Source organism: Trachinotus anak, unplaced genomic scaffold, assembly GCF_046630095.1.
Source record: "Trachinotus anak isolate AG129_WGS33_773 ecotype Australia unplaced genomic scaffold, CSIRO_AGI_Tana_v1 ptg000016l, whole genome shotgun sequence".
In the NCBI taxonomy this organism is placed as follows: domain Eukaryota; kingdom Metazoa; phylum Chordata; class Actinopteri; order Carangiformes; family Carangidae; genus Trachinotus; species Trachinotus anak.
Genome location: NW_027273867.1, coordinates 6862667 through 6933639, shown reverse-complemented (window position 1 = coordinate 6933639; position 70973 = coordinate 6862667). Strand labels below are relative to the sequence as shown.

Genomic DNA, 70973 nt, shown 5'->3' with positions numbered 1-70973 from the left:
TTTTATGCTATTGCAGTAAAAGATGTTTCATGCTGATCAGTGACATTTAATGTGACAACTTCAATGCAACACAATTACAGTTCAGCTTCTGCAGAAGCATTAAGATAACAGTGCTCTAAAGTCCAGCTTAACAATGCTAATAAAACACATTTATGAATACCTGTCTCTAATCCAATTAAAATATTGCACTTTGCTCAATTCAGGTTAAGACCTCTATAAATAATCTGTGAAGAATCATATATCAAGCAAACACTCAAAATTGGCCTCATTTTCTATTACACCCTTATTCCACCAAAATTAGTGGGTACAAGTGTGTTTTTTAAATGCAGATAAAATGCTAATAAAAGTCAATTGACTCCTTTCCCACTGAAAGTTGAGTTTGTCTTTCTGCTTGACTGAGGACACACACAAATGCAAGGAGCGATTTCATCACATGCACTTGGAGCACACACACATGCAGTGGGAAGAGAGCGAGCTGCTAGCCGCCATGCAAACTGCTAATTTGGATCTGTCACATTTCATCCACCAGTTGGTGCTCCTGTGAAAGTGTAGGGCCTCTGTGTGAGATGCTTCGATCGCTGATTGCATGTTTTTTAAACTTATTTTGAAGTTGCACCCAGTCTTTCATCCCCGTGCACAGAGTAGCCAGTGTGAGTGCTTTAACAGCGCCATGCCGGTCAGGTGACAGGGCTGTTTACAGCGACTGTGCTCTGAAAGACATTACAGCAGCAAAGGGGTGAAAATTAGCAGGTTCACTCGGATTCTGTCCTTTCGGATCAATGGGAGATGGAACGGGAGCCAATAAATACCTGCGTCTACTGCAGGGTCATTTGACCCGGGTGTGAATAGCAATTGCACCCATTCCCATTGCTGACAAAAGCCAGATTTTAGCAGGTCTAAGCTTTATTTTGACCAGTGGAAAAGAGGCTTTAGGTTCGGTCAGATAGATAAATGCTAAGAATGCTAAATTCTAACAGAACTAAATATCAACATGCTAACATGTTTTCAATGACAATGCTAACGTGGTGATGTTGAGCAGTTATAACATTTACCATGTGCGCCATCTTAATTTATCGAGTTAGCATGCTAACATTTGCAGTAGGCACGCAGCTGCTGTTTTAGCTTTGATGGTATTTAGTCATAGACAGAATAAGTAGGAAGAAGGATAATGGAAGTAGTTCCATTGTCACTGCAATCTCTCATCTAAAGGAGCTATTTGTAAGTTTTGATATTGCTATATAGCCAACGTTAGCATTAACAGCTGTTTACTTACCAGTCTAGAGGAAACATTGTGAGTAAAAAATCTAATTTCATTCCTTTACTCACCAACAGCCGTCACCAAGAGGAAAGCAACGCCAGTGTTAATTCTTGTCTCTATCACTTCTGTCTTCTACTGAAGTTAGCAATGCTAACTGGCTAGCCCAGGCCCATTGAGTCACTTTCCTAAAGCCACAGCGAGGGAGACATGAAGGGTTTCCCCACTCGGCTGCACGTAATTACGCTTTAAATGATGTAACGTGAATGTGGCATGAAGTCGTTGTAACTTTCTTTCATCCACATCCATAAAATCCACAAACACTTTCCACTAAAATCAATTTTCCAACTTTTTGGCTGTAATTTATGTCAGCTAAAATAGATCTACACTGTTAGGTTCTCTTTGTGCGTTTCTGAATGAGCTTGTCAATGTGGCAGTCCAAGGCTAATGAAAAATTGTTTTTGTTGAAGTTTATTAAAAATAGAAATATTGAATAAATAATATTAGATAGTTTTGGGAAGTTCTGATTTCACTTTCGCTCTTTATTGGACAAAAGTAAAATTTTCACCAGATGATGACACTAGATAAAAAGTCAGGGAATCACTGTTTTTGCGATTCATCCTGAGTGGAAAATGGATGTCTGCGCCAATTTTTGTGTCAATCCATTCAATAGTTTGAGACACTTTACTATAAAGTGTGGGGGGCAGAGGGTAAAGTGATGCTCTGCTGTCTTTCCGACTTCCTCTGGCTTTGCTCTCCTCCTGTTGACAGGCTGACACTGGGGTAATTGGTGCCACGTATGATTCTGTCAACTTGGACGACAGGTAACAAGAGACAGACAAAGACAGGAAGGAGGAAAACTTGTATTTATTTTGAGGGCTGCTTTGGTGGTTGCAGAGAAATTTCTTTTTTTGTGTGTGTGTTTGTGTGTGTATATTTCCTTTCCACTGTGAGCTAAAGAATTTATTCCCCTCACTTTTGCTAATATCAAATTGGCTTCCACAACAGTGTAGTACAGAATATAAAAACAATGAGTCTGCCATATTTATGCAAAATATCCAACTTTTACTGTTTTCTGTATCGAGATTTCACTGAATTTCATAAAATTCAAAAACCTAAACCCTAAATGCTAAGTTTGTTTGACTAAATACATGAATATGTTTCCATTTCTTCTTTGCAGCTCTGCCTCTTCCCCCCTAAACATCCACATACACACATTTTTAAGCAGCATGACAAAAATATATATCACATATACACATGCATATATTGCATATGTGTGTACAACCTGAAGACGCGCACACACACACACACAAACACAAGCCTGGCTCAACCTCAGTCTCAGGCGTTAACAATATCTAGCACCAACAATTCTGTCTGCAACACGAGCAGCCATTTGCACAGAATGAGGTCAACACATCTCCACACAGCACCCCTCCCTCTCTCCTTCCCTGTCTTTGCTGATTACCAACTCATTTGCCTCGTCCAGCTTCCTGGTTATCAATTCTCTTTACTGTAATTTATATAATCTGTACATATACCGTGCACACATTTCACTCAATGCAAGGATCAAGCTCAAGATGTCTTTTAGGCGCCGTTTCAAAGGTGCACAATCTGTGTTGAGACTTGAAAGCGTTTCCAGTAAAAAAAAAAAAACATTTTGGGATTTGCCCAATATGTGATGTGTGTTTCTTTGATATGGAACTTTGAAACGCTCGGCCTGTGATTGCTGATGGCGAAGCTGCAGATGTTCTGATCTCGGCAGATGAATTATTCGTATACGGTCTGTAATTTAATGGCAGAGCGAGAGGCAGGCTGAGCAGCCATCTTGCCATGCCCAGATCGCTCTCTCTTTTCAGTCTCATCCTTGGGCATGCAGCCTCCCTCCCTCCATCCCTCCCTCCCTCCCTCTTCCCCCTCGCTGCTCCATGTGCCAGCCTAGAGGGTGTGCTGGGAGGGCAAAGCCAGTGACTGTGTGTATGTGTGTATTTGTGTGTGTGTGTGTGTGTGTGTGTGTGTGTGCATATGTGTGTTGATGCCAAGGGCAGCCTTGCCACTGTAGCTTTTCAGGCTGCCAGTATGTCAGTGCCACTGCCCTTTTCTTTACAAGTCTACATTTTCCCACCAATCCTGCCTCCTTCCCTCACCCATACTTGACCTCATTACCTCACAGTCACACAGACCACACGCTAAACAAATTCACCTCACGCCGTGAATGAAACGGATTCTCCACATTCCTTGGAAACGATGTGACCTGCTGATGGTCTGTGCAGCCCCCGGGGCTGGGCTAGGCTGGGGACGGTGTGGTTTAATGTCTTGGGTTTACATAGTGGACCTTTATTCCTCCTCAGCCAGCTGACTGGCTTATCTTATGTAAGCAGCATTGTAGGCTAAAGCCCCATACTGGCCGACAGTGAGCCTGCCTCACCTTCTGCTTCTACTGTAATTCATTCACACCAAATGCAATGATGAAATGTTTTATGGTGCAAGCAACTATGAATACAAAGACATTGCGTTCGCCAAGTCCCCAGCACTCTGTCTGGCCTGTTTTGGTCCAGAGACGAGATGGCATCCCACTGGTGTGTGTTTTCATTGTGGAAGGTCTCTAATGGTGACATTAAAGGGGCAGTGTCAGGCCACCCTGAAAGAGCACACATCTATAGCCAGCCTCCTCGCACAGACCTGTCACTAGCTCTCAGTCACATCACATCCTAATACTGTGCACTCTGTGTGTGTGTGATTCCTCTCCCTGGGGATATGTGTCATCATGGCTTTTTTTTGTGTGTGTGTGTGTGTCTGTTTGTGTATTAAACATAATTCCAGCACAGCATCCATCACTGCAGCAGCAATGATGGCCTAGGAAGGTGCTGAGCTTTTAATTAGATCTATATCTTCTTAACACACAGTCTCTCAGACTGAGTTAATTAGTCAGCCGTAAAGAATCTGCTCAGCAGTAAGTACACACTCACTGGTGTTGTCAGTGACGGGTTATTCAGTTCCTTCAGAGCGATGATAATACATGCAGATATAATAGATGGACATAAAATTTTAGTGTCCCATGATGGTCAAAATGTTGTTTCAAAGGCATCTGATCCCATAAGAAAGAATATTACACTGAATTCGGATTGGAAAGACCGATGAATTTTGATATTGACATTAAAAGCACACACTGATTGAAGCCTGTTGTTTTTCCTGACACCGGTCAGGGTCGTCTGCAACAAGTGGTCACATCAGAGGAGGTTCTGGACCCTGGCACTAGACGAGAGGGTCAATAATGGAGGATTCTGGAAAAAGTGGATCAAGTTCAATGACAATGTTTTGTTTAGTTCACTACCAACGTGGTTATGGCAAATAGACTGTGATCAAGGAATGGTTAGAGTTAAGGTGGTTTCAGACCAAGGGCAAGTAGCTGTGTGAGTTAGAGCAGAATGAAGAGCAGAAAATTATGCCACTAAGCTGCTAACTGGGACGCTGCACTTACAACTTTGTATTACCATTGTATGCCCTTCGAGATTTTTGACTTAAAGTGATTATTTGATGTGAGGTACTTATCTATAGTCAGCGTATTACCTGGAGTACATTCAGATCAGCGTGCTGCCAGTCAGGAGTACCACCACAGAAGCTGAGTGATGTTCTGCTGTGGGCGGGGACATCAAAAAAAAGTATTTTATCCAGAAAAATGCCCACAGAAAAAAGCTAATATCATTTTAAGTGTACACTTTATTTTTAGTATTTTCACTGCGTTCTCTTGCTGTCAAACAGCCCTTTCCACAGTTGAACTACCACATTCCTACACACAGCCCCACAACACACACAACTGCATGTCAAATGACTCAAACTATCACTTTAAGGAGTTAAGAGAGTAGAGTTACAGAACTCCGGGAATACAGAGATGTCCTAAATGATTTTTTTAATTATCACTATCCTAACCTCAACCTCCCATTATCAAGAGGCCAGAATCTTATTGGATGCACTTAGCAGAGGTCAGCATATTTGGTATCAAGGTTCAATGTAGTTTAACTTCAACAACCTGTATATATAGCTCATACCACTGCCCAGGTGTACAGTCGCTGTCTCCATAGCTTTGGCTTGCATGGTGTTGAATTTGCTCTTTTATTGTGAAAGCCCCGTGAGGCAGCTAAAACACTCGGTCACGGTTAGGGAAAGATCATGGTCACGATTAATAAAAAAGTGACAGTTAATTGCAGGTCTGTGGATGTGAACTCTGGTCCTCTGCATGATAGTCTGACAAGCGACACACCCTCCAACCTCCACCCCCTTGCTTTCTGCTTCTTCACACTTAGGGCACACTACTTCTACTGTAAACCACAGTTAAGTCATAGTCTAAATGGCTGAGCTCTGTACTTTGATACCTTAAAGGAATTCATATGTAATGCCAGTTTGGTTTCAGTTTTTCTCTCCTCCACTCATTCAAGTCAAAAAACACCCACACTTGGCCTTGACATCTTTGGAGAAGCTACACTGTGGAGACAGTGAGCCTCTCCTGCTCCACACACTGCTGGGGCAAAGCAACCAGTGCAGTCAAATGACTTTAGAACGTCACATGATGATCTGAACCTCGCCCACACCATCAAGGCAAAAGGTTATATTCTGAGAGTCACTGGGCGTCATAAATCAAAAATACATTGAGCTAATTTAAAAACCAAGTGGGCACAAATGTTATGAAACCTTGTATGTGTTTCCTGTGCAGCACTGCTTCCTTCATTTCATGACCTTTAGCAGCAGATAAACTGTGACATGAGGCGGTGTGTAGTTTCCATGCTTCCTTCTGCAGCACACATTCAGCAGTGTAACGATGAGAATACACATAATACACAGGTTAGCTTTGCTTTAAGCCTTTTTTCCCTATGTGTGGTGGAAGGGAGTGAAAAGGGCTGATTAATTTGCATGTGGACATGCACGCGTCAGTGTGTGTGTGTTTTGCCAGGCCAGGCACAGCCACTGGCAATGCAGCTGCAACATTAGTGGGTCAGTGTGCCATCAAGCCATTCATCAGCACTTCTCCCTCTCTTCTCTCTGCCTCCATCTCCCCTCTGACTCATCACGCATCCATCCATCCATCCACTGCTACCTACCTCTCACTCTCTCTTCTGCTCATTTCATTGTCCACATGCGGAGTATTTTCAATTTCTGAATGAATTCGAGATGCCAAACGAGGTGTGTAAATGAACTCAGCTAATAAGGTACACGCAACACAATCAGGGCAAATGTTAACAGACTCCCAGACAGGACGTGACAGCACCGTCCACAATGAGCTCAGATTTGAGATTCTTGAAATTCATACCATAACTGATTCAAACAAAACATTCAGCCTATAGTGTAATATTAAGATATAAGGGGCCTGATTTGCCAGAAAGATACAAATAGGAGCTCAAGAGGAAAGTGGATGTAAGCTTGACTTTCATTTTGATGCTGCAGCATATTTACACCTGAGCATGCAGCATCAACATGTGTCAAATATGTAACTGAGGTCAGCTGATCACACAGAACAACTATGTATAATAAAGGGAAAGTAGGTGGTAGATATGAAAGTCTAGTATCTTCCTGTTCAAGGGGATTTTACACATCAAAGCGTGTTTAGTTACTGAGGAGCACTACATATGTTAAAAAAAAAGGTTGAATACAACCTTTAAATATCCTCAAGTGATGTCAGTTGATGATGAAGACTACAAGTTAGAAAATGAAAGAAATCTGATGGTATGGAGCTGGAAAGAAATGAGCTCATCAGACAACTCCTCACCTCTGCTTGGGGCTGACAGTCACAGTGACTGAAGGCTTCATTAACCATATTCAGCTTCACACACCTGAAACTCCAACTGAACTGTCTGTGGTCAAGTTGGATTGTGAGTTATGTGGATGTCAGGTTTTGACAAGTGGAAAGAATGTGTGATTCAAGAAGACAATATCTCAGGTTCTGCTGCATCGAGTTCGACGTGTGTTTGACAAACTGTGAGTCTAAGGGTACAACAAACAATCTCTGTCCAGGCGACCGATTTAGCTCCGTATCAGAAACAATCTCCAGCCATACTATCAGACCTGAAAATGCATACATGCATGACCACCCATGCACACTGGGCATGTGCATGCTGGTGTGCACAGGAAACAGATTGTTTACTCTGTGCTTGATTAGTTGTAGGAAATACTTTGAACAAGGAACAGCAAAGACAGTTGAAGCATTAAAGTGCAGCACAACTGCACAACAGCTGCTACACAGACAACAAGGTCAGTAACACTTGTAATTCGTTATCCATGTTTCTTTCACCACTGGTAGTGGAGGCTGATGAGACCCAAACAGGAAGCTAATGTGGGTGTCTATGTCATTGTTTCCAAAGGTCTCTGGTTCTGCCCGACCAGACTAAAATGCAACCCTCGAGGTTTCACACTAAAACAGGGCCAACAGCGTTTCCGAAAGTCTCTGGAGGAGTGTGGACGCGTTTAAAACTAAAACGTAGCAGTCTGGATGTAGCCTAGCATTGTTGTAGGAGTGCAACGTTGAATCAGGAGAGTGCTCGTTTAAACAGATAACCAGAGGCCGGTATCATCACTGTCATAACAAATAAAATCAAAAACATATTGGTTCAGTTTAGTCTGAGTGAGATGTTACATTTAGTCTTATTGTTAAAGGGTTAGTATGTCACTTATATAAAGTTAGGGGAGTCACAAGAGATAAATTAAAACAAGGATGGTCAAAAGACGGCCACGCTCCAAAAACACAGGACCCTACATATCCCATAATACAACTGTAAAGCATCATTCAAAATGAAGATGACATTATCAGGGTCATTTTTTCAAACTTTGGAAAGCTTCACTGGCTGAGTTTTATTTTAATATAAAATGTATTCAGAAGGATGAATACTCAGCTTTTTTTTCCTACAGTCTCTAAAAGATTCCACAAGCACAGTCTCTCTTTTTAATTCTCCGTTTCCTCGAAGCTGCCTGCCCTCCATACATTCATGAGATGAGCACAAAAAGACAAACAGAGCCTCAGAATCTCATATTTTTGGTCAAAACACAGAAAGCAGAAACCTGATTTCTTTTCTTTCCCACTCGTCCCACTCCCCTCCTTTCCTTTGACATTCTCTCTCTCCCTCTCAGGATGGAAGGAGGAAAGTGAAGGAGAAAGGAGGAGGCAGGAGGAAAAGGGAGGGGGTGGATGTGTTGTTCAGTTCTGCTGAATGTGCTCACATGTATGAAAGAAGAAGGATTTATTTTAGGACTCTCGCGTGGGTGTACACAGATTTGAAACACACACACACACACACATACACACACACACACACACACACACACACACACACACACACACACTGAGGAAGTGAGAGCTCACAAGCCCAGAGATAGGCCTGACCTACCTTTACATCAATCTTGTTTTGAAAGCTGGTGGAAGGATGCTTTTCTTTCTAGCTCCAAGACTTTTCCATATACCTGAATTCTCCAAGTGCATTACACATTATCCAACACAGACACACACACACACACACACACACAGACAGACACACACACAGAGAGAGAGAGACACACACACGCAGAAATGCACATCAAAATCAGGGCATATAAACAAAAGAAGAGATGAGAGGAAAGGAAGAAACATAAGATAAAAAGTGAGTCGTTCACGTCTCAGCTACACATCGAACAGTAAGTGTCTGCGTTGTTGTGTCATATTGTGTCAGCATTGCCACAGCGTGATTATCCTGTAGAAACTGTTGTCATGGTAATAAGGTCACTGGCATGTTCATATGTCAAAAGGGATTTATACTGGGCTGACACCATTTCCAGTGCTGCATGTGCCAGGCGTGTGTGTATGCCTCTGTGTGTGTATGCCTCTCTCTGTGTGTAAGTGTGTGTGTGTGTGTGTGTGTGTGTGTGTGTGTGTGTGTGTGTGTGTGTGTGTGTGTGAGTGTGTGTACTTGTACTTGCTACATAGTAAGGACCAAAAAAAGTATTTTACTAACAGAGTGAGGACATTTTGGGAAAGTGAGGACATTTTGGCCGGTCCTCACTTTTTGAGACACCTTCAAATCACATTTTGAGGGTTAAGACTTGGTTTTAGAGTTATGGTTAGAATTAGGCTTAGGTTAAGGTTAGGGTCAGGGTTAGGGTTAGGCACTCAGTTGTGATGGTTAAGGTTAGGGTAAGGGGCTAGGGAATGCATTATGTCAATGAGTGTCCTCACAAAGATAGAAGTACAAGTATGTGTGTGTGTGTGTACAGTAGACAAAGACTGGGAGGCTGAGTGTGGTTGTTCTTTCATTGGTGAGTAACAGCGAGGCTGAAATTCCACATTTAGGACAAGCTATGATTTATTTCTTAAACATGAACAACTCTTTCATAATCAAGGCTTATAACAATGGTCCATTGAAAATACTGAAAATTTCCACACTGCTTAGAAAAATACCTTTAATAACATAAAAAAAAAATCCTCTGCCAGCCCGTCCTCTCTCTACTGTAGTATTTACACTGTGATACATACATATAAAACACCTACTCCAGGGGAATCCCCCACAGAGATTCCCCCTCCCTGACCATAAATCAGCGAGAGGTGGAGAAAGAAGAAGAACACAGAAAGTGAAAGTCAAACATCATGAATATGCGTGTCATGATGATCCATTGGTCTAAATGGGTCAATAGTAGTATTTCGATTGTGCAAGGAAAGTCCCAGACATTTCTCTGACACTGCTTATTGACTTGTTGGTCTCAGAAAATGCTGAGGCCTCCCACTCCACTGTGTCACAATATAGATGAGAAAGTCTTGTACTGTAAAGTCAAACTGCCTCTTTGTCACTCCAACAATATGTTAATGTGACCTACTTAGCTGGTATTTAACAGGACTGGTGTACCACAACACTCCACCTCCCCATTTCCTTGCCCCATTGTTGTTTGCCCCCCAACTCTAACCCCCTTGACCTCTGGCCACTGAGGCAGCTCAAAGCTAAAGTCATGATTATTTTCTCTCTGCTCTCTATTTGTCCAGCGTGGACATCTGTCAGCTCAAACGCTCAGCCATATGCTATCTATTGTCCCTGTGTGAGGTCCGGGAATCAGCGCTTATACGACTGAGCAAGCACTTAAGAGATATTGACCGCAGCTAGGCTGCTTTTGATTAAAATGGCTGATTATAATCCAGGGCAGGGACTGTATGCTTTTCAAAAATTTGACTCGACCATCTAAAAATTGAATGTTTAGGATGGCAAGATTCAAAAAATAATAATGGGAAAGAGTCATTCATGAACTTTCAGTGCACTCTCTTCAGTGATCAGCTCAGTTTCTGCTCATGTAATACCCATAATCCTCTGTCCCCTCAGTCTCTCTGTCTCTTTCCCTCACCGTCTTTACCCACCCAGTGCTACCTCTTCTCTACCCCTCCAGCCGGACTTGTGATGCTCATCCATAGGATGATGAGGCACAGAACAATGGAGCCTTTGGGAGACAGAACGCACTTACAGCCCAACATCGAAGAATACACACACAAAGCTTCATTGACTGCAGCCAGACAAAAAGAGAGAGGGGGGTAGGGGTGTGGGGTTGGGATCATACATACTTACTTAAAAGATGTAGCTGACATGAAAATAAATTATGAGTGCCACAGGATAAAAGGCACGGGGCAGGTTACAGTCAGCCAGAGATGAAGTCAGCATTCCTATGTTGAGAGCAAAGCATTTTGGTTCAGGGTAAAGTTGTGTGATGAGCCTCAGGCGTGTGGTGGTAGGCCGGGTCAAAGGGCAGAGGCAACTTGGAGTTGTTCCTGGGACAGAGCAGTTTGGTCGGCGTGACAAAGTAACAGTAAGCTATGGAGAAAATTAAAGGGTGTGATTGGCTCAATTAGACTTCTAATGAGGTAGCAACTTCCTAATAATCATTTTGTGGCTGGTTCAGGCTGAAAGACAGATCTGATGTCTTCCATTTAAAGCTCTAAGCTGGAGTGATGGACAAGTCTTTTGATTTACAGGTTAGGATTAGTCTGGACTATCAACTATGAGTTTATCTGTGTTGTGTCAAACCAATAAAAATTACAACTGGTGTCTTTTAAAGTCCTGAATGATCCACGTCACATTGGTTGGTGTTTACCTTTTGAATATGACATAATACTTTCAGTTCTCCTTATTTACTATGACACTGCTGTGTGATTGGAAAGCACCTTTCTCACACTGACACACCCTGACTCAGTCGAAAAAAAGACAGACAACAAAGAGTTAGGTGACTTCCTATGAGGAAGGTAAAATGCCCCTGACAGTTTACCTAAATATCAGGCCTGTGAAAAATGCCCAGGGTCTATGTTATAATTTCCATTGTTGTGTATCTGAAAAAAACAAAGTGCCATCATTGTACAGAGAAATATATTTTATGTCAGTCCCATTTTTAATTCCGCTCGCATCCTCAGTTTTGATTCCGCCTTTTACTCATTTTAATGTTCCTTTCCTCTGGTTACATTAACCTTGGAGCCAGGGACAGAATGATATATTGACCAGAAGATATTACCTGGTTGATTGGACAGTCATCTCATCCAACTTTAATATGATGGATAATTATGTCAGCACATATTTAGGTAATGATTTATCAATGCTACATCTGCTGTTTACAGGAAGCTACTAACATGAATTGACCCTAAATTCTGATTAGATTCCCTGTAAATATAAGAATGATTACAATTATGATCACTATTGTTGTTTCTGCTAGCCTGGCCTTGCAATAATGTGTTTACTAAGTGAGTAAGTTTACACAACACAAACTAGTATGTAGAGATTAGTTATCACTAAATATTTATACTCAGTAACTGCCTGGTGTAACTGTTTACCAGCTAACTGAAACAACCGACAAAGCTAATGTTAGCTTCATATTATGTTATATGTAAGCTTATTTGGAGTCAAGAGTAAAAGACGTAATACGATGTAGTGGCACAAGAAAAATACTGTCTGACAATGATATAAACTGGGACATTTCTATATTACATTTTGGGGAAATAACATAAAAACCTCAATTTACAAAATGTTACGCTAATAACGTTAGCTTTAATGGTTAAATGACATCAGTGATGTTAGCACAATCTTTACTTTCCCACTCATTCTAAAATGTATGAATACTATTAACTTGTATTTCTCCATGTATGCTTACATAAATGGTATAGTGATTTATAAAGGATGAGCAGCTATGTCTGAAATATTGTTTTGCCTTGTAAAATTATTTTTTTAAGGAAGTGATGTTACAGCTTTTGATTGTACAATGACTTCTTGTTCAATGCTAATGTTTTTTTTTTTATGTACAGCACTTTGTAACTAAAGTGCTCTCTAAATAAAGCTATTATTATTATTGTTGTTGTTGTTGTTGTTGTTGTTGTTGTTGTTAAATTGATGCAACCTGATTTAGTAAATGATTTGCTTGTTCCACCCAAACCTGAGGCTTTTCCACAAAGTCAAGAATCCAGCAACCAAACATTTTTGTATTTTTTGCATTAGCATAATCTATACAGTATAGTGAAAGCCTTCCAAAAATCCAGCTCTTCCTCTTTGAATATGAGTCTTCCATTCCCTTACTGTATCTTACATCTAGACCTCCTCCAGCCAATCACAGAGTGGATCCCTCAAGGGGGGTTTTATATGTGGTGGGGGGTGTTGACTGTTGTTTGATGACCTCTTATCACAGCCCCCTAACTACACCTTACGCGATCACTCATGCTATCAGCACGTCACGCCTTTCCCTGTCATATCCAAACAATAATGCAACTGCCTCTACCCCTGTCTGTCTTTGTCGCCCACCATCCCTCTCCCTCCATCTAAGGCCTCAGCTCTATCATACAGATCAGAAACCCCCCTCCTCCACTTTCTCCTCCACTCTGCATTCCAAAGTGCGGCACATCTATATGAAAGCTGTCACAGCTGATGCTCTCCTTGCTTTGGTTGTATGTGTGTGTGTGTGCGCGCACATGTGGGTGCATAATGTGTGAAGGATTGCTTCTCTGCGCCTTTCACCCCCTGACGCTCACTAGTCCCATGACAATGCTTCCCTTATATGCACATAACACACAGACGCACATGTGCAAACACACACAGACGCATATTACACAGGGCAAAGTGTCAAGTGTGGTGATGAGGATGAAGGGATGATGAGCCTGCGCCTCGTCACTACCCTCAACACTGTTGTCATTACCATCACACAGGGACGGCGTTTTCATAGAAGAAGAAGAAAGGAGCATTTGATGTAGCCCCATCTGCAAAAGTTAACCATGATGAGGTCTCTCTCGCTGCCTCTCCCCACAGGGCTGAGTTACCTCAGGCAGGCTGAAGAAGTCCATTCACAGGAGAAGATGGCTTGAGGAGACGGGAGGGCCTGCGTGCCAGGCATTCCACAGTACACAGAGGACACATTATTATGACATTTACATGGCCAGCTAGATAGATGCAGCGTGATACACGTGTGAGAAAAGGTTGTCCTCTCATTGTGAGCACAGCGAGGGCAAAGCACAGAGCAAGGCAGACTGAAGAAAACCAGAAAAGCTGCTGATGGAATTTAATACATCTAAGATTGAGCAATTGCAGATTTTATGTGCAGTACACTGATATTTTAGCCCTAATGCGTTAAAAAAAATCCACTGTAAATACAGCAATAAATCACTCACAACTCCCCATAATAATCCTGTTTACATTGGCAAAGTACTGCTACTTATTGAGATCCGGAGAGAAGGTGGGAATTATGGACTTTTATGAATAATAGATTTGTGTTTTATGTCCTGTCACTTTAAGATTTCAACCAGCTATTCACCCTAATATAATCATCCTCATCATCATACCATTAACAAGTCCATATCTTCCAAACTCCTTGCTTTGATTCCTGCTGCTACTTTGAGCTCCACTTAAATGTTGACAGCTTTGCCGCAGTTGAAGGGAAGGTACACTAAGTGGCGAAAAGTATGTGGACACCTACTTCTCTGGACTTTCCGGGATGCTTTCCGTGGTTTGTTGGTGGTTTTCCGTGGGACTGTTGTTGTTCGAGCATATAATGATATTTTAGACAACAGTGTTCTTCCAACTTTGTGGCAAAACTTTGGGATAGGCCATTTCCTGTTTCAACATGGGACAGTCTCCCTGTGGACCAAGTATGGTCCACAAGGAAATGGTTTTCTACATTTTCTGTGGGAAGACTTCCCAGAAGAATGGACACAGTCATGGCTGCATAGTTGAGAAATAGTTTGATATTTTGAGAAATAAATGTATTTGCTTTTTTTTTGCCAAGAAGTAGATGAGAAGATTGATACCACTGACTTCTGCCAGTCTGGAAAATCTGAAGCTAAAGCTGGAACACAGTTAGCTTAGCTTAGCATCAAGAAACAGCTAGCCTGGCTCTGGTTGATGGTAACAAAATCCACTGTTTTTAGAAATAAGATATCATTTGCATATGCATTTTACAAATAAGATATTATGCGTTAATTGTGAGTTGTAGAGGTGCTGGTGGGTGTTTTTTTTTTTTCATTTTATCTTTTGGACAGAGCCAGACTATCTTCTTACCCCATTTCAAAGCTTTCCTTCAAACTAATCACCCTCAAAATCAGCATACACACATGACAGTGGTATTAATCTTAATCTTAATTAATTAATAAGCAAAAAATTATTCATTTCGTATCAACGGTTTTGGTATGAGATGTTCATCAATCACATGAGGGTATGATAGTCAGATGTTCCCATTTGTGTTTTCATGTGTCCACACACTTGTGTCCACATTCGTACACTGGCCTACCGATATAAACAAAATGAAAAAAAGAGATCTCTGCATGTCACCTTAATACAGTCATGTGTATATGACGTCTGCGGTAATATGGTGTTTACATTATGGTATTTACCACATTAATAAAATGTTTGCATTTTTGAAATTATATAACATTGCAACTGTGCAAGAGTAACTTCTGTTCAGTCGCACTGATTTAGATACGTCACCAAAAAGTGCTACAAGCGTACATGCAAACTGGAGAGCTGGGGGATTTTAGCATAAAGATGGGCTGTGGACACACATTCCAATGTTCCCAAGTCTTGCAAAATCAATTAGGCTGATTGGCTGCAGTAAAGATTAATTTGTGACATTGAATAGTGAAGTATTTTCCTCCCATAACTGAAATGTGTAGCTTCACCAGCTGATGTAAGGAATGCGCGTGGGAGAAAATGATCAGGTGGAATGTGCATGATCATCACACTGACATATTTTGCTCTCGGTATGTTGTTGACAAGCGGAAGTGAACAACAAATCTAGTCATGGGGCCATGAGGAGACAGCGTGACATGCTATTAGCCCCAGCGCTGAGCCCACTCCCCGGTCAGATCACCGAAAAATGTGTCTCAATATCCACAATGAGAGCACAACATTGAACGACAGATTAAACCCTCATTCACCATTGTATGACAAAGGTCTGCTTTACTGTTCAGCTGCTCCTGCTAGTGGAGACAGACTGAGAAGGGAAGAATGTACCTGGAGAGGAGGGAGAACTAGACATGTTGTCACAATTTTTCATCCTGTCACCTGTCATGTATTTTGCACTTATTTCTGAGAGACCATGACCTTGATCTCATGACCATTATAATTCACTTATTTCAAATCATTGCCGTGCAAACTGGGCCGCTATGGCTGATGAAAACACCAGGTGCTCTGTTTCTAAGGTGTGAAGGAAAGATGGTAAAGCAGAAAGAAAATCAGCTAGTTGGAATTTTCAGCATTTCTTATAGGAAAAGGACAAGTAAAACACGGAAACGTTACTTGTAGGATTCACTACAAAACTGTCTTGCTGTGTCATAACATGACCCTGAATCACGGACGTATAGACATCTGACATAAATCTGCTTGTTGCAAAACTTACGAGATTGAGTCTGACTAAGTGCTGAATCGGACTGTAATGTGCATCTGTGGGCATCTTTTCGTTGTACTGAAACCAAAAGAGACACACTCAGAAACGTCCCTGCTTGCTAAAGTAGTTTCAAAAGTGAAACTGTTGCAGTGGAGCGCATTACTTGATGCCATGAATTTCAGTCAGCGCAAAAAACAGAACCGAAAGGATTTGTTAATGGAGCACATTAAAATGAATCTGAAACTATCTTGATAATTGATCTATCATTTATGACATTAAGACAAAAAATAGAAAATGATCAGGTTCCAGCTTCTCAGATGTAAATGTTTGCTAATGGTCTTAGTCTTCTGTGAAAAATTAAACTGAATGAGTTTGGTTTAGTGCTGTTATTTGGCGAAAACCAACCAAGCAGTTTGAATACATCAATTTAAAATTTTTAACAGGCACTATTTCAGACATTTTAGAGATCAAATGAGTCAATCGGTCGACCAAGAAAATTATTCACAGATCAACTGATAATGAAATAACCTTTAGCGGAAACTATTGCCAAGGTTATCAGTCAGTCTGGATACAGTGACTAGTTAATAGCGTTAATAAATCTAGTTTTAAATGAATTCATACAGATTTGCTATGTTTACACCAATTTCTATGAATATTAATACTCAGGTTATAGTGGGGCATCCCAGGTCTTCAATCGTCAGGGGACACACATTTATATAGCCTGCCCACACATGCAGATGCTGTAATAATCAATTGTTATTTATTATTAAATAAAAATACCCAAGTTTAGTTGGTATTCCTCATCTTATCTTTGACTTAACACTCAACTGTTGAAAGAACAGAAGTAAAAGAACACATGCAGTAGCAGACGCACTAATGTAAGGTGAAGAAATGATTTCATGGAAAAAATGTTCATCGTTTATCTTGATGCCTTGTCAATATTGTGTTTTTTTCACTTCCATGCCTATAAAACACCGAATCCAGTCGAACTGAATTGATTTCATTGCCGAGGGTCTTCTGGAGGGGCGGGGACAATTAGGGAGTCAGAGGTGATTGGCCAAAGATGGCTGGACGTGCCCTCATACGGGACGTTGATTGGTCAGACCGGGGCGGGTTCCGCCCACGGGTGGCGCCTTGAACCTGCTGTATGTTGAAGCGTCGCGTTCAGGCAGCGCCGGGTGTAGAGGGTCCGTGTCTGCCGGGGCGACGAGTCCGAGCACAGGAGCAGCCGACGGGACGTCGCAGCCGTTAGAAGAAAAACCCACACTTTTCATCGTTTCACCGCTGGATACGTTACTCGACCTGGGGTTTGGATTAACTTAAAACCACTCTTTTTTTAGTTTTTCTTTTTTGCTTTACATTTGCTTTAGAAGACACAACTACTCACCGAAGACAATGGGATCCCAGTCATCCAAGGGAGAGGTGGCCGCCGAGGCTAACGCTGCTGCCGCCGATGCTGCAGCTGTCAAAACCAACGGCCAGGTAATTACACTCAGCTGGCCCCTTATTGCCCTCTCTGCTCTTACAGAGGAGAAGAGGAGAAATTGATCAAAGTTGTATTTCTCTCATGAAAACACAGGTCTCCCAGTTTTAGTCGACGCGGAATCGATTAAACTTGAATGTAAGGGTAAGTCAGGTGGGGCGGTGAAGCATCGCTGTCTCCTGCTGACAGGCTGGTCACAGAAACCCCCCATAACTCAGACAAACGAGCCAGAGTGCGGTCGTGTTTGAGCCTAAGTTTAAAGCGAGCGTGTGTTTATCTGTGACTGAGGTCTAACCCGAAATCCGCACAACGTGTGTGATAGTGCCAGGCAAAAAGGGGGAGGGGGGCAGCTTGAGCGCACGTAGGCAGTCTACTACTCCTCCCTTGTTAAAACACAAGCCTGGGTGTCGTCTGGACGCCTGTTTTACAAACCGGGGATTTCCTTATTACTATCAGTGAGATGTTTTGGGGGTGAGAGGAGTCGCATTTAGTCATTCATTTGATACTTCAGAACATTATTGGATCATTAGGAATGTAAATGACCCCCCCCCCCGCGCACACACACACACACACACACACACACACACACTTAATGAGCGACACAAAAAAATGACTTGATTTGAGAATTAAATCATAATTGAGCTTTTCAAATATTAGTTATTAATTGGGGAGAAAAGAAAGAAAGGGGGAAAAAAACCCCAAACATCAGTTGAGGTGGTTTCATTCTTCCATCGATGGGCTCCAGCCTGCTCTTTGTTGAGCCGATGTCTGTCTGGTACCTCGGGCTGTCTGTGAGGAGCTACCGCCGCCTGTCGCCTGATTAGCGCACTGCAAGGCGTCGCCTCCGAGCAGGCGACACTGTGGTTAATTGATGAGCACGACGATACTGTGAATAGAAACGAGAAATCCTCCAAATAAATAGATCCTGTTTGTAATTTATGCGTGCGAATTGAGGTTTCCTTAAAAAAAAAAAAGTGACTTATTTTGTGACACTTTTGTCTCTTAACCGTTTTCTAGGAGAATGGACATGTGAAAACCAATGGTGATGTCTCTACAAAGCCTGATGGGGATGCTGCTGCCACCAACGGCTCAGCTGAGGCAGCCAAGGAGTCTGAAGCCGGTGCAGGAGGCGACGCTATTGAGCCGGCACCTGCCGCAGATGGAGAGGCTGCCAAACCTGAGGGCGAGGCTGCCGCTAAGGAGACCCCCAAGAAGAAGAAGAAGAAGTTCTCCCTGAAGAAGTCCTTCAACTTCAAACTGAATCTGAAGAAGAGCAAGAAGAGTGAGGCTGTCAAGGAGGAAGCGGCCGCCGCCGCCACCGCCGCCGCCACCCCCTCTGAGGAGAAACCCGCTGAGAATGGAGATGCCGCTCCTGCAGAAGAGAAGAAGGAGGAGGTGAAGGAGGAGGCTGCCGCTGCGGCCGAGGCCCCAAAGGCAGAGGAGGCTCCAGCTAAAGAGGAGGCTCCCAAGGAGGAGGCCAAGGAGGCAGCTGCTCCAGGCCCTGAGGCCACAAAACCAACAGAGGAGAGCAGCTCGACCCCCGCTCCCTCTGAAAAGAAAGAGTGATTGTACCTTTAGCTCACAATGAACTGGGTGAACTGTTTTTCAAGAGAGAGAGAGAGAAAATTTAAAGAGTATATATATATATTTATATATATATGTGTATATGTATACATATGTATATGGATATATGTATATGTAAATATATACACATGTATGTGAGAGACTCCTTCGACGTGCCACTTTTCGTCATGATAACAAGACGACAGACTAGATTCACTAGATCACTTCCCTGGTTACTGCTCGACATCTGGACCTGGACTGAGTTTGAGGCTGTGGGTTGGTCGCTATGTGGAAAAATGGATTTTGCGAGCTAATGATACCATGAAGTATGGACGGATGAAGGATGGATGGAGAAGGATGGAGCATCTGTGCCCTGAAAATCTACAAATGAAGATGCCTCCTTGCTGAAGGAATGAAGCTAGATGAGATACTAGGACACCACCACCACTTGAAATGACTGTTAAATAGAGAAAAAAAAAATGAAATCAGAAAATTAAGAGACTTGCCAACTTTTTACATTCCTATATTTTAACCCAAATTTGAAGTATTTTGTGGTGTATTATAGAGAACCATCTTAAAGATTCAGAGAAGCTATGTCTTGTTTGTTTAAAGAAAAAAAAAAATAGACAATTTTGATTTTTACCTTACTATGAAAAAAGAACACTTAAGCTTGCTATGTTCACTGTTGCGGTTTGATATGAAGCAGAGTTGTTTATCTGTCGTGTGTGAGCCTGAATCTGCTTTGTCTCTGTAAATACATTGGACTGATTTCTGTTCTTTATTTTGCTAATGTTGACAGATGTTCCTGGTTTTATTGTAAAGTTGATAATGGTAAATAAATGTTGGTTACCTGCCGGCTTACGTGTCTTTATGGTCATTTACATCATGCATTACATTTGTTATTACCAAGTAAAGAGGGCGTCTGAAGCCTGCCTGTCGTATTAAAAAGTTGATAGCACTCTAGTATCAACTCAAAGCTACTAGCAGCAGTGTAAGAGCAGTACAGTAAGGATAAGGGATACAGAATTTAAGGTCAATTATTCTAACAGTTTAAAGGCTGATGCTCCACTGACATTGACGTTTCACATTGTTGTGGTGTCTGCATTAGTCAAATGAAAGTATAAGGAAAACATCTGGAACTGGAGCAGTTACACTATCCCCTTCCATACGTAACCTCAAAGCCTAATTTAAAGCTACACTATGTCACTTTTGAAAGATGAACACATTCTTCCTTTTTTAGAAATTAAACGTCCCTGAACTCATAAGATATAAAATACATCCTTTCTCAGGTAATTACACTCTGGTCTGATATGACTAGTATTTTAATTTGGCTAAAGTGAGCTAATGTTAGCAAACTTTAGACAGATTTTGCTATGTTAGTGATATTACTGAGGTCAGTTTTGTCCGTGTGTAACTGTTACACTACATTTTACTGTGTGCCATGGCTACAGAGCTAAAAGTGATTTAGTTTATCTTCAATAAGTAAAGGCCTTTTCTCAAGAGCTGGGACATTAGCAAGTAATGTAAATCCAGGTGGAACAGTACAGTACAGGAAGAGAAATTGGTACATTACAGGGGGGGTGGGGGGTGATAAAGTTTATTAGCCCTTTATTTCTATCAGTTGCAACCCAGAAAATCTGAATAGGCCAAACAGACATCAATAAAGTTTTATTCTTCTCATTCATGTAATTATTAGTCATTATTGGATTGGCACTCCCCCGGTCCAGCAAAGAAGGTAATAATTTAACAAAAACAACGATCCACTTCACCGTTCACTATAAAAGCAAAAGCCCAGTATTGTAATTCATGTAGGATTAGATATTAAATTTATCACACGTGACACTCCCTCAACATGACACATTGGTCATAATCTGTGATTTTCTATGGAGCAGGAAACACCCACACGCTCCGAGCTGATTGGTGTGGAGATAATTGAACACACCAACACTACAATGTTAGCTCCAATGACCCCTGGCCCTCTATTAGACTTGTGGTCCTGAGATCAGCACCATTACGCCGATCCCCCCCAGCCCCCTCCTCTTCAACGTGTACAGTATTGCTTCCATTTGAAGGCGAGCAGCCTCCTGAACATGGCTAACTGCACACAGCAGTCCTGCTCTGAGCGAACTGACCTAGTTCACATGGTGATATGATGAATTGAGATCTGAGCTCCATTTGGACCCAACCTTCAAACAATTCTGAATTATTCAAACAAAGCTAGAGCTCCCAGTTCATACATCCCTTTGCCTGTGGTAGCAGATGCATTTGTCAGCCTTTAGTGGTATTTTTTTTTTTTTCTTCCATTAACGGTCTTTAAATTGCAGGCAAAATCATCACAAGGCTAACCGAATTTGTGTAAATCTTTCATAAAACCTAACACCGTACACAGGAAAGTAGGCGCAGTAAGCTGTGAATTATTCACGGCTGCTCCACGAGGCCCGTGTTTTGTTTATTCTCTACATCACTGTTTTGTTTGCACTGCATACTATACATGAGATCCTGTGACTGATCACTCAGAGATACTGCATTTCTCATTTAGAAGTGACAGGGTCTGCAGCGATCTGGAAGTTGCAGTCAAATACAAGTGAGCACACACTGTCACCTAGTGGCCAATGCATGCTGTGCCACAGAGCTGATCTATTGTCTAGTTTTCTTATCTGTTCTATGACTTTTTAAGAATCTGGATTGATTGTTTAGCCTGCATCAGTATGAATGTACATTAGAGTGGGAAACAGAACAATGAGCAAATCTGGGAAAACATATATATCATATTTCATGCATTCTTTCTTATGTTCATAGTTGTGATTTGAAAAGTGCAGAAATTGGACAGTACATGTTATATCACTGGCAGCATTTGAATGCACAGCCACTGGTAGTGTCTCCTTAACGTTTACCCAGGGATATCTGATGAAAAACAGTTTCTAATCAATGAGAACTGTCCCTGTTAAATAAAGTAAAACTATTAAAATAAATATTTAAAAAAATAAAATAAATACAGGAATAAACTGCCTTGCGCTGTCCAAATCAAATTTCAGACTGACATCATCCCAGTGCATGTGTTTTATGATTCACTCCTGAACAATGGGTGCAACAGTGGTGCGACAGTGATGCAACAGTGGAGCCATGTGCATATGTAGTTAGGTATGTTAAAGATTTCAGACATGGTTTGATTCAGGTTTACAAATGTATATATTTGTTTGTATGACATAAAATATTAACTTAAGGCATGGATAGCAGGATTTAACTAAAGAAGGGTAAGTAATCCACTAATCGATAATAACATAACATTAAATATTGAAAATGATTTTAAAATGATAACTAAATAAAACACTGGTGTATTATTGGTGTGTCCCCAGTGGAACATCCTCTTTGAGCAAACAAAAAGATGACCTCCCTGTAGAGGAGAACAAGACAAAAGATGTTGCTTGTGCATGTCATTAACTGATCAATGTTATTAACTGATTTATTAACTGTTGCTCGACATTACAAGTCACGCAGAGCCGTTTTTTTACTAACCTCTGCATCACTGAATGACACTAAAAACATTTGTGCTCTGCAGACAATAAGTTACAGTCTAGACACTGTCTGGTTGGAGCTGCAGTCTCGGCGGTCCTCGGTTTGTAAAACCGGCGCCTCCCAGTCGGGCGGTTGCGAGTCTGCGATTGGTCGACAAGAGCTCAGCGCAAGCTCCCGGAGCAGGAGAGGAACCGGTGGGCACGAATCAGTGGGGTAATTGGTGTAAAATGGCGCTGTCTCAAGGAACAAAGAAAAAAGTTTGCTATTACTATGACGGTAAATATCCTGCTTGTGCATCTCGGGTTCTCTGATGATTGAAGTGGCCTTCACAGCGTGTAAATGTTCAGGAAATTTTACCCGTATTTGTTTTTTTTTAAATTTGCCGTGCGACCAAGCTAGCTAGCCGGTACAGCGAGCTAACGTTAGCTTGCTCGATTGGCTAAGTAGCCTGTTTTAGCTACATGGTATGCTTAGCTAGCAGTTAGCTTAGAAGTGCATGCAGTATATCAGCCGGTGTTCATCTCATTTTACACTATCCACCGACCAGACCCTTTTCATTAATTAATTACAGCATTTTATTGGGTTGTGAGTTGTGTATTTGAGCTAATTGGACTATTCCGGCATCATAAACCAGCCCTCGAGCTTTCCGGTGCTGATCACATCAGTGTTCCCCCAACTTGCTATCAACTTCCAAGAAGTGGGGACCGGTGCACCGGTTGCCAGTTTGATTATTTAACGAAAAGTTTTCGTGCAAATAATTATTTGCGCTTAGTGCCTTTAAGTCATACTGCATTTTAATTTTCTGTTATGCATAAAGATTTTTTTTCAAAATGCCATGTGGAAATTACATGTAGGATGATTTAGCTGCGTAAACGCTGGACTTCTCCCTTTTGTGTTGGCAAACATTTAGGACAGGTAGCATGTGAGTAAATTAAAGCTACCGTCCAAAATCGACCATCTTCTAGTATTTATCTCTCAGTTTTTAATATTTGGTCACATCTGCGTTGGCAGTGCAGTGTAAGGCTGGGTATATCAGGTGAACAGGTCATTTACTAAATGAAAACTGGTAGATAACTAGGGCATATTTTTGAATGGAGTTTTGCATGAGTAGTGGGTGTTAAGGTTAATTTTGTCATGTACACTAATCAGTGTAATCTTTTCTGTCCTAGGGGATGTGGGGAACTACTACTATGGCCAGGGCCATCCCATGAAACCCCACAGGATCCGCATGACACACAACCTCCTTCTCAACTATGGACTGTACAGGAAAATGGAGATCTATGTGAGTTGGACTGCCCTTAGACACTTAGATGCACAAACATCACATATCATTTAATGTATCTTTAAAGCGAGGGATGTCCAAAACCTGTCTACTTGACCACTTAATTGAAACAAGTAAGTTTTGACAGGAGTTTTCCAATTTGGTGCTTCTTATCACACAACCCTTAATTCTGTGTCTCATAGTTTGCTTTGTTTAGATGTTACATGATATGTCAGAAGGTGATTAATGACTGATCAGACCTCAACTTTTGAACCAGGGTTAGGAGTTTAAACAAACTGAAGCCATAAATAATTTCTGACATCAAAGTATGCAGGTGTAAACAGTGATGAGTATTTCAGTATTTTTCCATTATACACCATTGACTGGAATGAAAGCCATTTAACTGACACTGCTGTCAAAACAGTACTGCAGTGTGAAAGTAATTGACTGATCTCAGATCAACATTTCAGATCAGTGCATTATTTCCCATATTGGCTATTAAACTTAAGGTGAAACAAATTCAGTCATGTTTTCCATCAGCTAATGTTGACTGAGAATATGTTTCTGCTGACATTAGGTTGTGTGTGTGCTTCTGGAGACTTTAGTTGTTTTACCTGCACCTTACAGCTTAATTTTTGTCATAATGCAAGATAGTAGCGGAAAACAGGTGTTAGAACAATGTTTAATTGCAACTGACTGAGTAATTAACAACATTAGCCAGTAGGTCACATTAAGTTATGAGACGTTTTTTGCAGAACATAAATTCACTTTGACACTTACTGACAGAAATGGTGTGTGACTGTGCCAGGGGACGTGTTCATATACACTACCCCAGATATTTTAAAAAATAACACTTTAAATGGTATCAGAATGTTTGCTTCACTGTGTACATGGGCAGATGAATATAGACTTAACAATCCAAGACTAACCAAAACATGTAAACTGTGTTTTTACTGTTGGACAAACCCAACAATTACTGACAAATGGAGAAGTGCATTTTGTGAATTCTCCTATAGGGATAAATAAAGTATTTATTATCTTATTATTAAGTGGCAATCCTCACTTTCTTCCTCATTACCTTCCTGTCTGTTTTCCAGAGACCACACAAAGCCAGTGGTGAAGAAATGACAAAATACCATAGTGACGACTACATTAAGTTCCTGAGGTCCATCCGACCAGACAACATGTCTGAATACAGCAAACAGATGCAGAGATGTGAGTGTCTGCTTCTTTTCCAACGGTCCCTGAAGTGTTCTCACACTTCAGGGACAGTACATGTGTTCTCCACCTGTGTTTAATCTGTCTGTCCTGTTCTTTTCCTCACAGTCAATGTCGGAGAGGACTGTCCGGTGTTTGATGGTCTGTTTGAGTTTTGCCAGCTCTCAACAGGTGGCTCCGTCGGTACGTTGCCACAACCACAGTTAGGATAATCATTCTGACACGTCTTCATACAGGAGTGACACACATAGGTTATAGTTAATCCTGCCTAAAAATGGTTCTGAAATGCATCTTTTAATTTGGATTAGTTACTTCTGTCACTTCACAATGAAGTCTCGGACTGAGTTAAACAATACTATGTGACCGGTTTGGAGAGTCTGTTGACACAGCACTGTCAGAAAAACTGTAATGGACTATAAGTCTACAGTAATAATCGGTGGAGTGGATGCATTGTAATCAAGGCTCAGCATTTGATTACCTTAGACACAACAAAATCAACTGAGCTTATATTGTATTTTCACCCTGTCACTCTGTTCGTTGCTTCCTGTAGCTGGAGCAGTGAAGCTGAACAAGCAGCAGACAGATATCGCCATCAACTGGGCTGGCGGACTCCACCACGCCAAGAAGTCTGAGGCCTCGGGTTTCTGCTACGTCAACGATATCGTCCTGGCCATCCTTGAGCTGCTCAAGTAAGCTGAGCCTCGCCGCTACCTTCTTTTTCTACATAACCATCCCGTTTCTCCACCTGTCTTTGTTCATTTGGACCACAAACAGAATTTGGCACATACATTTTTGATTATGGTTTAGCTGGATTACTTCTGTCTCTGGCATGGAGCTTTATGTCTGACGCACACAATCAAACAAATGTTCTTTCCTTGCTGAACACCAGATTTCTGCCTTTGTCATTTTCTTTATTTCTTTATGCATTCTTAAAGATGACAATAAGTGCTTTGTTTGCTCACTCTCCATCCATCAATATAATCTTTCCAGTCTGTCTGAACATTTGCTCTGTCTGAGTATTTATTCTCACTTTGCTGTTAAGGGGTTGAATAGGATCATTAGATATTTGCATAAGTAGATGCACCTGAACTCCCTGTGCAGAAGGAGTTGAGAAGGAAACCGTACCAATGTTTATGTATCACTTTGTTGCTGGTGCAGGTTTTGACCCCCGTTATTTATTCTGTCTGTCATAGGGTTAGATGGTTGAATCCGTCTCAATATGTCACTGACTGAACTCCCTGTTGTGTCCAGGTACCACCAGAGGGTGTTATACATAGACATTGACATCCACCACGGTGATGGAGTGGAGGAGGCCTTCTACACCACAGACAGGGTCATGACTGTCTCTTTTCACAAGTATGGGGAGTACTTTCCTGGAACTGGAGACTTGAGAGTTAGTGTTTTTTCTTATGTTGCCTCTAAAAACCAAGTTGCCACTATTTTGGCTCATGTGGACAGCAATTCACTGATGTGTTTAATGTGTGCAGGACATCGGAGCTGGAAAGGGCAAGTACTATGCAGTAAACTACCCACTTAGAGACGGGATTGATGATGAGTCCTATGAAGCCATCTTCAAACCGGTACGTCTGTTTTTATTAAGCAGTAATCTCCTTAATCAACTACTCTTCTCTGAGCTAGAGTTTTAATGTGTGTGTGTGTGTGTGTGTGTGTGTGTGTGTGTGTGTGTGTTTTAGATCATGGCTAAAGTCATGGAGATGTACCAGCCAAGTGCTGTGGTACTGCAGTGTGGAGCTGATTCGCTTTCTGGAGACCGACTGGGCTGCTTCAACCTCACCATCAAAGGTACAAACACATCTCACACTCAAAACACACAAAAACAAACTGTACAAAGCTTTTGTAGTATTGATAGTGTGACATGAGTATGTGTTGACTCTTCTAGGTCACGCCAAATGTGTGGAGTACATCAAAAGTTTCAACCTGCCTCTGCTGATGCTGGGCGGCGGTGGCTACACCATTCGTAACGTGGCCCGCTGCTGGACCTACGAAACGGCCGTGGCCTTGGACTGCTCCATCCCCAACGAGCTGCCCTACAACGATTACTTTGAGTACTTCGGGCCTGACTTCAAGCTGCACATCAGCCCGTCCAACATGACCAACCAGAACACCAATGAGTACCTGGAGAAGATCAAGCAGCGTCTGTTTGAAAACCTCCGCATGCTGCCTCACGCCCCTGGGGTCCAGATGCAGGCGATCCCCGAGGATGCCCCCCACCCAGACAGCGGGGACGAGGATGAGGAGGACCCCGACAAACGCATCTCCAGTAAGAGACAAATATAAAATGTCACAACAGAAAGGCTTGGAGATCAAGTGGTCAAGTTCTACTCTGTGACCTGTCCCTGTTGTGTTTTCAGTCCGGGCCCACGACAAGAGGATAGCCTGTGAGGAGGAGTTCTCTGACTCTGAGGACGAGGCGGAAGGGCAGGGAGGAGGCCGCAGGAACGCAGCCAACCACAAGAAGGTGAAACGAGTGAAGAAGGAGGAAGAGAAGGAAGGAGAGGAAAAGAAAGGTAAGGTTCCTACACAAGACAAGATCTTGTATGAACTAACAAGTATTATTATTCATTTGTCCTGTTGCTTTGGTTCCTAGAAGTGAAAGAGGAGGAGAAGGAGGAAGAGAAGATGGACACGTCAGGGTAAGAGGAATGCACGTTCACAATCACTCATATATCAACATTTTCAAACCTGGCATTGTGACAGTACTGCAAGTCGTGCACAGAAACTGTGTTCAGTGGTCTGCCCTTCTCAGTGTGCACCACCACAGTGAATATGCACTATTACTGGATCAGGCTGGATAATATGGTCAAGAATGTCACGATAAAAATTTTCAAATCAGTCGATAAGGGTAATTATCATTATCATTCTTTCAAGTTTAAAGACTGAGTGAAAGTGATTTCCAGTTTTAAACAATTCAAAATGATTTTAAAAAATGTACGTAACTAATCTAAAACCTAATTTGTGCAATATATACCTCTATTTCAATTATGTGATTTTTGTGTATGTAATCCCAGCAGGGAAATGAATAATATTGACATTTAGCAACAATTTCTTATATTTCTATAAAGGAAATATTAAATACAATAAATATTATGGTAACTATTGTTATCATTTTATCACCCAGCCCTAATGGAGAATATGAATTGTGTTTAAAACAGTACTTTCCATAACGCACATTAACTACAGGGTTGTCCTGGTTGCTGGGTTCATCTATAGTGATTGGTTTAATTCCAGCTGGAGACCTTTGCTGCTTGTTCTTTTAACTTGGTCTCTTTTAATTTATATTAATAAACACATGTAAACCATTAACTTTGTTGTTCTTCTGCAGGGCAGTGAAATAAAAGTTTTATAAGGTGTTTAGATATTAAAATTACCACCAGTCGTTTTGTTCCAATTGAACAGTACTGTTGGTAGTGTTTTATGAAACTCAAAGACGCACAGCTTGACTCTTCTGAATTTACTCCAGGCTGTGTACCTCTCTCACACAAGCGTTTGGCTGAGTAACCAGGTCTCAAGAACTGGCTCCATAGCATCTGACGTGTTGTTTTTTTGAAAAACTAAAATGTGAATATTTGCCATAACTGAACAGGAGAAAATGATGCTGCTGCCTTTGCTCAGTTTATTGGGAAATAACTTTGTTCAGAGATTGTAGGTGGCATCTTCCTGCTGTTCATTCTCAACTACATTAGTGCACACCACAAAAATGCACAATTAAAAAATAAACTGTGTTCTTATGCAAACTCTTACACATTGTGTATTTTGGGTGGAATCCAAGTGTCAGGCTGCTTGAACAGAAACCTTTCTTATCAAATAGAGATTCTCCTTCTGATACATAACCGCAGATGCCCTTTGCTGACCATTTCTTCTGGGATAAAACACATATAACATATTGTTGATGGTGCTTCAAATATTTGTCTTTGTGTTTCAGACCTAAAGAAGAGGTGAAGACAACTTGAAGTCCGGCACAGGGAGAAGGTGATGGTTGTACTGTACTCAAGCCCCACTGATTCCTGTACTCTCCTATGACAATAGGAGCCTCTTGTATTCCTGTTTTATTATGTATTATGAGCAAACCTGGTTAACATTGTATTGTTGCATTTGTTTCCGAGCTCAGTGAAGCACCAGTTGTGTTGGTGTCAACCACAAAGTTTACACAGCCTTGTCAGAGTTCAATGATAAAACATGAATTTCTGATTGAATATCTGTCCCTCTCTGTTCTGTGTGTTAACCCCGGCCACCTGGAGCGCCATGTAGTTCAAAACAAATGCCATAATTCCTTTCCAGCTGTGGTGTGAACCAGGTGTGCTTTAATGTGAAGAAAACCACCCAGAGCGTTACTGTTCCTATCATGTCAATTCAGATTACATGTTTGTGGGGCCCATGCTCAAATACCTGCAGAGACGTAGATGATGTTAAAGTCTAGTGCTCACATGCAAAGAGGCTTTTGTTAGTTTTGAAACATCTATTTATGATACTGTTAGAATAACCAGCATTTGGCAGACTGATGTTTGGCTTGCTGTGTTAATTTATCAGTGAATGCATGTTTAGAATGATCTCGCCTTTAGCATGTTCGTATTACTCCCCTGTCACCCACAGACGCCACTTTTCAGACAGTCCCTGGTCTCTGCTCAGTAAGTTATTTTAAATCATGAATACAGTCTGTCCCTTTAGTCCATCTTCCTATGAATATCTGCTCAGTGTTTTTCCTTTTTCTTCCTCAATTGTTTGTATGTACACGTGTGAATGGGTGTGAACCTCTTCAGAGGATGATGTTGGGAAGTGAGTGACCTGTTTTAGATATTTTGTACCATTATACATAAAGGTGGAGTGAGCTGTAAAGGGCCCTCTACATGTGGTTGTTTGGAGTTCTATCCTTGTGAAATGTGCATTATCATAACTTTGTTATAAAAAATAAAGAAAACTCAACTACATTTGTCCTGATTTCATCATTTACAGTGGACAAACTGAAATGCTTGTGCAGTTTACTAAAGTTGTATCACTATACTTTATCATTTTATGGTTTGATATGTTTCAGAAGATGTTGGCTTTAAGGTTTTTTGTAGTTTGGACAGAATATCACACACTGAAATTCATCATCTCCTACCACAGTCATTTTGTTTGTAGGTTGTTTCTACTGTGAACAGGGCTAAATGATCAGTAGTTGAATGACTAAGAGTTACAGAAATGACAGACTTGACACATGACTTGAATAAGTAATTTTATGGGGATTCATGGTGGAATGGCTTACAACAGTGTTAATAACTCAAGTCTACTTAATTGTAGAATCAGATTAAATAGACTTCAGGAATCAGGGAGTGTGGCTAAAAGTCCTGTCACGACAGCTTTGCAGATCCAGGTTACAAATATTGAATCTTATGCTTCTGATCCCACCAACAGAGTTTCCAAGCGATATTAGAAAAATTCCTTTAAAAAAAACACCACACTCTCGTCACTGAGATGTCAAACTTCTTGTGACCTGTTTTCCTTTATTGAAGTAATCTGTGACTCTAGTCCGATGCTCCCTCTTCCTGACTGGGCTGAGTGTGATGGTAGTTGAAGCTGTGGGGTTGAGGAGCTTGACTGTTTACGCTTCCAGCTCAAAGTCAAAGTACTGTGGGTCAAAGTAATGAATCCTGACGTATCCGTCTTCTCCTCCACTGCTGTAACTGTAGATGATAACAACAGTAGGATTAACACAGTGACAGCACACAAACCAGTTTGCACCATGCTACATAATGTTTTAGAGCAGCGTATTTTTAAGGCACATTGTCTCTTACCTCTTGCCATCAGGGTGGAATGCCACACAGTTGATGGGGCCGAAATGCCCTTTGACCCTGCCAAACTCCTCTTCATAGGCTGCATGGAAGAACCTGAGGGTAGAAAACAAAGGTGTGTTACCTCCTCTGTACAAGTCGTGTTATCTCATATGTCATTTTCCCATGTGATGGTGTGGTATGTGGTATAAACCTCAACATCTGAACTCTGCCCAGTATAATGGAAATAAAACAAAGCAACTGATGTAAAGCATTAGGTTTAGTTTACAGTAGGGGAAAGGTTGTTGTTCTTGACCTCACCTGGCCTCAAACTTGCCGATCCTGGTGGAGGTAGTGGTGACCTCCATGGCTTCCTGTCCACCTCCCATCACCACCTGAATCACACACAAGTGTCAAAGGTCAGAGATACAGTTTTTTGTGGCGAGATTCTATGACAAAAGCTCCAAATCAAGTACACAATAATCATTCTGACTGGTGTATGTCGTAGTGGGATACATATTGTACTGTGAGAGTTTTTTCTTACATGATCCATGATGGGGGAGATGGCAGCAGAGTTGACAGGTCTTTCCGTCTTGAAAGTCTTGATGTGATCCAGAGAAGCGGAGTCAAACAACTGAGAGGAAACAGACAACAACCAACACTCAGAGACAGTATGATGTCAAACAAAAATCTGATCAGATTCAGAGAACATGGGTTATGGATTGAGCCAGGGACTGGTGATATTAGGTATGAGGTACTAGGCACTAATGAAAAAGTAACTGAAACTGTCATTATGACTCTAACTGAGCTTATTTTATTCACATCAGTGATAAATTAATTCCTTCATACATGCTGTCATCTACCCTTCAAGTCCTGCAAATAACCTGACTCTATAAGCCTTAATACACAACCAGTCCGTCTGTTGTGTGGGTTCAGTTTCTAAGTTGAGTGGGGACTGGTACATCAGCAGTTGTAAACAATGTAATTATCCATGTGTCTAATGTAACACAGACAGACAACATGAATCAAATGTCAGAGCTGAAGCACAACCCCCCCATATCATATTGTGATTATTTTGACAGATATTGCAATTGCAATGAGTCACGATTTCAGCTGGCATGGTAATTTTGACATTTAAAAAAAATATATAATAGGATAGGGGTCTTACCTTAGCAGTGTTGTCCTTTGATGCACTGATGAACATTGTGAGATCCACTGATGTCTGGATGTCATTGATCTGCTTGCTGTGCTCCTTGGCCTTCTTCAGGATCTCTCCAGACTGTCCACAAATAACACAAACGTCAGGACATTCAAGAAGAAACTCCCATTTAAATTGTTCATATCGTTAACCAATGTGACATATTTGCTGGGCAAATTATGTAGGTATTTCCTACTGTAGGTTATTTATTGGTTTGGTCTCCACGTGACCAGGATCTGATATTTTGCAGTCAGTGACACACACATACTTCATTACATTCCTATACGTTCCCAGTACCTTGGCACTGAACTGGTTGATCTCTCCGTTCTCATGGCCAGCATTGACAAACTCTCCCAGAGGTCCCCACACAGCACTGGTGATCTTGTGGTCACTGCAGGGTATCGACAAGTAGGGCTGGTTGTCGTCTGCAGAGACAGAGAGAGAGAGGTTCACTTGTTTTACCACTGAGAGGAGCCGTATTCCTGCTGATCTATATATTCTCCAACAGTGTAACTGTCCAAAGGTAAATACATAAAGGACTATTCATACAGTGACTTGTGATCTCATCACTTTGTTACACACTGTTACAGAGCTACATGATTTTTCCTGCAGAAGAAAATTACAGTTTTAACTTTTTCATCTTCTTTCAAACAGAATAATTTTCAGTTGCCATACATGAATTTGCATTTATAAATATCAAACTCTCTCCTAACGTTTTAAAACAGGCACATGGGAGCTAACATGTGATGGCAACTAATACAGAAAGGGGAAATGTGTAATCATGACTCCATAGTAAGTGATATGATTAGTTTAACAAGGGTATTGCACAAATTTGTACAATCCATGTTTTAACAAACAAAATAGCTCGAGGCAAATGCTGATAAAAGTGGACGTGCTTGGATCTTGTTGGTCAAAAACTTCTATGTACGATAATTCAAGCTATTGTTGAGTGAAAACATCAGTGTGTGCAGTGTGTGCTATGTACCAATCTGCTGTGGATCCCTCAGGTCGAAGAAGTTCAGGTAGCACTGGTAACCCATCTGCTTGTCTGTGGAGAACATGATGATGTTGCCGCTGAAGTCGAAGCCGCACGTTCTAACAGCAGAGTTGGTGTGGAGCAGGGCCAGCTGTTTACCTGCACAGCAGAGGGACAGAGCCACGGGGGTTTGTTGGTGCATGATCTCAAACTAATGCTCGAGACTTTACACTTCATGGCAATGAGAAGTCTAACTGACTGATAGTGAAACACAGAACACATACACACTTCACCCTCAGACTGCAACTTGGTTTTACCTACCAGTCTCACAGTCCCACAGTCGACAGCTGTTGTCTGCTGATCCTGTCAATACGTTTTTAGTGTCCCCTGAGAAAGGACATGTTAAGGAACCCAAAATCAGCCAGCACAGCTACAGACACAGTAACACTGGAATATGAAACCATACATTATATGATTGTGACAAAACAACATATGTAAGTGTATTTCTTGAAAAGGATACAGTCACAGTCGACACACCACACAGCTCCTGTGTGTCCATTGTAGGTACCGAGCCTCTCACCGTTGACAGAGTACCACACGTTGGCTACCTGTGGTCGGAAACATTGCAGCAGATAAGTTACTAAGCAAACTTGCATGGTGAATGATATGATAAATGCAGGAGTCAGTGCAGATCCTAATAACTACCAACTCACCGTGTCTTTAGCTACAGAGAACAGCAAGTCTCCTTCCCTGTTGTACTTGATTTGAGTGATGGACCTCTCATGGCCCTGAAGCAGGATGGGTTTCTGTGGGGAAGAATGGAGATTACCATCTGGGCAGTTTTACCGATTTAGAAAAAAAAAATAAAAAAAACACCAGCAGCTGTCAACTAGATGTTAACGTTTTTTAACAGTGAAACATATTGGGACTGTGGTCTGAGCTGACAAACTAGCACCTAATGTTATATCTACGTGTTTATTTCCATTAAAGGTACACCTGTCCAGCTCTACCAGCTGATAAAGGCCTGTGAATCATCGTGCATCACCTGCATCAAACCGTTAACACTAGCTAGCTAACGTTCATGTTGACGCTGGCTCATCTGAAAGCTAAGCTAAGCTAACAGTTAGCCAAGGCAGATACGCTAGCTAAACAGGAGCTAACAGTCTCAGCAGAGACAACGAGCGTCATTCTGGCCAAAATATAACTCGCAGGAACTATTTTACCAAGGAGTACACTAACCATTTTTGTCAGCTATGTGTTGTCACTCTGTCCGGTATGTTTACTACGTCTCCTGTAAAGAGAGAAAAGATGAACACTCGTGCTTCAGGCGCCGGAGTCGCGGCGGAAAAGGAAGGTGACGTATTTCCTGTGTCAAACAGCAAGATGGCGTCAGTGCGCCCTCTAGCTGTAATAGTAATAATACCGGACAGTAAAAATAATACCAGGCATTTTCCCATTGATAATTACGTTTATTTGTGGTTTCACGGGTATATTTATGGTTAAATGGATGATTGTAATATATTACGACATTTGTATGTGTTTTCTTCCTCGTTTCAGGGTTTTTAAGGGGTAAAATCCCCTAATTTTTTTCCCCAAATATAAGCAATATACATTATTCACATAATATTATTTATTATATTTTAATATGAACATTGTATAATATATAAATTATAATGAATTTATGAATTATTTTAAAATCCTCATTATCTGAAACACATTTTTTCTTCCAGTTACTTCAAATTGTTGTAACTTATATTGTAACTAAAATCCCAATTGTAGTTTTAGTGGGTGTTTGTTCATCTCAGTTTGATTGCCATATCTAATGTGAAAGGTCTCACTGTTTGTACTCCAGTATGTTGCTACAGAAACAACTCGCCATTGTGTAGATAATTATTATTTCTCAAAACCACAAAACCATGGACTGAATGAGTTTAATTATACAGATCTGCACAAGATGTTGCTAAAATTCATACTTCCAAAGCAGGTCATACTGTGAGCAAATCTGAGAAATCCCTAACAGATCATAAGGTGATTTTTGCAATCTTTCTCACAGTGAAACATGCACTGACACATGTATTCCTTTTTAAATGAGCCAACAAATTAAATATACACTGTTACATCTTTTATTTAACAAGAAACAAAATATACACAGCCAAATAAAAGTACTGCAAAAGACAAAAAAGGAAACATCTTTGGTTCCTTCTCATGGTCAATGAACCTCCATATCTGATATGGGACTAGAGATATAATGAATCTGTCCTGTGGGACAATGGAAAAATTAGGTTTGCCATTGATATTCAAGTTGCAAATGACTGACTTTATCAGTTGTCCTTGTCATTAATGCTACATATTAAGTTATACATAAGAAATGAACATGTTCTGGAGTAAAACTACAATTCAGAATTCCAATGATGTTTTCTCTCATTTTTCCTCCTTATTCCCACTCGGCCCCCTCACCTTTTAAAGAATCAGGGAGATGCACAATATTTCACTCAATGTCACGCAACAACTGAAAGTAGCTCAACAAACAAGGTTCAAACTTAAAAAAAAAAAAAAATAGAGTTCTGCTGTGAGATATGTTGTCTGTTTATACAGTACATCCATGCAGGACAGTGAATATTATGAATATACATTCTCAGCTAAGTGCTTGTCAGTTCAGACTGCCACAGAATAAAACCAAGAGGCAAGCATTGCATAGAGGTCCTTGAACATTCTCTTGTTAAAACCTGATTACAAACTACTGCAATTACCAGGGCTGGGAGGACACAATCTTAACCACAAACCCCACCCCACCCTACACACACACACACACACAGCATCCACACTATAACATAAAGATGGGAGTAAATTGGTCATCATTACACAGTTATAAGCAGACTGAAAAACAAAATTAAGGGCAACTGAACTCACACAGCTTAGGAATGAAAAGTCTGTCATGAAAGTACCACTTTTACAAACTTTCTAAATCAATAAAAACTAAACTGATTTATGTTTACAGTGACGCTCTGTAAGATAGATACATTTCAACAGAGAGAGAGATTATGCTTGAAACAATAAATACAGACCAAAAAATATCAAACACTGCAAATGGAGCAGTGTGACACCAACAGGAAAACAGAACCTTTCCTTAAAATGGTCTACAAGCAACAACTGAACACTATGGACAACACAGATGTTGTAAAGACACTATTTGCTTGACATCTCTGTTAAGACTTCACCTGAAAGAAAAACACAGCGTTACTAAAAGTGGCCTTTAGAGTACTGCAAGCCATGAATCAAACCCCTTCCAAACACATTGTTGCTGATGATACAAATGAGACAGACTGAGTGGACACAAACACACACACACACAAACACAAATCATTCAACCTCTGATGACTCCTCTTGCCATACACCTGTTAGGCTTGTGTCATCCCAAGCAGCAATGTTATTTATCTCGTCAAGCAGTTCTGTGGTTGATGCAAGTCGGAAAGGGAATGTGTAGTAAAACAGCACAACACGGAGTCAGTCAGTACATTTACATTCACACTAATAATCCATCATGTAAACAGTGTTGTCTCATTAAGTATAATAGAGCTGGATAACTTATCAATTTTCTAAATTACTCTGATATGCATACAGCATTAGTATGATTCCTGGGACTTTATTTGACAGCAAATAGCTTTTATTTTGTGACTAATAAATAAAATGATTTATCAGTTAGAAAAAGAAACACCAAAATTCTTGCTCTTTCTCTTTGTTTCTTATTGGCTGCCAATCCTGCTCATGGAAATTAATAGACGAATCATGAAAATCGGATTTTGGTGGGAAATTGGCTTATTGCAAAGCATGTGAATGCTTTAATCAAACTATTATCTTAAATTATTCACAATAACTGATTTATAATGTGCATGTAAATGTGCTGACAGATGAGGCACAATCTTCTCATCACCTTAGAAAGCCTGCACAGGATAGTGGGAGGAAACAAGAGAGTCCTTCCATTAAAAATTGATCTGATATTCTGCCTAAATTATATAAAGGTGTGACTTTCTGATCTGCTCCTGGACCAGTGTTTAACATCAGCTTGTTCCAGCAGAGGAGTAGCGGCTTGCAGGCTGGTGGCTTATCTTTTGGTGGCTTGATGCTGGGGGGGAATTTGTGAGCAGTGAGCTTCATTCCTGCACGCTGACCGGCTGAGCGGTTGCCTCTCTTAGTAGGGCGTCTGTGTCCAGTTCTGGGTCACAGTTGCAGGAGTGGGTGCAGGGGGCGGTGTCTGGAACAGCACAGGTGCTGGGCTCCAGAAGAGAGTCTGTAGGTGGTGGAGAGGGGGAGTCAGTCCCTGGGTCAGAGGTGGGGGCTCCCGCGTTGCCACCTTGCTGACCGCTGAGGTTCTGGACCTTCTTGTTGAGCTCATTCCGTTCAACTTTGAGCGCCCGCCGCAGCTTCTCTAGCCGCTGGACTTTACCCTGAAGAGCCTCAAACTCCCGGTCCCGCACAGCTTTCTGTAGACAAACACAATTTATAAAAATAAAATTCCCTGTCACATTTTCATCACATTTATTGGACCAACAACATAAAAAAAAAAAACTGAAAAAAAAAAAAAATCACATTGACTTTAGGTTTTGAGGTTATTTCATTCTCTGCAGCACATTCATCAAAAATTGCTTCAACAGTTGTGAAATTAAGAATAGGTCACATACACATTTCTGTTAAAATCACCATATAATCAGCTTTTACTAAAAGCTGAATTCATTGGAAGTATTTTAACAACAAATGGAAAAGCTTACAGTCTATTTATGTCCCTTTATTTGTCTTTAAATATCAAATATCAAAAAAAGCCCAAAGATTTGCTTGTTCGGACTCATTTAAAGATGCTGCATACAGCTTTAATAAACTCATGTATCCTGGTTAAATGCAGATTAATACTTCTCATAGTTGTCTATCTTTACAAAACGTTTTTGCATCTACAAGGTAGAAACCTTAAAAACATTTTCAGACCTATTTGTTTCAGTGTTATTGGTAAAACCAATTAAAATTATTTTATCTGATTGATTCTAAAGCTGGTTATTTGTCTGGACTGACTTAAGATTTTTTTTGGTCTTCAGCCATCAGAGAAAATTTAATGTTAAGCCCCTTTTACACTGGTCAAAAAAACTTCGGGGTTTTATCAACAAAGGATGTAACATTCACTCCCGGGTCAAATGACTCAGCAGTAGACATGGATATTTATCAGCTCTGGCTCTGATCGAACACCTGGGTGAACGCGCTAACTTTTTGCCCTTTTTTGTGCAGTGATGTCTTTAGGGACACAGACACTCTAAACAGACCTGTCACCTACCCAGCACAGTGCTGTTAAACCAGAAACACCGTGTCTACACTTCGCTCAGGGATCAAAGTGTGAGCTGCAGCCCAGAAATAAGTTTGAAAAACATACAATTACCGTTGGCAGGGTCTCATATGGAGGTTCCAACACTTACAGGAACACCAATCAGCAGATGAGACATAACACTTCCATTTTTACCTGTCTGCATGCCAGTTAACAGCTCACTTTTTTTTTCTGAGTCTGTGTGTGTGTGCTCTGAAGTGCATGTAATGACATTGCTCCCTGCAGTTGTGTGTGTCCTCAGCAAACTCAGCTGGCAGTGTAAAAGGAGTCAATCGCCTTTTCTTTTTTTTTTATAAACATTTTACCCATGTTTGGGAGACGTCCATGAGATTCCCTGATGTTGGTGCCTGAGATAAACTAACCTGTCCAGAGTTAAGCCTGGAATATACTTGCTTTTAACAACGCGTATGCGTACGCATCGTGGCTGCCATGTGTATCCTACGATTGTTGTACGTCTTTTTCTGCTGCCACCGCAGCTAAAGCAAAATACAGACCTCTTCCAGTGTCACCATGTTGTTTATTTACATGAGTATGCAAGACCGGCTTTGTTTACGACAACGTGTCTGATTTCTGCGGTCTGCCCCCAAGTGAAGACCTCCAGTATCATGTGTAATGGCTGCGTCGTGCTGAAACAAGTTTTCGTTCACAATGCAGCCGTTACGTACCTGAATGCTTGGTCAAACAGCAAGTATATTCCAGGCCTTATTCAGCATCTAACATTTTTAACAAACCAAAAGCTGCTTTACCTCCTCTGCCATCTCCAGAAGAGCCTTGTTGCTGCTCTCCCACCTGGATCGATACATGGCTGTCTCCTTCTCCAGCTTTTTGATCTTTTTAGTCATCTGTAACACAATGGAAACAAGACTGTCACATCCTGCAAAAGGTAAATACAACTCCCCTTTCTCTCTGACACCCTCACAGTTACACTGACACCTCACCTTCTCCATCTCCTGTTTGAAAGTGGTGAAGACTTCATTACTCTTGGACAAAGTTGTCTGGAACTCTTCAAACTTCTCTGTGTACAGCGACAGCTGGAAAACAACACAACACAAGTTTGATCATATGAAGACTCTTGTTGCACCAAAACAAACATTTTCAATGTAAATGTAAAATGTAAGAATAAGGACTCATGAAAAAACCTGCTGTTTGAGGTGAACTTCCTGCTGCTTCATCAGCTCACACATCCTTTGAGACTCCACAGCTTCTTTCAGCAGCTGGGGAGGGGGGAGCAGACACATGGTTACATATGTGTATAAAAACCATGTCCTCGTGATTATATTTTATCTATGTATGAGTCAGTTAATTGGATCATTACAAAGTCTTTCTCTCTGTCGTGGCGCTCCTCCGACTCCTTCAGCAGCTCCTGGGCCTGGTGCAGCTTGGCGTCCACCAGCTGTTGCTGCAGGTCTTTGTGCTTCACCACTTTGTCTATGTGCTGGTGAGGGTTACACAAGGTCAGAGACATAAAAATACCTGCCGTTATAAGACATTAAACTAGCAGTTTTAAATTATGGAGAACTCACATACTGCACTTAAAACATGTAGCTGTGTGAAAAAAAAAACAAAAAACAAAACCACTCACCTCTTCCCGTAGTTTGTACTGTTCATACAGCTTCTTCAGTTTCTCAGCCAGCTCGGTGTTCTCCTGTCGGAGGCTGGCGTTTCTTTCATTGTGCTGCTCCATCTGAGTCTGGATGTCATTCAGTGTCACCTGGAAATGAGAGGTCACCTCCTTCCTTTTCTCCTCCTCCAGACGCGTTCTTTGCATCCCTTCCTCCTGCAGAGGGACAGAAGTGGAACACGACAAATTTAATGAGTGTGAAAGGAGCTTGCGAGTAGTGCTGCTGCTGCCTCACCTCAGTATCATAACCTGGAGAGAGAAAGTCTGGCCAGAAAGATGCAGCAGGCATTTCACAAGGTCAATTGTTTAAAAAAACTTTGTATATTACATTATAACTAATGCATCCTAAAATCAGAGACCCAAGACCACATTTAACTAAATTGATGAATATGCAGAAGCTGGACTGAAGAGATGCTAATGTTGCAGGAAGTCATTTATCAAATCCATGCAGCAGTTAAAAGTCTATATTCACAATAACCTGTGTAAACTATTGTGTACCTTGAGTGTGCGGTTGTGTCTCTGCAGCTCCCTGCAGAGGCTCTCCAGCTTGCTGCGAGCCAGGATGGCCTTGCTGTGCTCATTCCTCAGGTTGTCTTTCTCCTGGACCAGCTGGCTCTGCTTCTTCTGCAGCACTCTCATCTGCTTCTGGGTGTTGCGGTGTTCTTCCAGCTGTCACAAACACGCAAACACATTGTGAGGTCTTCCACTGTCAAAATAAGGCTTTTTCTGAATACTGGGATATCCTCCAACCATAGTCTCCTTTAACGTTAGGCCATTTGTTGATTAAATGCATGTATTAAAGTTAAAATGTATTGATCCGTCTTAATACTCATCGACCCAGGTTTACTTTTTGCTGCTCTGTTTCCTTCTGGAAGCCACACACATCCAAACAAAGGGTATGCCTTGTAAAACTACATGCACAAGCAAAATCAGAATAAAAACTTCCTGCAGACCTTGCGGTTGTCATTAAAGCTGCAACACCCTGGCACGTATTGAGGTCATAGGACCAGGCTCTACACTGCACTAATCTGTGCAGTCAAGTGGAAGACCGCTTGACAAAGATCACTGCATCACCTTGAAGTACACTCCCTCTTTGCACACACTACTGTGTGTCCTGACTCATGTTATAAAAATAGCATTTCTTTCTCTTTTTCAATTATTAAGTCGGCTCAGATACAAATGTCCACAAACCCTGAAACTGTGGTTTATTTAAGTCCCATCTTTTAAGATAAAAATTTGAAGATAAGTAGATACTGTTCCTTTTCAAATAAACAGCAACTGGTAATTTTTATCAAGACAGTTAAACTGAGCACTCTGTATTTTTTTTTGATAGGGACAGAGCTCATTAATCAACAGAAAAAGACTGTAAATAAGCCAGAATTAGTCAAGCAGGCTATTACATATGTATTTACACATTTGGTTCAAAATAGGGAGCTGTTCAACTCCACATTTTCTGATCTGACTGACTAAAACCATATTTCATCTATAAAGTCTGGTGGTTTACTGACTGATAGACGGGCTGCTGAAATTAGAAAAACCAAAATAGTGTTAACAATTTAGATTAAAACCTAAAACAGATTGCTAAAGAGTCACTTAAATAGATTTGTATGGACTGGATTTAAATTTTACATGATGATGAAAACGATATATTTGCACACTAGCAATGTTTTAGCAATGTCCATTTAAAAAAGGATTAAGGTCAAGGCTTGAGCCACCACCAAAATTTAAGAAGAGAAATTAATCACATTTGCAGGAACCACTCACCAGTTCAGCGTACTTCTTACAGAGGCCTGCAAGCTTTTCCTCTGGTGTGCTCAGTGTGTTCAAAGTCTGCATGAGGAGGGTGATCTCTTTGCCTATGTAGAGGAGAAAAAAACAGATATGACAGAATCAGGGAGCCAGCTAGACAACAGAATAGCAAGTGTTTAGTTTCTTGAGCAAACTACCCTCTTCGTAAGATACTATGTGTATCTACGATAGTCTGACAGTATCACCAATCCACAAAAATATATGCAGTGGCAGAGCAGTTCCTCTCTTGGGAACAGCATAAAAGTCTCTCTGGAGCTCCTTACCCAGACCCTTCACTTTCTTCTTCTCCTGTGTCTTCTTCTGCTCCTTCTCCACTCCACTGTCACCTCCATTGACTTTGCCCTTCCCCGTCTTGTCGTCTTCCTTCTCATTGGTCAGACCGTTGAGCTCTGGGCTGTGTGACTGGCCATTGGGCAGGGCGCTGGCGTCGTCTGAAATGGTTTCCCTGCAGTAGGTGCTGAGGATGTCCTCTAACTGCCGGCTCAGCTCCTCGGCCATGTCACACTGAGACAGCGCTGCCGCTGCAACTATACACAACGGAAGGAAAACATGATTCAAAAAGAAAGCAATTTTTTGTGACTTCTTGGAGAGAAAGATAGGAACCTGTTAAATACACTCAGTAGTTAACAATACACAACATTTTTACTGTTAGACAAGTTTGTATAAACATCTTCAAGGAGGTACATGTGGTTGCTCCTCACTGACCATGTCATAAATAGTCCTCATGTAGCAAAAACAGTCATGTCAACAACGTACAGTTTATCTTGAAAATAATCACAAGTTCACCTTCACTTGCCGCCTCTTCTCCTTGCGGAGGTGTGTCTGTCTGAGGGGTCTGTGGTTCAGACTCTTTGGGGCTGTTGCTGTCTGAGCTGTCTTTTGCAGCTGCAGGCGACTCAGTCCCTCCTGCTGTAGGTGGGGAGTCCTCACTGACCTGGGTGGCAGACTCATCCGTGTCTTGCTTTTTCATCTGTTACAAAAAAAAAAACCCAAAACGATTATACTATGGTTATCAGAAATAATATGGAGTCATAATTAAAAAAAACAAAAAACAAAAAACATGTAGTGGAACTTATTGATATTTATGCTGTCTGTTTTAGTGATAATGAAATTCCTGCAAATGACTCATTGAAAAATGAGCCATCATAGACATGTTTTTCTTCTCTGGGTCCAACACAGGCTCAACTATGAGGTGACAGTCTCACGTAAAACACTAAATTCACAATTAATATAAATACATTTGAACCCCATGATGCTGACTGTTGTGCAGGTATCTTTAACGTTGTGTGCTCAGTGGATGCTGAACTGTAGCTCGATTTTAAGTATATCGTGATTCTTCAAGTAGTATCGGATAATTCGTGTAGAAACTTTCACCTGCCACAATTGAAGCTGACTTCACTTCTTTAACAGCCCTTTCTAAGCTGGGTTGGTTAGTTCCTTAGTTAACCAACTCGTTACAAGGGTACAGCGTGTACATCCCTAAATATTTACAGTTTTAGCTTGGCATGGGGATTTACAAACCCCATATCAAATTTCAGCTAGGTTTCATATCCAGTCTAACCTGTCCTCACAAGCTTTCGTTTTTCCACCTGCTATCGAGCTTTCACATTAGGTTAGCTAGCACATGCTAACGCTAACTCGCCGCCAGATGCAGCTAAAATAGCTGGCGCGACTAGCAGCTAGCCAACGGTAGCCCATGTATACTGGACATTAACATCTACGAACATAGGCAGACTATACGTGTTCTGGTTTCTGAATTATATCCCACCTTCCCAGGTGTGGGGGAATTGTTTACCTTGAGACTCCAGGAGGAAATTGCTAACGTGCCTGTGAACTGCAGGTTTCCTCAACAGCGTGAAGCAGAAAAAAATTGACTTCCGGTCATAACTTGGGATACTTCTTCTTCGTCATACTTTTTAACTGCAGTTTACTTCCAACCGTGATGCTTTGTCGCCATCTGCAGGATTATTAAATAACTACCTATGGGTTTTTTAGTATATAAAGCCTAGAACAAAACCGTTTTATATTATAAATACAAAAACCTTTAAAACCACATATTAGATTGTACATCTTTTCCAAGCTATTTCATGTTGATAGCCCAATAGTTCAATCTTTGCAGATTACACTCATAAATATGAGGACAGTGATGTTAAGTCATGCACCGAAGGCACAATGTGTACTTTCCAATTTACAGTACAGTACATTACTTACAGTAGAAATTGTTCTACCATCAACAAAAATACTCATGAATAGTCTGATTAAATATTTGAACCTTAAATTTGGAAATATATCCCTGAAAATGCAACAGCAGGCACTTCTCTTTTTGTCTTGGTATACAGGGCAAATTATTAATTTTTAGTAATTTAATTAGTAATTAATTAGTAACTCTACATTTAGAAACATTTCCATGTCCACTGAGTGAGGATGTTTTCACCTTGAGGTAATGACTCTAATTGGCTTGTAGGCACTACACACACAAATCGCAGGGAAAAAAGAAACATAGGCCTTAAAGAGTTGCAACATAACTTTATTTGTTTTGTACAGTATTTCCACTGAACAATTTTAAATTCAATATATTTTCTTTACATTTTTAATATTGTTGCTGTTTCCTGTATGTATTTTTTTTTTTTCATGTTCATGTTTGTGTGCCATGTTCAGCTGAAGTGTATAAGTTTCTCGTCACTCATTCATACCGTCGGTAAAGTCAAGTCAAGTCACAGTTTAAGATGGGTAATTTTGAGCAAGTGAAAAATCATAAACAAGAAAAAGAGAAAATAAATACATGTAAAAGAAATGAGAGGACCAGAGCCAAGAGTATGTCAGGACTGGTCAGTGATGGCATATGAAAAGTATTTTACAAACATGTAGCATTGTAAACATTTGTAGCGTAGACAACATTACTTGACCAAGCCAAGCATGGCTTTAGATTTTGATATAGACATGAACAGCTTCTAGGACGGAAGACAAGTCAGATTTGATATATTTAGTGATGTCCGTTCAATCCCCCATAGACAACAAGGTTCCTGATCATGCAGCCTGACTAAGACAAACTTTTACTCTAAACACAATTATCCAAAAATATAGCCCAGAATATCCTGATCAAGAAAAAGACCAAGAAAAGCAGAAAAGGCTTGTATCCTCACCTCCTGTTTTATTTATTTTTTCCTGTGACATGTTCTAATGAGACTTTTTCTCCACTTCTCAGAAGTGATTAGAATTGCATCTGAATCCCTGTGAATGTATCAGAACATACATATAGTTTAACTTATAATACTTTTTAATGTAAATCACTGCACAATTTCTGAATCCCAGATTTTATCTTAGAAAAATGTCAAGTAGTTGCCTCTTTTAGCTCCACCCAGTGGAAGGAGTGTCACCTGTGAGAGCAGTTTGTAGGTGGATCTTTGCTTCCAGGGTGCCTGATTTTTTTGGACAGTATTTATTGCAGTCTTCTGGATTATTTCGCAGCTCTACATCCCTAAACAGTACATAAACTCGAGAGAAAAGAAAACTGAAATAAGAGGGACTGAGCTCATGCAGCTTCTAATGAAAAGAAGCAAGTTTTAAATGGCCTGAAGCAATCTCTCAGTCACACTGACTGGGTCAACACAAGCCAATCACATAAACTACTGAAAACAAAACATCAAGAAAATAATTTAAACCAGCCTTCAGGATGACAAAACTTTGGTAAACTAAGTGTGACAATAAGGTTAGTACCTGGAATTGTCATCTATGATAGTCGCTTCAGTTTCCACAATTTGCATCATGTGCCACATTGAAGTACTACACTATTTCTGTCAGCGCAGAGTTTCTTTTTGAACAAAGAGGGACTGGCTGCAGGCCGCGACCTCAAGAAAATGCTAAATATTAAACTCCACTGTATCCACCACATGAAATCAATTAATTAATTAATTCCAAAAGCATTTGCATCTTAGCTATGCACAGTGAAAACCATTAGAAGACTGTAAGGGTGGGGACCATCACACCAACGGACAACAAGTCGCTGGAAAGACCAGTTTTATGCAGTTAATCAAGTCATTACCCCCCCCCCCTCAGAGAATTATTCTTCCTTAATTCCTTATTTAGGTGCCCACAGTAAAGAATGCCACTTTTTCAAAGAAACAATGGCTAATAATGTAACTTTAAAGATAAGGAAAATAGAGCAGCAATGTTTTGCACAAAATATGTGCACATTCAAGTAAATAAAAGATATAAAGGAAAAAAAAAAATCTATAAGTCAAAGACAGACACATAAGAACCTCCAGTCTTTGTTGGTCGGGTTGGCACTTTTGTGAATAGGAGTGCATTTTCATTTTTCAGAAATATAATATATATAATATTTTTCCTGGTTGATGCACTGATTTTTTTTTCAAACATTGCAATTCTGGCATTATTTGTAGGCCAAGCACAGAATTGGCCGTGAAATTGAAGACTTCAGTTATAAATGCTGCTCTACACATCTGTCATTTAGAGATAAGTTCTTGATGCTCAATTATACATGATTTGACCTCTTATGTCTACTGGGAGCACACATGTTCTGTGGACAACATTTGAACTCATGAAGCAAAGACACAGCCTCTCTAACATATGTTGGTCTGTCAATGAAAGCTTAAGCTGTAATACAGGGATCCTACACCATGATATTCTGCACTGACATTGGGATTCGAAGGCTAATGTAAAAATGCAAAAATGGAACAAACCCAATGCGAAAGTCTTTGCATCCAAAAAGATAAAAGATATGTTCTCAATTGTACACAATATTCAACAGAGTGCAGCATTTATACTTTGCTATCAGAACCAGTCATTTTGCACACAGCTCCATGAGGCTGCGTCTGTGGTCCACAGAACAGGGGCTCCCAGACTCTGGTGGGTTACATAGTCATAGAGTCAATCAACCTCTTCCTCACACAGTGCCTGTCAGTCAAACATCACACGACACAGTTCTGCTCCATCCGCAAAGCCTGAACGCTGATCCAGGATCAGCTTCTGTCAGAGGCATCGCTGATCCCAGGTCAGGGTTTATAGGACTAATTTAAACCATAAGTCATGTGGCTAGAAGCAGCAAATAGTTTCCATAAGACCTACGTGTGAACCAAATCACTTCCGAATTCAATTCAAGAAACCTCTATTTTCATTGTCTCAATTAAAACTGAAAACAACCTAAATTAAAATGGAACCAAGGCTTTTAAAAATAATGAAAATATACTAAGCGCTGTGAAACAAAAAAACAGCCAAAATGGCATTTTTCACACTTTCAAAGTTAAACTTCAAAATAAAACGCCTATGGAAATTATTTTACTTGCTACTAGCCACTCATCTGTGTGAGGTGTGTGTACAGTGTCTGCTGGTGTTGTATGCAAGTGTACATGAAGTGTGCACAAATATATATTCATATATATATATAATGCTAATACATTAAAATTCAAATATATATTTATACTTGAATTTTTTGTTGCAGTTAGGCTCGTCACTTTACTCAGATATATCCCCAGCCAAACTCTAGTTGTTGTTACACCCACAGGGGGACGAAGAAGCGGCACAGACTCTCCAAGCCAGGCAGAGGATAGGCTATTTACATCAATACCTGTACAAATCACAATGGACCCATGCAAAATCATTATCAGTTGCCATTCCCATTCCTCATAAATATAGCTATATAGAATGCCATAGGGTTATATATCAACTCTACCGCTATACAAAACACCACCATCGTCACTACACTATCACTGTTAACACCACCAAACCAATTAGTTATGGCCTAGTTCCCACTTTTTAACCCTAAATGCTGCTAACAAGGAACGCCGAGCAGTTTACAACAATGTCTCACAGTGATTGTTCACACTGTTCTCTATCTCTCTGTGCCAACTGTCTTTGTTTGGCCAGGGATACACAGTGACTGTAAGCAGGGTAATATAACACCATGCAAAAACCCTACCACATACCACTGGGGAGGGAAGGGGGGGGGGGGGGCACAGGGCCTAGCGAACGAGCAGCAACACATTTACACTGGGCTTCAGTGGAATCAGAAAATCAAAACTGAAAACATATCGTCTTATGACATTTCTATGACGTGTCAGTCACTCTGCTTTAAACATCTGTAATCCCTTGAATTTATTTAAATATAAAAATAAGTTAGGTTTGCTGCTGCTGCTGCCCCCCCACTCCCGGACTCCCCATCTATGCCTTGTTTAATAGTTAAATCACTTCATAATTCAAATGTATTGTTATTAATTACACAGCACACGACGAACATTGTATCTCTAACTATACCACCCTCAAAACCTGGATTTTTTTTTTCTTTTTTAGATCTTTTAACACATTTAAAAAACCCAATCCCATTTCCAATATCCCATTCAGAGCCCTTCCTAAGGTTAGATAAATCTTTTTTCTTTTTTCCCACCTCTACCCCCCCCCCCCCCCCCCCCCCCCAAATTTGTCCCACTTAAAAAAAAAAACATGTTGATAGATGAGAGGCAGACAGAAACCAAAATTTAAAAAAACCCAAAAAACAAAACACTTCGTAGCTCAGACTCAGGGCAGTAGGCAGCCCTTGACTTTGGGTGGACATTTGTGTGTCTGACCCCCGATGAGTAGATATGCAGACACCAGCCCTAAGCCTAAAGATCAGACAGCTATGTGCTTTCTATTAAAGAAAAAAAAAAAAATCACAAGCACTAATAAGGAGAAGATAAATAAGGGTTGGGAAAAAATAACTAATCCTATAACTAAAAAGGTATAATGTTACAAGTACTTTTTGAATTGCACTATGTCAGACTGACATCAATAGCTGGGCATATTTCACCTCATGCACCCCAGTCTAGACTCTGCATGAGGATGCATGGGTAGTCCTGGAAATAGGAATGTCCCATTGGAAAAAAAAGAAAGTGTAAATAAAGATATCAACCAACAAGCCACTGTTGCTGCCAATGAGAGAATAGAAGAGCTATCAAATGGCAGGAAGATGTCTGTGTGTGCGTTTTAAGCCAGGGCAAACTCACACTTTGGGCTATGAGGTGATTATTTCCTCTTCTAAGTGTAATGCAGTTTGTGTGGTGTGCTCCCTTTCTGGTCAGGGAACACATGAGTCTACCCTGTGAGAAGTCAGTCCACTGCTTGAGGAGTATGAAGAGAAAAGGAGCGGGGGGCATTTTTAGGCTGGAGACCAGGGTTTGGGGTAGGGGAGGGGGGCTTGGAGGTACATCTCAGGTATCTATGGGCCCTCCAAGAGATAGAAAGGTATGACGGGGTAGATGGTGTATGTTAGAGGAGAGGGGTGCTGATTTATAGCTGGAAGCCCTCCATGGGGGCCTCCTGCTGGGGGAAAAGGAACTGCTGGTTGGCCTGGTCCACCTGAGGGGCAAGACTGCTGTCCTCTTCCTCCACCCCGAAGTAGTGCTCGATTAGGTCAAAGGCCTTCTGGTAGATCTCCTGGTTGTCGTGGCTCTGAAGGAACTCAATCTTGTCCAGACCTGGGAAATCAAATAACATTAAATCAACATATGTTTGCAAAGTTATCAGCAAAAACTAACTTTTACTCTTAGAACAAAAAATAATCATAGTATGATGTCTAATCTTAGAGTTGAAAAGTTTCTTTCCATTTTTGCTTTTCCGCGTTCCTATTTTCTCTGACTATACATTGGCTACTAGTGAGAGGGTTGTTGATTCATTTTAAGGTAGTAAAAAGGGCAGGTGTAATAACCTATAGCTTCAGCATACAACTTTTAGGCCAATATTGTTATGTTTTACTTCTATGTGTATTTAGTATGTATAAATAATAATAAAGATCAAACTGAACTGAAGTCAGCTCATGACCAATAACTGCAGTGTTTGGTCTGGATAACCACTGAAAAAGACGTTTAGTCAACTCAAGATATGAAAATAGCATTGTTTTGGTGCTCATGCTGATACCTGACCCTCTTACTGTTACCTGTTAATGTCCAGTAAGACATCATTTTACAGATGACATTGCTTAAGCAAAAACACCACCAAGACACATTTGTCACTGGTGATGAATTATTCTTGGTTATGTTACTTTCATGAAAACAAAAAATACATGACAAAAACGAGAATAAAACTAAATTCAAACATAACCTTTGATAACAAGAACTATGATGAAATGCATTACATTTTTCATTAACAAATAAAAACCAAATAATGTGGAAAATGGATGAATGGACAAATGAACTAATAACTTCTTATTTAACAACCAGTATGCATCTCTGGCACTGCACTGTAATTTATAGCTTCTAAATACAACAACAGTACCGTCAACTGCCATTTACAAAAGGCTGAGCTTATGTAACATCAGCTTCTGTGAATGTGGATATATATCATTAACATTACTTTCAGTCAGCCATCTTTTGTTTGGGGAAGTAAAGAAGTAACGTCAGCAATCAACCATCTAAATCTTCCTCTAAATGTTTACTTATGAAATATCACTTAGCTTCTCCTCTCCAGCTAAATGCAGACAGTGAACAATACTGCAGTGAATCCAGCTTCTGAATGAGTCGATGCTAGTGCTTAAGCTAATGCTAGGTGGGCAAGATCAACAAGTTTGGATATGATAACTGGCTGTTGTATTACTGCAGAGCAGAGTGTGAACATATAGACAGTACTCTTTAATATTTACATTTTCATCACGAGAATCAGACAAAAATCTAACTGAAGAAAGATAAATGAGATTTAACTTAATAGAATAAACAACTATGTTTTTTATGTTGGTGCTTATGCTTGGTTTCAATACATATCTACAGTATCATGTAATGATCTTAGTGTTGTCTGAAAAAAACTGAGTATAGTCTAAGTACTCAGCACATCTGCCAAAGCCATAGCATATGAGCTTTCAGTATGTGTGTATGTATTTCCTGTACAGTACCATAGGCTTCCTCGATGAGGCTGCAGTATGGGTTGACTCCAGTGCCGTTGTTCTCCTGCTTGGCCTCCTGCTCCCCGAGCCTCAGGATGTTCTCCAGCCCATTGAGAGCGACCTGAACGATCTTTGAGTCCATCACCGTCAGCAGATCACACAGTGGCTTAATGCAGCCCAGGTTCACCAGATATCTATATGCAAACAGACACACAAACAACATAGGGGTTTCAAGACTAAGGATGTAACAATATATTTTCTTCGTTTAATATCTTAATTTCTTAGTAATTAAAGCATCACTTCACTTCATATTTTTGAGGAACAGATATTAAGAACTACAGACCAAAGGTGTGGAAATCACGTTTTTAAACTGCATTTGGTCTTTAGAGCTTCTTCCAACCAGCAGATGATGATCCAACAGATCTAGTACTGACATGATTAACTTACCAAAGGAAAGACATAATTAACTAGAGACAATCATGTCCAAATCAATCTTGGAATTAGCTGAGGTAACAAAAGGGGACAGTAGTTTATTTCCTGTAGGTCTGACCTGATCTGCTCCGGTGTTCCTCCGGAGGTGGCATTGGTGATGGCCCAGGCCGCCTCTTTCCTGGTCCTGAACTCAGCTTTCTGCAGAATGTCGATCAGCACTGGGAAGATGTTGGCATCAATCACCGTCTGTGGAGCAGAACAAGAAATGAAGTGCGGGGCATGTATCATAAAATATTGTTTGACATTTTTACCCGATCGAGCTTCACAGAGGCAAACGTTCAGACGAGCCGTTAGGGGCCATGATAGATGAACCCATCAGTGTTTATGTACTGTGTCTATCTAAAACACCAATCTCAAATAAAACATTATCTATGTGGTCTTTCTAGATAAATGTTCAGACTACAGTAAAATAACAAAACTGACTTAAGTGGAACCATGTTATTTAATCCAGTCTATTTGATAGTAGCAGTACAACAAGTATAACCACACATGCATAAATGAACCGATTGATTATACAACAATAAAATACAGTCTGCACACAACAAGGTTTAAACAAGAGAGAAGCAGTTGCTTCATGTAAAAGAAAATATTGTTTTTTCTTATATAAGACTGGAGCCAGTGCTGGGCAAAGTGTGATCAGGATATCTGAACCAAACCAAGATAATTTCCTCACTTCTTGTCCACATTTCAGTTCTAAGCTTTGTGTGAATGTGTCACCTGTATCTGAGCTCTGTTTCCCGCTGTGATGTTCGAGATGGTCCAGCAAGCCTCTTTGCGAATCGACTCTTTAGCGCTGCTGAGAAGGTGCAGCAGACAGGGCAGGGCAGAGCAGTTCAACACCACCTATACACAGCAACACGCACGGTAAAAACCTCACAAGCAGTTTATAAAAACGCCTTTCTTCATGTGTTCAACTTTGTGTCTTCGTAAACTGGGGGAGGACTGACATGAAAGAAACTTAAATTTAATATACTCTCACCTGTGTTTGAATATCATCTCCAGTGACAATGTTTCCTACAGCTCTCAGGGCAGGAGAGGCCACCTTATAGTCAGTGTGCCTGTAGAAAGGGAGGGTTGATAGAGAGAGAATTTAAAGAATTTACAGGCCATATTTGCTGTGACAAAGATACCAGAGAGCCTAGCTGGACTTACATGAGTAGTTCAACAAGGCGCCTGCAGACACCAGAGTCAATGACAGCCTGGATCTTGTCATTGGGGCCGTCTGAGAGGTAGGACAGGGCCCAGCAGGCATCTGCCAGCAAGTCTGGGTCACTGCTAAATAAAAGTCTGGACAGCACTGGCAGACAGGGTGACACCTAGACAGCACAGACATAATGCTTACCTATGATTGGAAACAACATGAACTCAACAACACCTTGGAATCACACAGGCAAATCAAGTCTAGGCTTTTCAGATTGGCAGTTGAGGGGAAAAGCAGCTTGGCTTCTGATTTCTTCAATGCCACCAAAATATAAACAGGGAGCAAGAGGTTTTTCAACATAATGATCCACTGTTTTAGACAACACTATTATTCAATGTTATGCGAAAAGATTAAACACCAGTTTCAAGCACTTCTGTAAACTGAAGGGAGGCATTCAGACAAGAAAATCCTTGTAAATACTGTTTCAGAGACTCACAGTGCTGGGTATTAGAGTGTAGGGGTATTCACAAATACAGACATGGGCCTGTATAGTTACTTAAAAAATAAAATAAAATTCACACTGCAGTTGTGACTTGTGATAAACCAGCAGTCACTGTTAATCTGAATGGATAAATACAGTTTTATTAACCTGACTGGTTGCGTGATATCAGGCATAATATTGTAGCATAGTACAACAGTGACTTCTGTCTCTGTCAACCAGAAATTCAGATGCTCTAAACCTCAGAGACAATTTACGAACAAAGTGTGTGTGTTAATGTTACTTTTTCATTAGGGAAACCAAGTTAAAGCTACATTTTCCAATACATTTTCTGCACTGTCTGCGACATTCACTCCCCAGAGTAAATACTGTCACAATGACTCAGCTGAGAGTTGATAACCATGTTTTAGAAATAGATTAATTTCTTCCGTGGTTTCAAACTTCAGTTGCAGACCCAGATTTTACATGAATGGCAATTACTGTGAGTTAACTCAGGACAAACTGTCACAATGAGGTGAAGTGGTACCTTTTCAAAAGCAGGTGGAGGGTTTTTTCCTCTGCAGAGATTAGACAGAGCCCAGACTGCATTCCTGGTCATTGTCAATCTAGTGGATTTGGTCAGAAGCCTGAAATTGCAAAGACGAGCAAAGCTCAGTACATGAGATCATATCAGAATTACAGGGAAAAAAGCTGGAGGCCCCAATAACTGATGTCTCCTAACAGGCAAAGAAGAGAATGAACTCACATTAATAGTGGTGGAAGGATGTTGCAGTTCAGCACAAAGTCTCTGCAGACTGCACTATCCCCTGCAATATTACCTAAGGCCCACACAGCCTGCAGAAATAAAACACAATGGATACCAGAGTACAGAACAATGCAAGACACAACATAACATAAAATATGCAAGCCACACTGTGTGTTACCTGTTCTTGGACATCTTCAAAATCCGAGTTAAGTAATTCTATGAAGATTGGCACTGCTCCTGCCTCAATCACCGTCTTTGTTTGTATGGATGTGCCTGATGCTATGTTGGTCAGTGCCCAAGCAGCTTCAAACTGCAATGGTACACAAGGTCATTGAGAAGAGCTGCATTTAAAACATGTATTTACCACCCAGCCTTAACACCTTTTTATTAAGAAACTTAAGAACCCTCATTGGATATTTGGTCATCTCAACAAATGATCTTCACATTTCAATACCTTTACATTAGATGCAGGCACTGCAGATAAGAGTTTACACCTGAGTGCTTTGTGCAGAGAAATGACTCAGGATCCTGTTTAATGCACAGCAACTGCACTGCTTTGGCTTGATTACCATCAGATAATGTATATGGTGGCCTCCATCAGCAAAATCGAACAGTATGCTGTGCGTAACATAATGGAATGCATCTGATATTGTTTGAGAAGGGCAGCACCTTTCAGAGCAGGTGGCACTTCGTGTTTTATCAGTGAGACACAAAGTTCACCAACATTTCTCACTTCACATCTATTCAGTTTGGCGTGAACACAACCCACACACAGAAGGTGCTTTGACTGTGTAAGGGAATGTTTTTACAGACTGACCTGTAGTGTGCAGTTGACACTCTTCTTCAGGAACTCCACAAACCTCTCCACAACTCCAGGTGTGTTTATAACTTCATCAATTGGTGGGTTGGGCTCTGAAATAAACAATAATAAAACTGGACTTTGAGTATTTTGGTTTGGTCTGTGGTGTTGTAATGTCTGTTACCACAAAGATATAAAGTCACTATAAGCGTGCAGTGTGTACCTTTGGAAAGTAGTTTTCTGAACTTTTGTGTTGTGGCGAGCTGAAGCTCCGGGTCCTCTGAGAAAAGCATCTCAACCATGTCTCTGGTTATGACTCCTTCCTACAACAACACATGCACAGACACACACAAAACACTTGATCCACTCAGCACAGACTCCACTATTCTACAGAGGCCAGAAAACAATAGGTAAGGAAACTGAAATGTGATGTAAAGTAAAACTCTGGTGGGTCCTGTGTGGGGCTCTCTTTGTCTAGGCTGTGAGAGTCTATGAGAGCAGTATAAGGGCAACAGACACTCACTGTTACTGGAGAGCTGAGGTAGGAGTCCACCAGTGGGCTCTCAAACATAGCTTCCTCTTCATTGAGAATGTCCACGTTTCTCCTCTTGAAAAGCTGCCATTACAAAAAGCCCATGAAGAGTCAGGCAGTCAAACAAGACCATTTTCAGGTACATAGACTACATACTGATGTAATCTCAATCAGGGAGATAAAGGATGAGTGGAATGGACAGGTCTGGTGTAATACCTGTTGTTCTCGTTTCTGTTTCCTGAGTTGGATGCCCTCCTCCTCTCTCCTGCGCCTCATCTCTTCTGGGTTCAGTGCTTTGTTCTTGTAGCGGTTCATCCTGTAGTTATCCTTGGCCGGACTGGCTGACGGCTCTGATGGGCCACAGATGCGGGTAATAATCATGATTAAGACACAAGGAGGAAACACAGTCCTGTAGAATGTGCGTCATCTAAGTTGAAGTTAATGAGAACACCATGTGTAAGGAGGAATAAGTGAGAATCCAAGACACAAAGTTTGTTTCCACTGACATTTCTAATAATAGGTCATGATGACGAAACAGCATGGACACAGGTCTATATATAAAAAGGACTTGTATAAACAACCTCATAGAAACTAGACAACACAGCCTAAAAATACACACTCGCACGCACGCACACACAGCTAAGCTATTCATCAACCAGTCAGCTGGCGGGCAGAACAAACGTATTTATTCAGTAGAGTTAAATCGCAGAGTTAGCATAAACTGGTGCCCACACAGGACAAACTGCTCATTCTCAGCATTTGTGCAGTCATGCCACCAGAACAGGGCACTGGGCAGATCCCTGAGTCACCCGGGGGCTACAGGGGAGAGAAAGAGGTGGGAACAACATTTAAAAAGCTGCCACCAGCGCAGAATGGTGCCAGCCTTCTGTGCCAAGAACCCCCAATCGTAATAGCGGGGGTTCCCGAGGTTAAATATTGGAACAAGTGGCACAAATTGAGGTCATGTTATGGCTTGAGGGCATCAGCACAACCAGCCTCATAAAGAAGCTCATGCATGTGTGTAATGTGCCCAGATGGTAAAGCAACAGGGTGTGGATGCCACATGAGCACAGGTTGCAGCTGGATGCTCTCGTTTCTGTACTACGTTTGCTAGATTAGATTGACTGTGTGTGAACTGCACCAACTGTTTGCTTTTTGGGCTGGATGGCACAGAAATAGCCCTGTTGAGAGTACATGTCAACACAGCCATTTAAGAGGAGACCCTTCCTATAGCAAGGAGTCTCTAGAGGAAAGAGAGCAGAATGGTGGGAGGTGTTTAAGAGTTTGTTGACTCAAACAGGAAAAAAAATCCAGCCACACCGAAGTTTTATTTTCTTGCCATCACAATGGGTGTCGAAAAGAAACCCTCTGCTGTGGCAGGGTAGCAGAAATCAAAAATGCAGAGCTTGTGCAAATGAATCTGAAACTATATCAGAGGACTACTGAAAATTTCTTGTGTATGTGATTTTGATGAACTTGAAGCTTTATTTTAGCCTGATAAGGTTAGGCACAACATGCTCTGGTGACAGGTGTAGCACTAAGAGTGTCAAGGACATTTTTCCAATATTAAAACCTAATGGAGCCTGAGGGAGGCAGGTAAGGGACTCCTGTTAGAGTAATTAAACATAATGACCAAAGGTTTATGGTCCAGCTTGACTTCAATATGCAATACTTCATATTAACATGTACAGTGAAGCAGGATTGTGTTTTGACAGTTTACACGCTTAGGACTCTTTTCCATCGTATTTTTAGATATGCAACTTGACAGTAATGCTACTGCTACTAACAGACGTTGAGGGGAAAAACAAGCATAATCCTGTGCAAGAATAGTCTGGAAAACACGGTCAGCCCTGGTGTCACATGTGCAGGCTGCTTTATGAGTGCGCTGTCAGATATATGAGTATTATTGCTCACTAACGTTAGCAAGCTGTTAAAAGTGTTTCATGATTTTCTTTCGGGAGTATTTACTAGCTCAATGGTTTCCACTTTACTGTCAAACGCTTAAAAACAAGAAAAATAACAACTTTAACATTTTATCAATTTTAAGTGGTCATTGAACAGGTTTGAAGAACAAGGCTTAAGGACGGAGCTAACACAGCTAAGCTAACGTTAGCACTAGCTGTTGGGCGCACACAAATTTGTGCCTAGTAAATTCAATTGTTAAACTGCGTCATTTTAAAGGCGATGAATTAAAACCTTTTCTCAGTCGCTGAATGTATCTCGTAGACAAACAGCCTCACAGAGTTAGAAATCTTCACTACACAGTCCTAGCGTAGCATTTCCACCTCAACACCTTAATAACGTTACCGCTCTCAACATCTGCGCTGTAAAGAAAACCCGGAGTCACAGTGACTGGCAAATTTGCGGTTTCCGATAAACAAACGAATATCTTGATATGACTTGTGACTATGATAATAACTTTAAATCTAAGCTATACGGGTGTCTCCCCACCTATCTAACTAAGAGAAGATGGTATAGCGCCGTGCTAACGTAATTAGCTATTAGCCAAGTTTCCCTAAGTTGGTTAACAAACCAGTTGGTTGTTTTTCCCGGGTTGGAATAATGGTAGCACACCTTGTACGATAAATTATAACAGATCCAACATTACCCTAAGACTTTACTGTCTAGTGACAGTTTAAGACACAGTAAATGAGCTGGCGTAAAACAGCAACTCGTGTTGCGCTACTACGTAGCAACGAGCTACCTAGCTAACGAGTTAGCTAACTAGCTAAACAACAGTGAGGGGATGAGGATTTCATAATCATTACTCACGACGAAACAGCTCAATCTTTTCACACCCAAATATAAATCTGTACTTTCGAGTGACCGAACAGCTTACCCATTGTATCCTATGTGTTGTGAGTGTGTCAGGTCCTGGTGATATAGATCAATTTTAAGTCCTTTTCCTCTTCTAGCTTTCCAGAATCTGCTCCTGTAAGCAATATGTCTGCCGGAGACGGAAACGTCAAAATATAATGGCGACTTCCTGCCACCAGAGGACGCACCAGCCTGACAAAACACTCCACTCACATTCACCCACCTCCACTGAAGGATACAATACATACCCCATACAATGGCAACTATACACAGTAGGACTGGATTTATTTAATTCTTAGACGGATATCTTGCTCAAAATTGCAAAGCTCATTTATTCATCATTAAAGTACCAGACCAGTTATTAGGGGAGTGGGAGAAGACACATGATTTTACATCGCAGTGTTCATCCAAAGTCATTGTTGCTCACCCCTCTCTCCATTCTGCATACCCTCTGGCATGGTTCAGGTACCTCACTGTCTTAGATCTGCTTAGCTCTCTCGGGTTTTGAAATGCTGTGTGTGTGAATAGCCAAGGATCCCCAGTGTTTTTCTCAAATTGAATGTGACAGAGTAATACAGGTGAGGTGCATCTGTGGTCAATTTGCTGGGAGCAGGTAGTGGAAAATTACTGCACTATATTTTGTGATGCAGCATTGTCCTCTGACATGGACCTCCGCGGGAGCCTGGGGAGATAGACCAGAAAAAAAACTTTAGGGGGCAATGTTGTACAAATGAAATAGAAGTAATGGGGCATTCGCGGTTGTCAGCCTGGCTCTTTCCACTGTTAGAGAGAGCATGGGAGGTCAAGTCAGCTGTAGCATGGCTGAGATACCTTCCCATGATTACAATTTCTTGGCAGACACAAATAAATATTGTTCATAGATTCGAGCCCTCACAGAGTAGCCACGGACTACAGGACTGGGCTTCACGCAGCCACGCCATAGGGGCTGAGAATTCACAGCCTTCAGCAGGTGTGCTGGTGCAAAGACAAATCAGAAGGCACCGCTTGCTGGATAGTAGTTCTCCACTGGCATCAAATGACAAAAAAACACCACGCCAATTTGTGCTACAGAGGCAGCATTCAAATGCTTCTCAGATCCGGTCCGAGGAGCTGTAGCTAGAACTCATCCTGTCTGATTTCACAGGGCCTCCTCTGTGATTTCTTTACCTTTCTCATTCCTAAGCCTGCTGAAGCACATCATGCAGCAGCAGCCTACACTTTGCAGAGCGGCGAAGGCTATCCATTAGTCAATGCCATACAGTTAAGACTGGCTCTGTAATGCAATCATAAGAGCAAAGCAAGGCGTATAACCAGAGGGGGGTTTTAAACTGATGTTCACCAGAGAAGGGTCACTTCTGCTGTAGTCTCACTACCGGCTATGAATGTAGAGATAATGAAGCCTCCAATCAATGCCCCATTTTTCCATCCAAATGCAAACTGCTGTAAATTAAAGAGGGAACGGATCCAAATTAACAAGCAGGAAGACCCCTCCTGTCGACCTCATTAGCGGCCATTGCTCATCCAGGCTGAGTCAGCAATATTGAGAAAGCACGCTGCATTTTCAACAAGCAAATTAACAATACAGCTGCTACAGCCTGTGAGAGCAACAACTAGATGTTGATTAAGTGCAATTTCATCAAGATGAGTTTTTAGTGGAGTCTGAAAAGAGGATACAACTGTTGTTAATTGTGTTTTGGTCTACGGGGGCTGTTTTTGTGACCAGATTTTGAAGCAGATAAAAGAACTCTCTCTACAGATCTACACATCTCTGTATGCTGAATGCTTTTTTTTTTGACTGTTGATCATTTTTATCTGTAGGGAGATTGTACTTCATCCAGCAAAGAGGCTTCATAGGCAACTGTCTGCCATGTTTTGCATCATTTCCCTGGCAGTCTATCCATGATGAAACATCAAGCAGGATCCAGCCCTCTGCAGGTAGATACAAAAACCAGAAAAAGCCTTTTGCACATTTAGACAAAAATGATACACACCATGTGAAGAGGCTAATAACTCCAAGGAGCATGTTTGCCCAGTAAAAACTCAATTATGAAGCGTCAAGACCGGTTAAGTTTTGATTGTGCTTATTTGATTGCACAAATATACCCGCTTTACACTGATCCTTAATTTAATTACACCCGATATGATAATAAGGCTAGTTTGCTGAAATGTGAGAATGTGGTCGGGTTGCCTGTGGGAGAGAGAACATCTGCAGGGCTCTGTGCTGAATGCTTTGTGTGAGAGTAATAAAGGGTGAGAGAGATAACGCCATGGGGAGGAAAGTGTGCGGAGGGAGCAGTGTGTCAGTGCATGTGGGGCGTGAATGGAAAAGAAGAGATATGTCTTCATAATATAGTGGTGAAAATCCATTCAGCACTGTCCATTCCTTACTTATTTTATCTGACGACTGGGGCCCTCTCGCTCTCCGTCTTCTCTGCCTCCCTCTCGCTTTCTGATATCTACCAGGTGGCGGGGCCGATATGTAAGACGCTGAGTAGGTGATTTTAGAATATTCTTGTGGATCATTTGATCATTCCTTGTGTGTGAGAGGGAGATTTGTGGGAACCATTTGAATACTAATGTATGATTTTACCTGGCAGGATAAAAGACCCGGTGAGACAAATCTATAGCTTTGGATTGGAAGGAGGGACAAAAAAAATGGCATTGTCATTGAGCAAATATGGCAGCCACTTTTCATTTGAAGAGTGGAGCTGTGTGGGATCACACTGTACATCTAAATACAGTGTCCTGGTCTAAGAATCCTTCCTAAACTACAGCCCAGTCAGACCTCCCAGGATGTCATGTGGCAGTTTTCCAAAGCGGTCACTATGCTTCAATGAAAGCACATGAAAGACACCTTCCTGACATTGTAATCTGGAGGGAAAGCTGCACCTGACCATTTCCAAAACTGGCAATTTGACAAGTTAAGGCAAGGAGAGGGAAAAAAGCTCCATTTTTTTCATTTTTCACACAGCTGACTTTCATCACTTTGTGTTCCCAGCCTTTAAAGGTAGATTTCATAAAAGTGTAAGTCCCTTCCTTTCATTGTGGCCATTTGGAAAACATTTGAACACTTTTGCCTTGTCCCTTTGATCGACACTTTGTAGTAACTGGTTTGTCTCAAACATACTGAGCCCTTAACCCTGCACTTGGGTTAAGGGTTGAAATGAGACAAAGATCGGGTCAGGATGCTTTTACTTAGTCTGGCCTCTTCCTCGCTTCATGTTCAAAAGTAAAATATTTACTTTCTCTGACTTTTATTTTTTGCACTTTTCTGTACTTTTTGCTTGAACAATCACAGTAATTAGTTAATTTACAGACACATAGATAGATACATACTTTATTAATCCTTTGGGGAAATTAAATAAAACACAAAAAAACACACATTTACATAAAAGATAATCTCTTAATTAATTTGTTATTAACTACCTAACATTGGCTGAAATTAGCACCATCAACTCCAACAATAAAATGCTACACAAAAGCATCAGTAATAATAACACAATAATATATGACAATATATACTATAGCACATTTTTTACTTAAGTAAAATTAGGTTTGTGGTACTTTTATTTGTGTGTTTCTACAGCCTGGTATTAATATTTTTATGGATTGAACAGAACACGTCTTTATCTAAATGACTCCTACGCCCTTGTGAAAATTAGTAATGAATCTTGATAACAAAGCAGGTAGACACATTAGCAACGATCCAACTTTTCTAATGCCTCAACTCAGGGTTGAATGGAGGACTCCAAGTGTCAGTGAAATTGTTATAAAGCATTTCATTCATTGATATATAATTGGACAATAAAAACAGGAATTAATCGAGTGGCATGGTGGAGCAGTGGGTAGCACAGCGGCCTCACAGCGAGAGGTTTCTGGGTTTGTGTCTGCATGTTCCTCTTCTGTCTGCGTGGGTTTTTTTCTCCAGGGGCTCCGGTTCCCTCACATTAACTAGCTCATGAATTACAGAGAGAAAATTGGAGACTCTAAATTATCCGTATGTGTGAATGTGAACGTCAGTGGTTGCCTGTCTCTATGTGTCAGTCCTGTGATTGACTGGTGACCTGGCCAGAGTGCAACCTGCCTCTCGCCTACTGTCAGCTGTGGGCTTGTACAGTTTTTGATTTCCACAGTAAAAGCTCTGCTGTGTCTTGTAAGAGCAGTTAGTCACATTATGCCTCTGCTTTGATAGTTTGAAACTTATTCCAAAGCATACCAAGTACCAGTGCTCTTTTTTTCCTACAGTTAAAGTCTGTAAAGCTCAGTGAAGAACATTATTATGTAAAGTAACATGGGGCCAGGGATGCTATAACACTGAAACTGCAGCCTGCCATTATATCCCCATAATACATGACATATATGTCCCTATATAAAGAATGATGGCACTATATATGTATATATATATATATATATATATATATAAAATCACCTGCAAGGGGATATATTATTATCACATATATATATATATATATGAAGATCAACATATATTGACAGGCTATGGGATGGATATATATTTATGTAACTTATGTCTACAATATAATTATACTTACTGCTCATAAACATACATATTTATATATACATATATGTCAATATATGAAATTATTCCAATTTCTAATAGGTTCACACAGAATTTTTACATATGTGTTTTTATTTTATGTTTACACATATATGATATCTATATATATCCATATATATAATATCTATGCTGTCCATAAGATATGGACATTCAATATATGTACAAATACTACATTTACTTATGGGGCATATCAGTATTAGCACCAGTACCTATCCAGTTTATACCCCAGAGAGAGAGAGAGAGAGAGAGAGAAGTGGTGGGCTGAGTGTTGCATCAGAAAACACTTAGGGATGCCAGCAGAGTAGATGAAGTGAAGAGATCAATACGGTACAATTATTGTACACACACTATAATTGATGAACACGTGGCTTTGGGACGACTTCTCTAAACCTTACGAGCCAATTTGAGCCCAATCAAACCGGCTCAATAAGGCCTATTAACCGAAAGCGCTTTTATTTACCCGGATGCGGGTCGCCACTGACAGTGGAGGGTGTCTGTATCTTTATTTTTGAACCCATTTATAAGTAACACACAACAGCACAGCAATGCTTCAAAGTCCATACAGCACATTCATCTCGTTCAGATTAACACGAGACTCTGCCGCTGTGTATAATCCCTGAAATACCCGCTCTCCCTCAAATCAACTTCTTGTCATGCCTCCTCTGTGGAAAATGTAAGACAGAAATAAAAATAGTCCTCAAATTATTCAGCCTCAGCTCCGGCTGGGATGCTTTAATTAAAGGTGTTTGATGTTTGCTCTCAGGCATTTTCAGCCCCACTATAGCCGCCTCCGACGTAAGAATAAGACAGTGAGTGACCATAAAGGTGATGTGTACGGGTGCGGATGTGCTGGAGCACCTAACTACCTCACTACAGGGCTTTCACAGCCTCTCCACGGCGGCCATAAATCCACCCTCTGATTGGAGAGAGGAGGTAATGAAGGGCCTGGTGCCACACACGCAGGCATCCAAGCGCGCGCACACACATTTCTCCGTAAATAACACCACCACTGACCCTGACAGCGGTCTGATCATCTCGGTCTGCCACAATCACCTTCCTCCAGTAAATCTATCTAATTAACTCTGCAGCCGAAACGGAGGAGTCTCTCCTCCAGTCAATCAGACGCTTCTGCGGCGTAATCGTTTCTGACAGGACACAAAATTAACTGAATAAAATTAAAAGTCTTTTTGCTTGGTGTTCTTGATTTCCTCTACAGTATTAATTGTTGTTTTCAAAAGTGGCGGACGTGTGGAATTGATGGCCGCAGAAAACCATTTAGTTCAAGGCGGACAAATGGCTTTTAAGTTAACTTCAAAAAACAAGGGCTGAATTTTCTTTGACAGCACGTCACTTAACTGGATGTATCCCTGTACTGTGCATAACGCCGCGATGCCTCCGCCTGTTTTTCAAGCGCTCCATTATTGATGTAACAGACAGATTGAGTGGAAAATGGGAAAAACACCACGGACTGTTAAGTGGATTAGCAAATTGCCTCTGTGCCCTTTCACAGGCCTGAAAAGTGCCTTTCTTTTTTCTATACTTTTGACTCCCACCGACCACTGCTGACCTTTCGCATGTAGCGTCTGAGAAAGTGAATGAGAACCTGGATGAAGTTAATTGGCTGTTTCCATACACTCTGAAAGCTGCTGATAATTAATCAGAGAGAACAAAAGCCACTACATCACCACCTAATTATGGGCGAGCACTTGGCAGGCTCAACACACGGGATCCTCATCGGTGTGTTTTTTTTTCTTTCATCTGCAGCATTCCTGTGTGTGTGTGTGTGTGCACGTGTGTGTGTGTGTGTGCATGTGTCTGTGTCTGTTTGTGTGATTGTGAATCATGTGAACATTTGTTACCTGCAGTTCTGCCTCATTACAATCTTGACAATAGGTTTTGATTACAGCAAGCATAAGATTCTCGTATTTCAGGTATTTGCAATCATTTATCAAAATCTAATTATCTAATAGTTATGGAGTGTCAGCCAAATGTGTGAGCAGCTTTTCATAGATTTGAAACTTGGGCTCAGATTTTTTTATATGTCTGTTATCGGGAAATGCAGATTAGTTAAAGGGCAGGATTTATGTTCATTCATGTTTGGCTGTTGTAAGGTTAATAACTGTATTAGAAACACAGCCTTTTATTTCCAGAGTAAACTGACGAAACAAGACTGAGGCCGAGTTCAGACAGACTTTAGCTCTGTGTTAAAGGCACTGCGTTGGCCAATCACACACATGTAAACGTAGGCTCTGTCTCAATTTGTGTACTTTCATATTCACACTTGATATTGTGAGTGTATATGTGCATTCACATTGACAAGTATGGCTACGTGCAGTTCCCGGATGGTGCACAACACTGAAAAAATCCAGTGTAAAATGATGGACACTTCTCACCCTTAGCTACGCAATGTAGCAGAATGGGAGGGACCACCAACGTATTGTCAAACTTGTGAAAATGGCGACCAAGGAAGAAGGACACTTCATTGGCCCAGATGGCGGCATAGTTTCCATGTCACGTGATGAAGTAAAACATTCATTTTGAAGTCAAGTGTGCAGAGCAGCCGGAAGGCAGGCGACAGTCGCGGTCACCTGTCATTTTTGTTGAGTGCACAATGGCAGTGTTTGATTCAGGACAACACTACCCTGTAGAAATTCACACACTACGCCATTGAGCGTTACATGTGAGTGTTACGTACATTCCTGGCAGGTTACTTTGCAACGTGACTGTATGGTTACGGTTTATGTCGTAGTTATTGCGACTACAGATACAGCTACTGTCGCCATGATAATTTATTGTTGCAAAATCTGGAGACTGAACCCCCACTCCACCCCCTTGAGTCAAAGTATCCTGGTCAAATATTACTTCAATTCAAGTAAAAGTTGTTTACTTAAGTTAAAGTACTGGAGTACTGTATTTTAAAAATAATTAAGTATTCAAAAGTAAATTTTTTATGTCAACAGTTCCACAGTCGTTTAGAGAACCAACAACTTACTAAATGACTGACATACTGTAGAGCCTGTAGAATAAAAAGCTTGTAGAATAAACCCTGAAAGCCCGTAGAAATGGCCATAAAAAACCAATAGAATAAAAAAAGACAGCATTTTCTTTTTTGTATTTCTTTCTATTTTTTTTTTTTAATTTTACACGACTCACCCCCTACAAAGGATGGCAGTGTTCTGAAACAGCTCGTAGCCATCGTTAGACCTGCACTGAGCTGTTCAGAAATGCAGCATGACTGACAACATAATAGTGTTGGCTTTGATTGTTTTTTCTCCTGTGGCAAACACAGTGTATGGTCTGTCACATTTTCAAAAATAAAAGAAAATTCAGTCTGCTGACTAAAAGCTCTACTTCAAAGTACAATATTTGTCTTTTAAGTGTAGTGGAGTAAAAGTCCTGAGTTTCCCAAAAAAATGTACTCAAGTAAAGTACAGATACTCTTAAAAAATATTTAAATACATTACTCAAGCACTTTTTTACGGTCCAGCATTGACCTCATCTACGGAAGCTGAGAAAGGCCATACAAATAGTATTTTTTGATCCTGTTATTTCAAGAAACAAAGCTACATTATCTCGAGATAACGAGATAATTATTCCGTGATCTTGACATAACACAGCTCTGTTATCTCGATGACGGAATAATTATTCTGTTATCACGAGAAAACTGGATAAAAAAAATATTTGCGAGTATGGCCTTCCTTGGCTTCCGTACTCAGCTCCCTCTGAGGAAGTGCTTAGAAACATTAGTGCTGTGAGCCAAATGCTAATGTCAGCACGCTAACACACTCACAGTGATGATTCTAACATACTGATGTCACCAGGCATGTTTACCATGTTCACCATATTAGTATAGTGTGTAATTATGCTAATAGTTGCTAATTGGTGCTAAACACAAAGCACATCTGAGGCTGAGCTTCATTAGTTTTGCAGGAACTGGACAAATTCAAATTTGGAGATGATGAGAGTGTCTCTCTGATTACTGCAGCAACCTTTAACTCAGCAACTAAAGGATGAATATGTGATTGTTAGCACAACATATGAGTCACAGTGGATATTTGTCTGTTTTGTTTGATGACTGATGTTTTTGTGTTTGAACTCCTCCTTGCAGTGACGACGAACCACACATGCCAATGTAAGATGATCAAACACGCATTGATCATTTCATTCTGGCTCTTTGCAGAAATGCACCCTCCCTAAGGTTCATACCTAAAATATAACTTCCTTTCAACATTTCCTGTAATTTTCCATCTTAACTGGCTCTCTTTGCAAAACACTTCTTGTTAGAGGAGAAACACAAGTCCCATTTGATTTGAATAACTGATCAAACTCCTGTAACGCTGGCTATCAGCAAACTGAAGTGGTTTTGTGTTCCTCTAAAATCAAATGACTGATCCTGCCCAGATGAAAGGTTTTTGCCTCAGACGTTCTTATGCCCTGGTTTGGAATAATTGTTATGTGAATGCAAAAGACAACATCACCTCTTTCAGTCCAAAGTCTACAGTAAGTTGGGGTCAGCACTGTTTCATTTGCAAGATTATTGAATTCATTATCTCAGCTTGTCAGTTGCTGTTGATGAAAATCATCTTTTAGTTGCCCCTTGGTGGGAAATAACAGCATTTCTTTTTATTAGAAACTCTGTCTTATCTCCGCACCAGTTTGTACCATAATCAATTAATTAATCATTTTACCATCAAAGACTTCAGTTCGATGTCTGATGTTGTCGCCAGCTTTTATTTAATTATTTTATTAGGCAGGTCTATCTTCCAGATGATAGCAGACAAAGTCATCCAAAAGTGAAGAATATTTTCCTCTTTCCATTTCTTCTGCTTGGCCCCTGTGTGCCTGTGGAATCAGCCTTTTATTAAGAGATGTAATATCCACCATACCATAGGGCAAAAATCCCCCCCCCCCCCCCCCCCCCCCCCCCCCCCACACACACACACATTCCCACACACAGCATGGCAGGAGCTCCATCTTAAAGAAATGAGGGGAGCTGGGGAGCAATTAGATTCAGCTGGAGACTTTTTAATGTGAATTCCTCCCCAGTGCAGAGCCGCTTTCCTCTGGAGAAATCTCAAAGTCAAATATAGGATCTTTGATCATTTAGGGCCATATGGTATGGTGAGGCATGGACCAAAATGGTGTGTTTCTACCCGTGTGCTCTGACATTGTCTGCAAGGTCAAACAATACTATACTAATTCAAATGGAAATACTTCCCCTGATACAGATTCAACCAAAAAAAAAAAAGGCCAAAATGAGGTGTTTCTCCAAGGTGGTTTCACCAAATGAACTCAGTTGAAAGTTGAGAAAGTCAATGCTGACGCGACCTTTGAGATAAAGATGTCAGTGAGCGGTGAAGTTGGGTTTGACCTCACAGATTGCATCTCACTGTTACAGAGAGGGTCTGTTATAAGGCCTAAAGAAACAGTAAAGGATAGATGTGGTTGGAAACCTCTGACACTGGGATTAACCACAGCCCGCCTGGTAAGTGATGGACCACTTAGGTTATCTGCAGAAACAGATGTGGATTTAGATACGGCAGACTGCCGTGGTAAGACTGCAGGCTTTATAATTTGGAAATTTTGTATTCTTTCCTAATGTCAGGCATCAAATTCCTGTCTCTGTTTTGATAAGTAATGATAGACTGTGAAAAAACTGGGGACTGGAGATAGAAAAAAAGGGAAGGACTTTGTATTCTTCCTGACAATGTTTGAAATAGTTTCTCATTATCTTATTTTTCCACCTCCTAGTGTGGCAAAATATGAAACAGGGACTGTTGGCTCTGGACGCGTTTTTCTCCAGTATGTATTCCCATTTCAAGATTTTCTTGTAATCACTCCTCAGTGTTACATAACATAGAAACACAAGAGTCTCCCGGATGATGTAATGACCCTATAGGTTTATGTTATGGCCACCAGTCTTGATTATTTCAACTTCATCTCTGAGAAAATTTTGTCCATTGTTTAGCATGGTGTACTGCTCAAAATACTACAAATACCCATGAGCCTCAGCTCTGTTGCTATGGAGAGCAGTCATAAATCCAAAGCGTTTTGTCATTACATGGCAAAACTTGGTGCCTTAGTTGCTGAATCCAACAAACATTGACCAAGAATCAATAAGTAAATTGATTTAAACTGCAAATTGTGTTTTGTCTTCCATCTCAGCTTCCTCCCACTGTTAGCGCAGCACCTAATAGAATTTTAAGCTCATTGATTGAATGTTTCTTATCAAAATGCACCTTGGGAGTTGTAGTTAACTTCTGCCTCAAAGTTCTTATTTTCACGGGCTTGCATCTTTGACTGTTAATCAAAGAAGCCGATGTTTTCTAATGCAACTGTTCATCTTTAGTACTTACTTTAGAGTTTTATGTCCATCCAATCTATAGAAAAGCTCCAACTGTGAGTCACCGAATACTGTCTGTGGGAAAAATGACTGGACTGTCCTTGAGGCAGAGGTGCCTAAAATACCTCTGTCTGTTGACTCCTATATTAATATACTTACAAATATATGTATTTGAGCTATATCACAATACAAGTGATCAATATTGAGAAATTATACAAACCAATGCATGTTCAAAGCCAACACTTTCGTTAACGTTGTCTTACAGCAGCGGGGGTGTTCTCAGGTCACTCGGTGAAAAAGCAAACAGACAGTAACACCAGTTGTCTTCCTCCTGGGCCTGATTGGAAATGAAGCTTCAGATGGAATCACACCAGTCACGACGCCCGTCAACATGTTGACGTTTTGACCCATGAGTACTCAGTAGTTATTGGTACATTATTACATGAGCACCCAGTACTTATTTGTCAACCACACACATTTTGAACTCGGCCTTCATTTTGATCTCAACTACGCACCTGTCAAGTTTCCTGACTGTAGGCTGTGACGCTATCATGGTGACAAAATCTGTCCACAAACAGACGGACATGTTAAAGTGATGCTTTGGGTTATTTGATGTGGGGTTGTGAAAGGTAGTCATACATAGTCAGTGTATTACCTGCAGTAGATTCAGATCAGCAAGGCATGTTGTGCATGGAGCCAGCAGAAAAAAAATGTTTTAGACACTTTTAAAAGATGCCCACTGAAAGAATCCAATATTAAATGTTCACTTCATTTAGAATATTTTCAGCGCTTTATCTTCCCGTCAAAACAAAGTGAAGTGTAGCTCTTTCTGATTCACTCAGCTGACCTGCGGCTGCAACGTAATACAGTGCGTAGGAATACGATAATTCAGCAGCTGAGAAAAATATAGTACCAAAGGAAAATGCCGTTTTGAACGTACACATATACTGAACGTACACACGCGCACGCACGCGCGCGCGCACACACACACACACACACACACACAGACTATCTTTGTGGGGACCTGTCATTCTAACCATAATTCTAAAACCAAGTCTTAACCCTGAAACAGCCATTTAAACTGGGGCGGTCCAGCATTTTGGGCCCCACGAAAACCAGCACATCCACACACACACACACACAGTTGTGGCTGGTAAAAAGCTTTGTATCTGTCTCAGAAAAAGCAGCTCAGTTCTATGTTAAAATCATCAGTAAAGGCGGCTTTGCCTCATTTATTTCTAAAAGTGCCAAGAACTTTAAGAAATTGGAAATGTTTTCACATGATTTGCATTGTAAATAAGTGAAATTATTTCTGTCATTTCAGACTTTTCCCTCTGTTTAAAGAGACTCAATAGAAAACTTGTCATGATAAAACTGCAATGTAAATAATAAATATATGAAAGTAATTCTTGACAGTCAAAGACACAATGTTTGTATGAGAAACATAAGAACAGCCAGAAAATAATGACAAAGATGTATTTAAAATATGCATCCTTCACTTCATAAACATTTGAAATCATTTCTTTGAGAGGACTCCCCCGTCACCCTGCCATTGTCACAACACTGAAAACAGCTCCCTCAGTGGATGCGGTTCAGGTTGTATATTTTTCATGAAGTGTTTCCGAGATGAGCTTTAAAATAAACATATATTTCATCTTTTCCAGGGGAACCACAAGACTTGTTTACATGTTTCACTGCCAGCAAAAATGAAAGTAACAAATAGAAATTACTTTCATTCTAAACTAGGATTGTTTTGTACTTGTTATTTCTTTAGACCTTCATCTCCCCCCTCTGGCAGTGAGAGTTATTAGACACATATGGTAATCCATTTTTGTTCTCGCTGTCAATAGCTTTCTTTTTTAATTATATATTATATTACATTATATTATAATGTCTTCTTAACACTAAGTTCCTAGGTTTTACCTCATGTGGCAAACCAATTGTTGCCACATGAGGTAAAACACATCACTACCAGTGGGCCAGCGTGGGAAACTCGCTACAGACACCAGATTTAAAACTCAGAGAACAGATTTACCTGGTGCTGACAGACTTAATCAGCATTGTGTGAATTCCTACAGCAAAGTCTTGAATGTACCAGATATTCATTTATATGTGAAAATCCCACACTCCAGCTTTAAAGGAGCACACCAGCAGTTCAGTAGCCTACTCACTTCCACAAGGTTGGGGAGCTTACATTATTTTTCTTTTCAAAGAAGAGGTTTTCTGAATTTTGCTCTCTAGTATAAATCATGTTCCAAAAAAACACTGGAGCCTACGTTTCCCATGATACAA

General features: G+C 40.8%; 5 protein-coding genes and 1 long non-coding RNA gene across 10 annotated transcripts in view; 2 read left to right on the top strand and 4 right to left on the bottom strand.

The window, feature by feature from the left end:
- LOC139634157 (uncharacterized) overlaps nucleotides 1–5828 on the bottom strand; it is a 15330-nt gene extending 9502 nt beyond the window's left edge. For 2 of the 4 annotated variants that reach the window (XR_011693911.1, XR_011693909.1), the window contains exon 1: nucleotides 1–5828. This exon is cut by the window's left edge. This is a non-coding gene — a long non-coding RNA (uncharacterized lncRNA). The other 2 variants (XR_011693912.1, XR_011693910.1) reach the window with 1 other exon arrangement.
- Nucleotides 5829–17273: 11445 nt separating this feature from the next.
- marcksl1b (MARCKS-like 1b) lies at nucleotides 17274–19994 on the top strand. The gene is made up of 2 exons (XM_071500451.1): nucleotides 17274–17575; nucleotides 18594–19994. The coding sequence occupies exons 1-2, from the start codon at nucleotides 17489–17491 to the stop codon at nucleotides 19140–19142; spliced, it is 636 nt and encodes a 211-aa protein (XP_071356552.1). The 5' UTR covers nucleotides 17274–17488; the 3' UTR covers nucleotides 19143–19994.
- Nucleotides 19995–22767: 2773 nt separating this feature from the next.
- hdac1 (histone deacetylase 1) lies at nucleotides 22768–30080 on the top strand. Of its 2 annotated transcripts, none has more exons than XM_071500449.1 (12): nucleotides 22768–22931; nucleotides 23825–23937; nucleotides 25014–25131; nucleotides 25243–25317; nucleotides 25685–25823; nucleotides 26386–26527; nucleotides 26622–26714; nucleotides 26829–26937; nucleotides 27035–27415; nucleotides 27507–27662; nucleotides 27743–27788; nucleotides 29078–30080. In XM_071500449.1, exons 1-12 carry the CDS (start codon nucleotides 22883–22885, stop codon nucleotides 29103–29105), a joined length of 1449 nt encoding a protein of 482 aa, XP_071356550.1. In that variant the 5' UTR covers nucleotides 22768–22882; the 3' UTR covers nucleotides 29106–30080. The 2 variants fall into 2 exon arrangements, with proteins under 2 accessions (XP_071356550.1, XP_071356549.1); XM_071500448.1 differs by lacking the exon at nucleotides 22768–22931 and adding an exon at nucleotides 22951–22990 and having other exon boundaries at nucleotides 29078–29244.
- A 274-nt stretch (nucleotides 30081–30354) lies between these two features.
- eif3i (eukaryotic translation initiation factor 3, subunit I) lies at nucleotides 30355–34447 on the bottom strand. The gene is made up of 11 exons (XM_071500450.1): nucleotides 34316–34447; nucleotides 33790–33882; nucleotides 33597–33684; nucleotides 33398–33463; nucleotides 33086–33235; nucleotides 32398–32525; nucleotides 32071–32181; nucleotides 31447–31536; nucleotides 31224–31297; nucleotides 30927–31019; nucleotides 30355–30815 (listed from the first exon to the last, which is right to left on the bottom strand). Exons 1-11 carry the CDS (start codon nucleotides 34316–34318, stop codon nucleotides 30734–30736), a joined length of 978 nt encoding a protein of 325 aa, XP_071356551.1. The 5' UTR covers nucleotides 34319–34447; the 3' UTR covers nucleotides 30355–30733.
- A 736-nt stretch (nucleotides 34448–35183) lies between these two features.
- On the bottom strand, nucleotides 35184–43797 carry txlna (taxilin alpha). The gene is made up of 11 exons (XM_071500445.1): nucleotides 43667–43797; nucleotides 42658–42841; nucleotides 42135–42398; nucleotides 41827–41918; nucleotides 40561–40731; nucleotides 40024–40218; nucleotides 39757–39876; nucleotides 39581–39655; nucleotides 39380–39472; nucleotides 39188–39283; nucleotides 35184–37557 (listed from the first exon to the last, which is right to left on the bottom strand). The coding sequence occupies exons 2-11, from the start codon at nucleotides 42839–42841 to the stop codon at nucleotides 37228–37230; spliced, it is 1620 nt and encodes a 539-aa protein (XP_071356546.1). The 5' UTR covers nucleotides 43667–43797; the 3' UTR covers nucleotides 35184–37227.
- Nucleotides 43798–48274: 4477 nt separating this feature from the next.
- On the bottom strand, nucleotides 48275–57921 carry kpna6 (karyopherin alpha 6 (importin alpha 7)). Its single transcript, XM_071500446.1, has 14 exons — nucleotides 57785–57921; nucleotides 55162–55295; nucleotides 54937–55029; nucleotides 54637–54736; nucleotides 54432–54526; nucleotides 53793–53924; nucleotides 53615–53703; nucleotides 53396–53495; nucleotides 52382–52545; nucleotides 52209–52287; nucleotides 51947–52072; nucleotides 51288–51415; nucleotides 50747–50931; nucleotides 48275–49340 (listed from the first exon to the last, which is right to left on the bottom strand). The coding sequence occupies exons 1-14, from the start codon at nucleotides 57786–57788 to the stop codon at nucleotides 49153–49155; spliced, it is 1617 nt and encodes a 538-aa protein (XP_071356547.1). The 5' UTR covers nucleotides 57789–57921; the 3' UTR covers nucleotides 48275–49152.
- Nucleotides 57922–70973: the final 13052 nt, after the last annotated feature.

Bases quoted from the DNA above. Each gene is read 5' to 3' on its own strand.
- hdac1 (XM_071500449.1), top strand. From the start codon at position 22,883: ATGGCGCTGTCTCAAGGAACAAAGAAAAAAGTTTGCTATTACTATGAC. The intron at 25,318-25,684 runs GTACGTTGCCAC...TGCTTCCTGTAG, and splicing joins CTCAACAGGTGGCTCCGTCG to CTGGAGCAGTGAAGCTGAAC. The intron at 26,938-27,034 runs GTACAAACACAT...TGACTCTTCTAG, and splicing joins CTTCAACCTCACCATCAAAG to GTCACGCCAAATGTGTGGAG.
- eif3i (XM_071500450.1), bottom strand. The intron at 33,685-33,789 runs GTGAGTTGGTAG...TTCCGACCACAG, and splicing joins TCTCTGTAGCTAAAGACACG to GTAGCCAACGTGTGGTACTC. The intron at 31,537-32,070 runs GTAAGACCCCTA...GTTTCCTCTCAG, and splicing joins CAAAGGACAACACTGCTAAG to TTGTTTGACTCCGCTTCTCT.
- txlna (XM_071500445.1), bottom strand. From the start codon at position 42,841: ATGAAAAAGCAAGACACGGATGAGTCTGCCACCCAGGTCAGTGAGGAC. The intron at 42,399-42,657 runs GTGAACTTGTGA...CGTTGTGTATAG, and splicing joins AGAAGAGGCGGCAAGTGAAG to TTGCAGCGGCAGCGCTGTCT. The intron at 39,284-39,379 runs GTGAGGTGTCAG...ATTGTGTTACAG, and splicing joins TCAAACAGGAGATGGAGAAG to ATGACTAAAAAGATCAAAAA.
- marcksl1b (XM_071500451.1), top strand. From the start codon at position 17,489: ATGGGATCCCAGTCATCCAAGGGAGAGGTGGCCGCCGAGGCTAACGCT. The intron at 17,576-18,593 runs GTAATTACACTC...ACCGTTTTCTAG, and splicing joins CTGTCAAAACCAACGGCCAG to GAGAATGGACATGTGAAAAC.
- kpna6 (XM_071500446.1), bottom strand. The intron at 52,546-53,395 runs GTACCACTTCAC...TGTGCTGTCTAG, and splicing joins CTCCACCTGCTTTTGAAAAG to GTGTCACCCTGTCTGCCAGT. The intron at 52,073-52,208 runs GTGAGAGTATAT...TGCTGTGTATAG, and splicing joins GAGATGATATTCAAACACAG to GTGGTGTTGAACTGCTCTGC.